Genomic DNA, 71,042 nt, shown 5'->3' on the forward strand with positions numbered 1-71,042 from the left:
ACCCGGAGGCTTCCCAGGCCCTCCACTGCCACCCCCAGTGAGGACAGGCAAGGATGAGATGCACCCAAAGAAGGGGTGTACTGGGGGCCCCGATCAAGTACATGTTTATTGACTTCTAAGTTGTGGGATAGAGTGTGTAGAATGTGTTTAATTTAAAGAATTATTATGGAGTGAAACTTGTGTAATCACCACCCAGGACAGGAAATGAGCCCTCAGTGGTGTTCCTAAAACTGCACAATCAAATACACCCCTTCCCTCCACTGAGGCCACCACTGTCCTGACCCTCAGCTTTCCCAGGGAAGAGCCTGGCTTTGAACTTGACGTGGATGGGATTACACCATCTCCGTTACCTGGCACCTTTGCTCACCACGTGTCTGGGGCGCAATCTTGTTTGAGCTGGTTTGTTTATTTTATTACATGTCTTGTTTCATGGGTGCAGCCACACTTATTACTACACATCGCACTATTGAAGGGCAGCTGTTGCCCCCAGGTTTGGGCTGAACAGATTTGGACGGCTCTGAATGGTTCCTTGCAAGCCTCCTGGGGCACAGGTGTGAGGGTTTCTGGGGTGTGGCTGCTGAGCCAAAAAGCATGCGCCTCTTCACTTTCACCAGGCACAGCCTCACTTTCCCCAAAGGGATCGCTACACCCACCACCAGCCAGGAGAGAGCTCGCTGCCTCACCTCCTCCCTGAAATGTGGTGTTTTCAAGCTTATTAAATGATCACCAACCATAGTGCTTATTGGATAAATGAACCAGTGTCTAGAAACTTGGTCATGCCTGCCTCATTTCCCCACCACAAATGCCCATGCCTGCGTCCTATTTGGAAGAGTCTAGAAGTTTCAGATTGCCCACCTCCTTGAGGGTCCCGTCTAGATCTGCGTTAGGGCTGAATCCCATCCCAAGGGCTAAGGGGCTATCCCTGTGCTCACCATATAAGGAGGAAACTGAGGCCCAGAGCAGGGATTAGGGAGACCAGGTCCTTGCTAGTCTCCCCAACATGGCAGTAACCAGGGGTCTTAGATTCCCTTCCTGGGGTCTCATTGCTGGAAGATCTTCCTCACCCCCACCTTGGGCATCTTAGTTCCTCCCCCACCGCTGGGACCCTCCACCTCATACAGCACAGAGGAGAGTCCCCAAGGAATGCAGGAGCCAGGGTGGTGTGGAACCCCTGGGCAAAACTGGGAGTGGTGGCCGGGAAGGCTGTTCCCAGCTGTCTGGGTCCCCGCACCCAGGCAAGAAGCCCTGGGCACGAGTGCCCCACAGCAGCCAAACACACAGAGCATATCTGGGCTCGTGCTCCTGTGGGAGAACCTGCTCCATGACCGCGACCCCTGGCACAAGCCCCTGCCTACGTCCCATCCCACCCATGCGTGCCCTCCTCCCCTCTGGGCACCAGCACCCTGGCTGCTGGGATCCAATCAGGGGATGGACGAGGTAGTGTGCTCCTTAAGGGACCCTGTGGTTCCTCCCCCAGCGCTATTCCTGGCCTGGGTGCCTCCCGCCCTCCAGTCCCCCTGCCTGACCTGACCTCACAGCTGGGAATCATTCTGCTGGGGGCGGGGCCACCCGACTATATAAGCCCAGACCTAGGTGTCCCGGGCACCCTGGAGACCCAGCCCCTCCACTGCTGACCCCTGCACACTCCAGCCCGGCCCTCAGCTGACCGGCAATGACAGGGAAAGCCACCTCGGAGGCTCCTGCCGGGGGTCTGGAGGAGATGGCTGCTGAGGCTGCCAAGATGCCCATCACAGAACCCTCGGGAGAAGGGGCAGCATCGGAGTCCACTGGGGAAGAGCCAGCTCCCAAGCCACAGGAACCAGCTGCTCAGGAACCTGCCTCCACTGCCCCTGCGGCCCCAGCTGCCCCAGCCGCCCCAGCCGACCCTGCAGCCCCAGCCGACCCTGCGGCCGCAGCTGACCCTGCAGACCCTACAGCCTCTGCTGCCCCAGACGCCCCTGAGGCCCCTGCTGCTCCAGACACCCCTGCAGCCCCTGCTGCCCCAGAGGCCTCTGTGGCCCCTGCTGCCACTAAACCTGCACCTCCCAGTGAAGGTGACACGTAGGGCAGGTGGAGGAGGGAGAAGCACAGCAGGGAGAGGGTAGGGAGAGCCCTGGACATGAGACTCATCTGCCTGCTTCTCCCCCAGATGTTCCCAGCGCCCCGCTGCTGTTGGCCCTGGAGGACGTGAGTGACAGCTCCGTGAGTGTGAGCTGGGAGCCCCCAGACAGGCTAGGGCGTCTGGGGCTCCAGGGCTATGTGCTGGAACTCTGCAGAGAGGGAGGTGAGCTCTGGGCTAAGCCCCATACGCAGGGGTGGGCCAGGGGACAGCAGGGTCGGACCCCCGCCCCTGTGACTGTGTCGAAGCAGGGGCAGGGGGAGACAGAGGAGGAAGTGCAGGCAGTCCACTCACCCACTCCTTCTTGCCCAACCCATGCCCCTCTGAGGGCAGGAAGATGGCCCAGTGACCTCAGGAGGCCCTGTCCTCCCACACCAGGGAGCCTCTATGCAAAGTGACGGGACACTTTCATGAAAAGTGACCCACCTAAGTCTCAAGGACCCTGCTTGGGGAGGGCCAGTAGGAGGTGGGAAGCAAAGCAGCTGGGGACTGGGGGCTTAGAATAAGAGACAGTGAGGACAAATAGAGGGACAGGCCTAACTCCTGTTGCCACTGTCCTATTGTCCACTCCGTGGCAGCTGAGTTCAGCCTGGCCTCTGCCTTTGCCCCTACCTTGCTGTGTGACTTGGCAAATGTGTCCAACTCTCTCTGGGCTCCAGCAACCCCATCTTTTGCCTCCAATCCCAGGCTCAGGCATCAGGTGTCTCTAATGCCATTTAGCAGTGAGAAGTCAGGGAAGTGGGACAAGGGGAACATAAGGCCCAGAGAGGGAGGTCAACTTCCCTGGCCACCAGCAAGAAGGGAAGCCCCGCTGAGAAGGGTACCCACAAACACAGAGCCATCTTGTCCCCACTCCACTTTCCCAGCCTCGGAGTGGGTGCCTGTGAACCCCCGGCCCATGATGGTGACCCAGCTGACGGTGCGGAACCTGGCTCTGGGCGACAAGTTCTTGCTGCGTGTGGCTGCGGTGAGCTCTGCAGGGGCTGGCCCCCCGGCGGTGCTGGACCAGCCTGTGCACATCCGAGCCATCATAGGTGAGTCCCGTCCCTCTGCTCCCAGTCCTTCCCAGGCTGAAGGGAGAACCTGAGGCCGGCAGGAGGAAGGAACAGGGGGCCACTGCCCACCCCCCAGCTCACCTGTGCGAGCCATGTGCTGTCACTATCTTGCCTTAAGAAAAATCCAGGTTCCTCAGTAACAAGGGGCCACTGGATGTTCAGGAGGCCATTTCCAAGAGAAACCCAGCCTCCAAGTGTGGGAGAAGGGCTTCCTGACCCCAGAAATGAAAGCCCAACCCCCCAGCTGCCTCAGGGTCCCCAGGCCAAGAGTCCATCCTCTTCCTCCTGTCTAATCTCAAGCCCTCTTGGGGCCCTGGAGCTCATTTTCTGCCCATTTTCAGCTCTTCACATCGCCTGGGGTCTCGCAAAGACTTTGGTGCACAGAGCACTCTCATCCCTCTCCTTCACTGCTGACTTAGCAGGAGGAAGACAAGAATTCTGCAGAGGCCCATGAAGGCTTCTGCATCCCTAGGAGAGCAGGGCTGCGCGGGACCCAGGAGGCCAGCTGCTGTCTCCTTGCTAAGATTTCTATTTGCAGGGTGCAGCCTACCCTCACTCTCCTCCCAGTACCGATCAGGTTTCAGACTGTTAATGGCAGTGAGTCATTTGGTCTGATCTGAGGTCTCTGGGGACAGCCCAGGGCCACAAGGTGAGGAGAGATATAGGCCAGCAGGTGGCCTGAGGCCTTCTCCACCTCCCTTCTCAGGGACAGATGGTTCCTGGCAGAGGCTGTTGCAGAACCTTACTGTTCTGACAAGGCCTCCAGACAGGGCCTCTGACAAGGGGTCTTCATGGCCACAGGTATGGTCAAGCTTGGATCCAAGGAAATACATCTCGACTATAAGGCCTGAGGGGCATAGGAACCAGGGGGCTAGAAAGCTTCAGATGGAAGATGATCACAGCTGGTCTGTCCCAGCCAAGGAGGCTCCGAGGGTCCAGGAACTCCTTGAAGCCTCCAGCCCAACAAATCACCCAACCCGATTCCCTGGGACTATTCACAGCCTGCCAGGTGGTTTGCAAGGCCAGGGATGTCCCCGTCCTCTAGTCTGGGGGGAACTGCTCCCACCTGGCAGCCATGGTAGAGACACAAGACAGCCTAGAGGTGCCAGGGAGGCCTCCTGGTTGGAAGGCACCTAAACCTTCCCCCCTTGAGCCCCAGGGGCCCTAGACTTCTGGTGCCTGAAGCCCAATGCAGAAGGAGCCAGGCACACTCAGCACCCACCACTCCATTAAGATTCCTCTGGCAGGAAGGAAGGGGATTTCCTGGAGAGAAGAGGGGGAGGAGGCCGTGAACAAGTGGGGAGCAGCCAGGCCCTCTTCAAGGGCTGGGCAGGGCGGGGACCCCATCCAGAATCCTCGGCTGCTCAGCTGTCCCTCCTCAGCCACCTGGAGCTGCCAAGCATTCCTGGCCCCTGCAGCTGCCCCTGGAGATCCCAAGCCTGGCGCTCCCGGAGCCAAGTGCCTACACAGCTAATCCTCAGAGACACAGTGTTCCTTCTCAGCCTTCTCCCCCCTCCGCCCTGCTCGGCACCAACCAGCTGTTGCCACCTGTTTGCTGCTGAGGAGCCTCCGCCACCCCTCTCCTCACCCCCCCACCAACAGGGGGACAATGGCAGAGGCTGCTGCAGCTGCCCCTGAATGCCCAATGGCTTCTGCGGTTGCACTTGGCCGGGTGGCTGTGAGCAAGCTGCTCCCTCCACGGCAATGGCTGCAGCGGGATGTCAGGAAGGACTGTCAGACTGAAGGCAGCGGGAGGGTGACAGGGGACCAAGGCGGCACGTCTGCTCTGGGCCATTTACGAGGACAGATCCCCATCCTTCCATCTGGCTAGGCCGTGACAGAGCACAGGGCAGACAAGTGTCCGGGAGCTTCTCTGAAGGTCCTGGGCTGGTGGAAGGTGGAAGTAGCGGATCAAGAGGAAAATGGGTGCTGCGGGGCAAAGGGTGCAGCACCTGCTCTCCACCAGGGGGAGCCAGGGAGCCCACAAGGTCCATCTGGAACCTGGGAATGCCTGGCCTGGGCTGCAGAGCAGATCCTAGGCTGGCAGGGTCTGGACGCCAAGGGCATGCCCGAGAGGCTTACCAGTTCACTCCACAGAGGCCCTGCCCTCCTGGAATGCCCCAGCTCTCAACTCCCCAAGGGCTTAGGGCATTTGGGTCCCTGGATCTCCAGAGCGAACTACACCTTCCCAACAGGAGGCAGCCCCAGAACACACCCAGGAGGCCTCTGGCCAGCAGGCTTCACCAGCCACCCCTTCCCCTGGCCCTGCCACAGGAGGCCCCCCATCAGCTATCCACTGCTGTGCTAAACCTAGTCTCTTGCTTTGAGGCAGAGGCCCCCAAGATCCGTGTCCCCCGCCACCTTCGTGAGACCTACATCCGCCAGGTGGGAGAGGCGGTCAACCTGCAAATCCCCTTCCAGGTGGGTGTGCCTCCTGCTGGGCAGGGCCTGGCTTCCACGTGAGGTGTGTCGGGAGAGGGAAAGCTCAGGATACCCTTGGAGATCTACCTGGGACCCACCAGGACGGCCTCACCTTCCCTCAGCCCCATCCATAGCTGGGGTGTGATGCCCCGGCCTATGGACAAAGCAACTCCCGGCCTGCTGGACACCTGGAGGATGTGGCTCTGGTCAGCATCTGTGTCTCCAGCCTCCACTGTCCCTCTTGGGAAGGGCTGATGGGGCCACCTCTTCTCGACTAGGCTCCAGAGATCCCCAGAGCTGAGGGAGTGTGGCACTAGTACCTCCTGCACCCACTCTGAGGGCTCCTCTCTCGCAGGGGAACCCCAAGCCTCAGGTCTCGTGGACCCACAACGGCCAGGCCCTGGACAGTCAGAGGGTGAGCGTGCGAACGGGGGACCGGGACTCCATCCTCTTCATCCGCTCAGCCCAGCGTGCTGACTCCGGCTGCTACGAGCTCACCGTGCAGCTGGAAGGCCTGGAGGCCAAGGCAGCCATCAACATCCTGGTGATTGGTACGGGCAGGAGGACAGGGGAGGCAGGGCCTTCTCCATGGAGACCCAGGCCCCACTTCCCTCCCCCCAAAGCTGAAGGCTGGTGGGTGTCAGGCCAGGAAAGCATGATAGGGGCCTGATCTTGGGTGGGGTGACTTGTGGCACACCCAGCCCTCACACCTGCACCCCCCCGCACTCTGGTCCTTCAGAGAAACCTGGACCCCCCAGCAGCATCAGGCTAGTGGACGTCTGGGGCTGCAACGCTGCCCTTGAGTGGACTCCACCCCGGGACACAGGCAACACAGAGCTCCTGGGCTACATGGTGCAGAAGGCAGACAAGAAGACAGGGGTGAGGCCTGCTGGGGCAGAGAGGGGCGGGGAGGAATAGCGCCTGGAAGGCCCAGCCCACCAAGAGTCCACAGACTGAGGCCTGGTCTGACCACCAGTGATTTACTGACTCCCTGTATGGCTTTTGGCAAGCCGGGCCTCAGTTTCCTTCTGAAGACTGCAAGGAGGGCTGAATTGTTTCTGGAAACAAAAATTGAGCAGTGTTTCTGGAAACATAATGTGCATAGGAATCACCTGGGAATCTTCCTAAAATGCAAAGTCTCACTGGTTAGACCACAGTGAGGTCCCACACTTCTAAGAAGCGCCCAGGTAATTCCCAGATTGCAGGTCTGCGGACCACACAGAGTAGTAGCAAGGTTCCAGAATTCTCTGAGGACCCCAGAGAGGTCACCCGAGGGGCCCAAGGGACCCTCTCCTGATTCAGCCCCTTAGGCCCATGGCTGGATGGTTGGACTCTCGGGGCAGAGGGCATGGAGGGAGGCCTCCTGAGGAAGGGGGTGCAGGCCAGCAGTGAGGGTGAGGGCAGGGGAGAGGCGAGGCTGACGGAGCGGGGGTTCCTCAGCAATGGTTCACAGTGCTGGAGCGCTACCACCCGACCACCTGCACCATCTCTGATCTCATCGTGGGCAACTCCTACTCCTTCCGGGTCTTCTCGGAAAACCTCTGTGGTCTCAGCGCCTCGGCCGCCACCACCAAGGAACTTGCCCGCATCCAGAAGGCAGGTGGGTCCACCAGACTGGAAGCCAAGCCAGACCTGGCACAAGAGCCCTCTCCATGTCTCGGTCTTTGCCTGGGGGTCTCAGAGCCCTCCCCACAGGTCTCTACCCCCATCCCCCAGGCACAGCTATGCACACACACACATACACACACACACGCACACACATACACACACACACTCAAGCACATACACGCGGAGGACTGTCAAGACTTGGAGTGGCTGACTGGTTTTAACAAACACAGGCGCGGGAACCCATGCATTGAGAAGCTGGGGGGGAGGGGGCTGTGTGCTGATTCAAGTTCACGAAGGCGGCGTCTGGAGGGAGGGGCTCCCCCGGCAGTGGGTCGTAGGTGGACCCGGGAGATAGGATCTAGCACCACCGAGATGGACAGAGAGATACGGGTATTTACAGTCTCCACAGGCACATGACCCTCCTGCGTCAAATGTGGCATTCCAAGCCCCTCTCCCGGCCGCGGCTCGCACCCCCGCGCAGTCTGTGTGGGCTCGGGAAGGCGCATTCTTTTCTTTTTAACACCAGCCTGAGCTGCACAGAATTAAGGAAAATTTTTTGTTTAAAAAAGGAAAGCCAGCCAGGTCTCCAAAGACAAACAGAAATGAAATGTGGTATCTCTGAGTTGCTAGTCTCCACTCTCAGCCAAGATCATCGCTCTGGCTCCCCAGCCCACTCCCTTCTCTGCACCCCTCCCTGGCAGCGAGGGGAGCCCCTAGGCTCGGTCTCCGCACAGCTGCCTGCTCGGGACATTCCATCTCTAAGGTCCTGCATGTAAGCCTTCCTTTGCTCCCCAAAGATCCCAGGGGCCTGGGGCCTGCCATGGAGCTTCCGCGGAGGACCCGGGAGGACATGGACGGTCCCCCATGAGGCTCTGACTTGCTCCAGAGCCCCTGCTCCTACCCAGGGAACCTCAGTCATCACGTGACCGCCCACCCCTAAGTCACTCGGTCACCAAGGGCTTCCTTTCCCACCTGTCAATTGGGAGCAAAGTGTGGAAGAATGTGCAAATCAAATGCGATACTGCGGTGTACACTAAGATTGTTTTAGGAAAGTAGGAAATCAGTGCTACAAGGTCTACTCCTATAATCTCCAGGTCACCCCGTTTTCTCCCCTGAACCCAGATATTGTCGCTAAACCCAAAGGGTTTGTTGAGCGAGACTTCTATGAGGCCCCCACCTTCACTCAGCCCCTGGCTGACCACACCTCCACCCCTGGCTACAGCACCCAGCTGTTCTGCAGTGTGCGAGCCTCACCCAAGGTGAGGGGCAGGGCCCGCTGTTGGGGGACGGGCAAGGTGCTGGGCTGAGGAATGCTCTGGCATCTCTGCCCAAACTTGAGGGTGGTCTTGGAGAGCCTGCCCAGCCCCCACCTTCCCACCCGCTCCTGATCAACTCCCCCAGCCCAAGATCATCTGGATGAAAAACAAGATGGACCTCCAGGGCGACCCCAAGTACCGCGCCCTCACCGAGCACGGCATCTGCACGCTGGAGATCCGGAAGCCCTGCCCCTTTGATTCGGGGGTCTACACCTGCAAGGCCATCAATGTGCTGGGGGAGGCCTCTGTGGATTGCCGGTTGGAGGTCAAAGGTGAGGGTTTGAAGAACATCCTCCTTAGGGACCCTCCCATGGATGAGAGGACAGACACTACCTCTTCTCCGGCTGGCCTAGGTGAGGCGAGCCCTGGGAGAGGCACAGAGGGGGCAGGTGAGGTGAGGCTGGCCTCAATTCTTTCTCAGTAGGAGGGTGGGAAAGGAGGGAGTGTGTCTGGATCTTCTGGATAAAGTGGGCAGCTTTGGGCCTCTCTTGTGCCCCCTCCCCTCTGCGGGTCCCCCAGCAGGCCCCCACCCTCAGCTCTAACCTACAGGATCTCTTTCAGCCTCAGCCACACACTGAGGGGTGACTGGAGGAAGCTGCCAGGAGAAAGGTAACTGGCAGGGCCCACACCTCTGCAGCCTCTGGAGGTGCCAACTGGAGCAGGGGGGTGGTGAAAAGCAGGGAGGGGCAGTATTGGCTCTGGTGCAAATCTGCCGTCACAGGCACATCCTGGGAGACATTTCGGGGCCACCACCAGGATGGGCAGTACTGGTAAGGCCGGGAAGGGGGTGACTCAGTGGATGGGCACAGGACAGGCCCAGTCTTGGGGTATGGGCAGACCCTGGACCTGTGTCCTGTCAGAGGTGGGGCTGACGACCGGACCCCACCCTTGCTTTCTGGGTGGTTCTGAGGCTCTGGACAAGTGAGAAAGGCTTTCAAGGCAGAGCACAGATCGGGGTGTCTTGGGAGGGGCTGGAGAAGGGAAGAGGATGCTGCTTCCCCTGTCCCACCTCATCTCTTCAGCCTAACATCAGGGGCTCAGGAAGTGTGTTCTCTCCCAGGTGCCACGACCTGAGGGGTCAGACCCCCAGACCCAGGATCAAACCATGGACTTCCCAGACCACGTTTCCACAGCTACAACGGATGGCTTCACTCCCTGTCCTTGTCTAGCCTCCCTGCCAGAGGCCGGAGCCCGGTGCCTGGGAGGGCCCAGAGGCCTCAGCCAGGCTTCCTAGCACCAGGATACCTAGTGGGTGCAACACTAGAAGGACCCCGCAGGGTTGTGCTGGGGCCAGACGTGCTCAAATAAAAGCGTGTGGTGTTTGGTGCGGGGGCTTTGCTGTCGTGACGGGGAGGCATGTGTCACTGCAAGGGGGTGCAAACGTGTCACCATGAGGGGCCTTCACGTGTGACAGCAGGGGGAGATGCTGCCAGGAGGGGACTCCAGATGTCAGGGGGCCTCCAGATGTGAGGTTTTTCAGGGTCTTGCTTTCACCTTCAGGGTTTGCTACCCAAGTACATGGCTATAGGAACAGATGCACCTTTCTCTGGAGCGCCCCCTTGTTCCCAACACCCCCACACCCGCCCAGCATCTCCCACACCCCGCCTTGGCATCTTCTCCCTGAGGTTGTCTGTTGCCCTCTGCAGGGCAGAGGCAGCCAGACAGTTGAGATCTCTGGGGTGGGCAGCCAGACAGTTGAGATCTCTCCAGGAGGGTTCAGGCTTTTATTAGTCTCGTGGCCCACCCTGGGGAGCAGGGGACACCCCCTCTGACAGAGGGAAAGGCCTGGAGTGAAGGCCTGGGGCTGCTCTTCATACTGAGAACCCCGCTCTCCGGACGAGGGGCTCCTGGCTTCGCAGGGTGTCAGTTCTTTCCCAGATGCCTTGAAAGCCTCAATGCTGTTACAGAGCTCTTGAAGTCGCCAAAAAGTGCTAAGTGCCAAAAGGGCTGAAGGCATTTGAATGCCAACAAGCCCTCCCACCCCCACTCAGGAGGGTGGTCTTCTCGGACCTGTGCCAGCCTGCCACACCCCACCCCAACAGTGCTCAGTCAGTCCACTTGCCCTAGTCCACCCCCTCCCCAGACAGGCAGAATGATTCCCAAGAGTTGGCACATATGGGGTTCTCCTCTCCATCTGGCCAGGAAGCGCAGAGAGGGGTGTCACCTGGAAGAGTCCAGGCCAGGCTGCTCCTTGGGACACGTGCAGCAAGACCTTGGGCTCAGTGCTGCCATCTGGTGGGTATTTGAGAACTGCACCTACCACTCCAATCTCACGGGGGCCCCCAAGTCCCCACCCAGGGTCCAAATGAAATAGTGGAAAATAAAACACATGTTGGAAATGATATCTGGACCTGCTCTTTCTGCCTCTCCCCTATATAACCCCGGGCTCCCCAGAATGAGGAGAGCAGGCACCCAGGCACCCGGTATGGCCGGGAGGGAGCACAGGGTCCTGGCACTGTGGGGCTCTCTGGTGGGAGTCCTGGTAAAGACTGGGGCTCCTGATTCCTACCCCTTGGCTGCTCTGGCCACCTTCTCCTGCAGAACAGGAGAGAAAGCGAGGCCAGCACATTTAGTTTCTCTCTTTCCCTGATCCTGGAGGGACATCTGTCCTCTTCTCAAGCTGAGTCTCGGGCTTGCACCGCCAAGGGATTCCCGTGTTTGCCCTCCCGGCACCTTTGACATTTCAGTCCGCGGGTCACCCAGGTCAATGCTGGGCTGCTCAGCAAGTGGGGGCGCTCAGCCCACTTCCCTTCTCCCCTTGGGTTACATGGTTCCTTCCCCATAGGCTGCCCTTCCAAACCTCCCCCAGGAGCCGAGGTGCAGGGCACCACACCCCACAGCCCAGCCAGGGAAGGCTTTGGGGAATGGGTCAAACAGTGAGGAGGTGCCGACCGGGCTGAGATACCCGGATGTGGGCAGGTGGGAGCAGAAGGCAGAGTCTAGTCATCGGGCCTCTCTTCTGGGGGGTCCTCGTCAATGGGGGGTGCGGGCCGGCAGCGGAAATGGTCATTCCAAATCTTAAGAAAGGTGACCCGGAACTTCTGGATTCGAAAGGCATAGACGATGGGGTTCATGGCCGAGTTGCCATGTGTGAGGAAGATGGCAATGTACATGAGGATGCTGGGCTTTTGGCAGGATGGGCAGAAGAGGGTGATGCAGTTCAGGATGTGCAGGGGCAGCCAGCTGAGTGCGAAGAGGAAGAGGATGAGGGCCAGTGACTTGGCGATCTTCAGCTCCTTCCCGTAGTACTTGTGCGGGTCGCCCGAGGACGCTGACACCTTCTTGTTGAGCTGCTTGCGGATCAGGTAGAAGACCTCCAGGTAGATGAGGACCATGAACAGCAGCGGGGGCAGCACCCAGACAAAGAAGTTGAAGTAGACCATGTACTCCATGCTGATGACCTTCTCGAACTCGCACTTGATGACTGGCTCGCCCACGCTGCCGTTGGCCATCCAGGCCCGCTCCACCTCACTCAGGTTGTTCCAGCCCAGCATGGGCGTGAGGCCCACCACAAAGGAGAGAATCCAGCAGCCAGCGATGGCCACGGCTGCCCTCCGCGGAGTCACCACAGTCTTGTACCTGGGGGAGAGAAGAGCAGAGAGTGAGGCAGCCTTCAGGCTCACCCAGGCCCCAGGGGTCCCTAAGAGAATCCTCCCACCCCCAGCCACCCAGCCAGGACCAGGGAGGGGCAGTGCAAGTCTTTGGCTACAGGGCAGAGTCTTCAGGAGCTAAGATGCAGGTCAGAGCTGCCCAAGCACTTGCTAGTCCCTCCTGTGGAATGTGGGAAACCAGAACAACAATAAAGATATTATTGAAAAAAAAAAAAATAACAAAGGATCTGGGGCCTCCCTGGTGGTGCAGGGGTTAAAGACAGTGCTATCAAGCTATCGCCAGCCACTGCAGCACGAGTTCGATCCCCCAGGAGCAACTCACATGGCGCAGCAGACCTCTCCTGACTCGCCCACTGCTCCCCTCAGCAGTGTATTTCAGTAGATCTGCCTGTTCTGCTCCCCACTCTGTCTCTGGTGAATCCTCTCACCCGCCCCCCCGCACCTCTGGTCTGCACCCCAGTTCTTGTAGGCATAAATAAATAAATCTTTAAAAAAAAATAACAAAGGATCTCTCTCAGGGGTTTTAATCAAAATTAAGAAATAAAAATCATTAAAGGCAAATCACTGACACATTCTCGATCCATCCCTACTGGTCATCTCATTGCTTCTCAACAGCGCAGGTACAATGAGGACCCAATGGACCGAGCAGGAAATTGAGGTTCAAAGCAGACACGTGACCTGCCCAAAGCCACACAGCAGGCACCACACACTCTCACACACACCTACACTTGCCAAAACAGCCAAGACAGCCCTTCCCTTGGACCAGCTGACAACTCCATCTTGGCTCTCCCCGCATTCCCCTGCCAGCACCCCCACTGACTTCCATCTTGACATCCCCTGCTCCTTGCAACCACTGTACAGTTTATCTTCCAACAGGTTGGTCTGAAAAACCAGCTCTGTCCCAGGCTGACTGGGAATTGTTCTCAGGAAAGAAAACTGAGGGTCACTGAGCACACCCCAGAACAGGACTTGGCTTGTGGGGACACAGGTGTGAGTGCCCTTTTCAGCCAGCACTTTCGAGTGCTTTCCTTGATGGCAATGCTCTCTGTGCTGGGAATACGAAAAAGGAGCCTTGACTGGAAGCAGCTCGCATTGGGGGAAAGCAGTAAGGAAACACAAAAACAAGACAACTAAGGTTGTGATTTGTCCTTGGAAGGACATGAGCAGGGCACTGGCAAGGGGCAGCCTTTCCATGTTGGGACACACTGACGATGAAAGCATGAGGTACCCCCGGTTACCTCCCCTCCCCACTGAGAGCTAAGGATTTCAATGGCTTTGGGGCTCCGCTTCTGTTTACTGCAGCCCAGCCAGCAACCAGAGAGTCCTCTGCCCACACACTGGCCCGAGAGCCAGTATCAGGCTGGGGCCGCCGGCTCCATGCCCAGGAGCTGGCTCAGCGAGCAGCTGCCCAGTTGTTATTTTCCAATGCAGCTTCCGAGAGGGATGCAGTGCCCTGGAGCTGTAAACAGCTACTGAGCCCCACGGGCGTGAAGGGGGAAGCCTCGCTCTGTTTTCTCTGCCCCTGCAAAATCTGAGGCTCTCTCCTCCACAGCAATTCCACGCAAGGGTCTTCTCACCCCAATACCTTTCCATCACCTAAGTCCACTGCTCTAGGAAGGCTTTATGAGGATAGGAAGGAAATGATTTGGAGGGGATTGGAGAGGTCAGACCATATCCCACCCCCAGCCATATCTGGAAAGCAAGCACTAGAATGGACCTTTGAAACCTCACTCCCAACATCGTCATCATTCCAATGGGGAAACTGAGGACCAAAGACGAAGCCCACAGCCTCCTACTCTGTGATCAGTCATGGACTCCAGGGTCCCCAAAGCACCAGGGGGTCTTGAAAGCCACCAGCCAGCACCTTCCTGTGCCACTCCGAGGCACAACTCTTGCCCTTATATTGTAACTGACACCCAGTTCCTCCTCTGGATCCCCACAGGACAGTCAGCTGTGTGCAGACACCGGAAGTCAGTGACCCAAACTTGAACCACACTTCTGCAACCTGCAAAATCAACTCTTCCTCTGCAGAATGAGACGGTGTTGGGCCTCCCTGGTGGTGCAAGGGGTTAAGCACTGCACTATGAAGCAATCCACAGCTACTGCAGCACGAGTTCAATCCCTGGCTGGCCAGGGAGCTACCCACATGGCACAGTAGACCTCTCCTGTTCGCCTACTGCTCCCCTCAGCAGTGTATTTCAGTCAGTCTTCCTGTTCTGTTCCTCACTCTGTCTCTGGTGAATCCTCTCACCCCTCACACCTCTGGCCTGTACCCCAGTTCTTGTATGCATAAATAAATAAATCTTTTTTATTTATTTTTTTAAATTGTTTCTTGTTGTGTTTTTTTTTTTTTTAAAGATTTATTTATTTATTTATACAAGCACTGGGTACAGTCAGAAGCGTGGGAGGGTGAGAGAATTCACCAGAGCCAGAGCAGGGAGCAGAGCAGGCAGAAGGACCTAAGTACACTGCTGAGAGGAGCAGCGGGCGGCAGGAGAGGTCTGCGCGCCATGCGGGACCCTCCTCCGGTGGCCGGGGAGCAACCGGGGATCGAACCGGCGCTGCAGAGGCTGCGGGCAGCTTCGCAACCCAGTGCTCAACCGCTGCGCCACCGGGGAGGCCCAATAAATCTTTTTTAAAAAGGAAAAAAAATAATCAGATGCTGGGACCCACTTCAGAGGGTGAGGATCAAATGGAATAACACATGAAAACTCTCTGCAAAATTCCTGTGCCTGAGCTCCCACCCCTCCAAGCCCCAGGAAACCCTGGCATCTTTAGGTGCTCAGAAATGCAACCTAACTAGCAGCTCTGCCAACCTTGGCTCATTCCCAATGACCCCATCTGCTCCCCGCATGCCCTGTGGAGACAGGGCCTCTGAATGAGTGTGGCCATGGGAGTGCAGGTCAATCTCTCACTGTGATCAGTCACAAGGGGGGGGGGGGGGCTGAGTCCCCAGAGGGGGACAGCAAGACCATAGGGGCTGCAGCTGCAGAGAGACAAAGGCCAGCACCCCACCACCACCACCAAACAGCTAAGGTTTGATCACTTACAGAGCCTCTTACACTCATGTCTCAGTAAACCCCATAACCACCTGGGAGTACAGCCCTGTGGAACCCCGCTTCACAGATTAAAAACTTGGGCACAGAAACAGGCAGCACCTGACTCCAAGCTCCATGGAGCACCTGGCTGAGCACTGGTGGCTTAGAAGCAGCAAGTTAGGCAGACTGGGAATACTCCTTTTTGATAAGCTTTAAATCAGAACCTCAGGGCCCTGTTCAGAGATTACTGCCTGGCAATGGGGTGGGAAAGGTGACCTCTGCTGTCCAGTTTGAGGATGGGGGCCTAGCCCAGGACTCATACCTGGGCAACCACGTCCCACCGCGACCCCCACCAACCCGCCGAAAGAGGAGCTAGGTTCTGACAGCCGCCCAGGTGGGAGAGTGAGGAGGCCAGGCCTAGCTAGAGGGGTGCGCCCATCCCCCCCCCTTCCTGATAGCTGGGAGCCCTGGGATTAAAGCTTTCCTGGGGCTCTTCCAGGGCCAGGTCCCAGCAGACCGCAGTGCAGGGTATCAGTTCTCATCTGTTTTTCTTGCTATTTTCTCCGTGGTGGGAAAGGGCTGTGCATGGGACCTTGGCTGAGGTGGGGCAGGTTCTCACAGGAAGGGCTGCCTTCCGGGCACAGGGAGGAGAGGACTCACCTCTCCCTACATGTCGGAAAGACACGCAGAGGCTGCAAGGCCCGGGGTCTGCAGGGCTAGGTCGTGTTGGGGTCCTAGGCCTCACACCCCCAGCATGAGAGGTGGCCGCCTACGGGAGTATGCAGGCACCTATGGGTGCCAAGGGGAGAAATGCAATGGAGACTCAAAGCACAGGACAGCGGGGCAGGCGGCTCCTGAAAGATGTCACGAAGCCACCAGCCCCACCACCCCCGCTGTGACTGAACCCACCAGGGACCAGACGCTCCTTTGGGCTAAGATTTGCCCTCTGTGGAGGTGTGTTTTTTAAAGTCAAGATAACACCAGCTCCACTGCATGCATTGCTTTATGAGTCTGTATCTTCGCAACTCTGGTGACAACAGGGTAGAGGAACTCAGGGGGAAGAAGAGCTTGAGGAGAGAGGAGGGCAGGGCTGCTGGGCTGAGGCCTGGGTGGGCTGCAGACACCATTTCACAGGCGCCCCAGAGGACGCGTGTGCTTCTGAGAAGTGGGCAGGAGGAAAGGAGGGCTCTAAGCCCTGCATCCAAACAGGGCAGGATGCTGGGGGCCTTGCTACTTCCCTGGACACCTGGCAGGGCTGCCAGAAGAGAGGAGGGAGGTCCTGGAGGGGAAGCGAGGTAGGCACCCCAAAGTAATAGCTGCCAGACCAAGAACAAAAATCATGCTAACAAGAGTTAATGTTCATTGCAGACAGTCCCAGGAGTTATAGTTCCTTTTATTATTTTGATTGTTCTCATTTTCTAATTGTAGTAACGAAGACTCAGAGATTGCAAAACATGTCCAAGATCACCCAGCGAATAAGAGGCGGGCCTGGGATTTCTGAAACTGAGGTCTGCCCAAGTCCAAGCCAGTGCTGCCACTCGGGAAAACAGAGGGCTTGGGTTTGGAGGGCGGAGGCCCAGAGCCCAAGAAGGCACAGTGGAGGCAGGAGCCTCCCTGGATTGAGGCGTTGTGAGGACGCTGCTGGACCTGCCTGGGAGCCTCCCTCCTGCCGACTCCCTGACTCTCCGCAGCCTTCAGACTGAGCTGTTCCCGAGCTGCCTGGCTGTCAGTCGTGGTGCTGGGGCAGCCAGAAGACTCCCTGTTCACTGAGCACCTTGGGTACTGGGTAACAGTGGCAACTTCTGGAATATGAAGAGAACAGGTTCTCAGAAAAGTAACACTCTAGAGGTAGGGGGACAGGGGACAGAATCATACAAATAGATGATTCCAGAAAGTAAAAGAATACACAGGCAGCCCTGAGAGCGAGCGGCGGGGCTGCTGGCTTGGGTGGGTGGGCTCTCTGAAGAGGAGACATGGAGTCAGCAGGGAAAGACAGGGCAGAGGGCTGCACAGGTAAAGGCTCCGAGGCCAGGGTGGCTCCAGGAACAGAGTCGCTGGGTGAGGGGAAGTGAGGGCAAAGGTCAGAGCTGTGGTCAGGGATGGCCATGGGGCTGGGCTGGAGTAAGGCTTCCAGGGTTTATTCTAAGTGCAGGAGAAGTCACTGTAAGCAAAGGAGTAATATAATCAAATTTCTGTTTTAAACGAGAACCCAGACTACTCTTCTAGCAGGGACAGCATGAAAACCACAGGGAGGCTATTTGAACCGTCCAGACAAGAGGTGGGGAGCGTTCTGGCTGGTGACCGTGGAGTGGGGGAGGCAGATGATGCTGAGCTATATCCGAACGAGGCCAACAGCACCTGCTGTTGACTTAGGGTGTCCGGACGAGAGAAGAATCACTAAGATGAAGGCCAGGTTGTGATCCTGAATGTCGAGCAGCGGGGTGCTGTCCCCTGAGACCCCCCCATCCCTTTCCTGGGGCCCTTCCATACAGCCCTCGAGGCCACACGGGGCAACTGGGCACTTCATGTGCCTACGGGCACCTCCCACCTCGGGCCTTCGCACTTCCTGTTCATCCCCAAGATGTCCGGGAAGGTTGCTTCCCCTCACCAGCTCTTGGCTCACATGACACCTCCCAGGAGAAGACTCCCCAACCAGCAAACATGAACCCTGTCATGCTTGGCTCCCTGCCATGTTGAATTTTCTTGATAGAGCTTATCACCTCCTGCCCGTGTCCCCCCTCCCAGCCCTGCATATAGATACCTGGATCTCTCCCGGGGAAGAGTGCCCCCAGGGCTGAGCCTGTGCTTTGCAGGGTCACCATGGCCTCCCCAGAACCTGAAACGGTGCTCAGTAAGTACACACTGACTGAATCAGTAAATGCATGTAAAAACAGATAAATGAATCCACACATCTTCTTCCATCATTTGCTATTTATTCAATGACAAGATGTATGCACTGAGATTAAGATGATTTATTCAATCATTTATGACTGATGGAGGACCTGCCATGTGATGGGGCTGCCACGTCTCAGGAACCAGAGATAAGGAATAAGTGGTAAATGCTGGATTAGAGACGATCCAATTAGAAAGGCAGAACCAGAGCCCTGGAAGCAATCACAGTGCCCTGGATAAGAAAATTATTCCCTGGCTCCCCGGTCTGGCCCCCTGCCGTGTTGGGACTGGTGGGGAATCGCCACTGAATCAGACTAGTCCCCACTCAGGCCCATGCCGTAAGCAAGCGCCACGGAGCTGGGCATATCCAGGGCAGTCCCGACCTCACACTGGCCATAGGGGTGCCTCGGCCAGAAGCAGCCCCACCCACAGCTTCCAGCCACGTCTCCAACTCAAATTAAATCCCAGCGAGGGCCATGCGCACACAGCTTCCCACTGGCCCTCGGCCTTCTCAATGGGCCCTTCCTTGGATGTGGTGACTTCCTGCCAGAGCCCAGCGATACCCAGGGGGTGGCCTTTCCCTGCCAACAGCCTTAGAGGACAGTTCCTCCTGGACATGCCGGGACTGGCTTTTAGGTTTGTTAGGGGGAAAAGGATAATTGTTAGGGGGAAAAGGATGTCCTAAAGCTAATTCCATGCAGGCTTTGTGGACTCCACCCCCACCCCAGGCCAAAGCCAAAGACACTGGGAACTCCAAATCCCATCACCACCAAAGGGAAGGTGGCTGGGACCTGAGGGTGGGGTTAAGGAGTCAGGTTGGTATAAAGCCAGACACGTGGGCTTTGGAGGGGTCCCCCATTTTGGCTCTCCGCCAGCTTGCAGTGTCCCGCCAGCTCAGAGAGTGACTTTGGGTTTCCATGTCGTCGGATCGGGTAGGACGCATGAAAGACTTTATTTTCCTATTTTCTCCCTGAGTTGTACATTTTCCTTATTTCCTTTTCCCTTGTAAATAAACCTTTTATTAACCTTTTGTGTGTGCCTGTAGTGGAGTATTCATAAGTCCCTTTTAAGAGCGCATGGGTGAGGACCCACAGCCAGGAACCCGTTCAGTATCGGGGCTGCCCTATAACAGGTTGACTTTGAGAACAGGAAAAGCTCAGAAAGGCACCCAGGGATGGACAGGCCATGGGACCTGGGCAGGAGCCTCTGCCATAGAAAAGAGAAGGGATGGGTGTTGGGGCCCAAAAGATGCTGGTGGACGAGAACTCACACCAAGGTGGGTGATCAGGGGAGCGACGCCATCACAGGGCAAGTGAGCCTGGAGTGTGCTGGGCCTGAAGCTGTCTCCTCAGCTCCCCCTCTACCCCTGCCCTGCTCTGTGTGGCTGGTGCTTACCCTGCAGACTTCCTCCCAAGCTGCTGGGTCAGCCAGGTCCATGGGACCCACCAGGCAGCTGGAGGCAGCGGAGAGAAGCCGGAATATTTCTGCTCCTCTTGCAACAGGGTGGTCCCCAGGAAAGGGGGAGGTTCCCTGCCCCACCCAAGGGAGGGTGGAGCTGAGCAGGAAGAGGAGAAGCTGCAGAAGAGGCTGAGGAAGGAAGCAGGATGGAGCCAGGAGACCTGGAGGAGGCGCATGGAGCCTAGAGACACGTGAAGAAACTGCGCTTGTCTTTTGGTCGTGGACTGGGTGACACAGATGTGGGTGAGACCCATGGGGAGGTGACAATGGCAGCTTTTATCTTGATGTTGATTTTGCTCTTTTCCTTCCGGGCTTGTCTGCTTGTTTCTGACCCTTTTCTGTGGGTCCCCACTGGAAGATGCTTTAGACTTGTGGCAGGCTTTGGGGCTTTGCTCTGGGCCAATCCCATTTGGATGGACTTTTACCCACGAGGGGACGGGTAACTTTGGGTGCTTCATTTAGAAACTAGACTCTTTGCCTTACCTGTATTGTTTCCTAGTTGTATTAAAGTTCCTTCCCATTAAAGTCTTATATGTTTTGTGCTGATGCGGCGGATGGCAGAACCCATTTAGAATAGGCAGGTTTGCGGGGTTTGGGCTGCCCCTCTCCCTGTCCTATAACACTCTCTCTGCCCGAGATGGGGTCAGGCAGTGGTAACTTCTCCCACTGGACAGGTCACCACGCTTCCAGCCTCCACCAACCCCTGGGCTTGGGGGGCTAATCTTTGCTTCACCTCACTAGGCCCCGTGTGCCTCTCTGCTGCTTCACCACCTGATATTCCTGGCATCGATGGCCTCAGTTTAAACACCTCAACTATTTCTGCATTCCTGACCCAGCAGCTCAGGAGTGACTTTGGAGCAGGAAGAAGGGAGCACGGTGATCACCAAGAACCTCTGCCAGAGGCTGAGAGAACAGACCACAGGCTTAGTAAAATGCGTTGGCAGAGAGGAGAGAGGACCAGCAAGGTGGGTTTGGAAAATGTTAAACGTGGTTCAGCATGAAGGCGGCTTATGAGGTGTCCTGCCAGCTGCTGGAGCGGGCCAGGGTCCTCAGGCCCAGCCCATGCGTCCTGGTTCCCATCCAGGCACTGGGCTCAAGGGCTGGGGGGAAGGGATGGCCAGCAACTCTCCACGATATGCAGTCTGGACAGTCAAGGACAAACCCTCCACTTCCCCTTCGCTTCCTGGGCATCTGAGAAGCAGCAGTATTTCCCAGCTCTGGCCCTCCTTCCTGCCTCACTTCTTATCAAGAATCTCAGCCACTCGTAACTGGAAACTTGGATCTAAGACTAGGGAAGTAAGGCTTTCAGACTATTAAACTACTTCCTGCAGAGACATTCTTCCTCCCAAAGGAGAACAGGAAACTAGATACAATCAAAGGTGCTGGGCACACTCCAGGGGCCAAATATTTCACAGTAATGCTGCCCAGGGGAGTCTGGATTAGGTGGGGGAGGGGTGCGGATGGCTGGGGCCCAGTCACCCTGGCTTGCAGTCTTGCTGCTTCAGGACTCATGACTTCACTTCACCCATCTCTGAATACTGGTGTCACCCATCCCCCAAAGGGGTTCCATCTGACACCCCAGGCCACTCTGCAGGGCTACAGAGAGGAGGAGCAAGAGCTCTCAGCTCCCCCTAAGAAAAGAGTCGGATAAATGGATTAGGTTATTAGCATAATGGGAAATAGCTCCTGGTTATTTGTTGACAAAAACTAATTCCACAGCCTGGTGGGAAAGACAAGCAAGTGCATAAGTAACTCAGTAACGTCTATTCTGAACAGCCCCTACCCTCCCCCCCAATTTCAGATTCTTGGATCTGGGAGTAGGCAGAAGAAACAGCTCCCACTGTAAAGAACTCGGTCTGATGGGGGGGGGGGGGTACAGTCCCAGAACAAAGGGAGCGCCCCGTCTGATAAGCGAGCAGCAAGGCAAAGGCCAAAGTCTCCACATCACCCCCAAACTGAAGGTTTACGTAGACAACCGACATAACGCATTCTGGCCGTGTGCCACCAAGCACCTCTTTCTTCTCTTTGGGTGGATTCTCCATCCTTACAAGGGGTGTGGATTTGGCCAGTGGTTCTGAACCAGAAGAAGCTGCAGGGGTGGGTGTAGAGAGTCGCTCAGGTTGGAGGGAGGCACATTTTCACAGTGTATTTTGCCTATGTTCCCACCTTTTACCCCCAGCCAGGGAGCATCAACTCATCCCCACACACATGGAGGGGGCCCAGGTATTGCCCTTTGACACGATGCCCTAATGTTCTCTGATTTTAGAAGCAGCCACAGTCCCCAGCCAGGTGCAGCCTCCATATCCTAATTGTTGTGCCCACGTCGACCAGTGCAGCCCCTAAGGACACAGACAACCGATGCAAGGGCACAAAGGAGTTTATTACGGGCTCGAGACCGGGCCCTCGACACGCACCGATGCAATGGCAGAGGTCGAGAGCCCTGAACAGAGGAAGCTGGGATATCTTATAGGGTCGCGAGTGGTGGGAACTTTGAAAGAAGCTGGCAATTACTCATTGGCTACTACAAAGGCATTCTGGCGCGCGCGGTTACAGTTTCAAACTGATTGGACGGTTAGAGATGCTGTCCCATTTATGGACAGGACTGCCCTCATTGGCGGCTGGGGTGGTCTGCTTTTTCGTCACCAAGTGGAGTGAGGGTTGTGACTGCTGAAACTATCTCCGGAATGCGGCTGGACAAGGACTAACATATCAAGGTGGAGGATATACAAAATGGCGAAACCTCAGCTAAGCTTGGTTCCACATTAATGATGGGAGGTTCTTGGTGGGGAGAGGGGCTGTCCTGGTCTAAATAGTGAACTTGGGAAACTAGTCTCATACCTCAGCATTCCTGGCCATTTCCTGGGCTGAGATTTCATTCACTCCCACCTTTGGAAAAAGCCAGGATGGCCCCACCTGCCATGGGTGACTCTGACTCATCAGGTGGGACAAAAAAGCCCATCCTGTCTGCCTATGAGTTTAATGACCCATGAGCTGGCACAGCCAGGCCTCACTGGGAAGAACCCAGGGATACAGGTGGTCAAATACCTTTTCCAATGAAGTGGAAAGTCTTGCTCTTAAGGGGAAAGGGAGCTAATTGCACTGTTCCCCACAGCTTCTCAGGACTTGCAGACAATGGTCACTTACAAGAGTGGGCAGAGAATCCTACTGCAGGGCTGGCACATCGGGAGGCCAGGGCAGGAGGGAGCTGGAAAATGTAGAGCCCCTTGGACTGCAGAGAGCCCATAAGGGCCCACGCCACCCATCGAGGGGTGCTTGCATATAAAACAACAGCATCAGGACCCCCCAAAGAAGAAATGGCCCCCATGGAATGCCTCATTGTGGTAGGTATTTGGAGACGGGGCTCTGGTCCATGAGGGACTTGGCCCTGAGTGAGACCCCTCCTGGCCCCGTGGGGGCATCCATGCCTTCATCTGGATGACTGGGAATGGGGAGATATGTTTTGCAAACTGGCAGGTCCCTGGTTCCCTCTTCTGGAATGTGTCTGGACCCCCTGTGGAGAGCTAAGCCTGGTACTAGCAGGGGGAGCACCAGGAACCACACTCCCCTCCCAGTCTGGGAAGGAGGAGCCGGGGTGTGGATGAGAGGCACACACAGCTCCCAGGGGAGTCCTCCAAGGACTGCATGCTCCCCCAGGGCAAGGTGGGGAGCAACATGGAATAAAAAGAGAAATAACTATGTGTTGAGTGAGCGAATGAGTAAGCGGAACAAGGTAATGAAGCTGCTGTGGGGTCAGAACCGAGTCAAGTCCGAGTCCAAATGGCTCCAGCAGCTGTGGCCCCGGGCGAGCCGCAGCCTAGAGCCGCAGCCTTGTCCCGGACATAGTGGGCCAACAGACGTGCTTGGCAGCCTGACTGTGACCTTGAGACTGTGTGTTACCTTATCTAGGCCCTGGGCAAAGAGTAGCAACTTGTGCTTTTATTATCACCCAGAGGACACTCCTGATTCTACTGGAAAAGACAGTTCTTACAGAGACACAAAGCAGGTTGCGGGGACACAGATAAATAAAAAATTACTTTTTGACTTTGGAAGGCCAGTCACGTGGCTTTCTTGCCCTTTGGCAGCCAGCCCTCCCACCTGGCCCCACCTCATCTGTGTCACCTGCCCTGTGTGACTAGTGTCCGAGTCTAGAATGTGGAAACTTGCCCAGCCTAGCATGGAACCCCGGATAGGGCCCTGGGGAGGCTGACTCCCTGTCTGGGCCCTGTAAAACAGTCCTGGGGAATTGGTCAGTGGAGACCAGAAATGGAAGGAGGCAGCCTCAGGGAGTCAGCCTCCCCTCTGGTGCTCTCCTGGCTCATCTGGTACCACCTCTACCTGAAGGCTTGTCTCCTTCAAGGCAGCGAATTCCAACCGCCCACTGGAGGGACCCCAATCTGTGCAGACTCCAGGGGCAGCACCCAGGCAGTCGCTTAGGTGGGACCCAGGAAGCAGGCCGGATGATGCCCTAGTGCCAAGAGCCTTGAGTCACAGGCCACGCCCTTCCCAGACCCTCCCTGGCTGAGGAGACAGGAAGCTCACCCTTAGGAGGCCCCTATTCTACTGGGGCTTGGCCTCTGTCTCTGTTTCCACTGCCTGGGTCCTCGGGGCTCCATCAGGTTCACAGCATCTAGCCCTCCACTCTAGAAAAGATGTCACAGACGGCAGGACGTGGGAGGACAGAGAGCAAGGGAAGTTTTCCTCCTTGGAAATCTCCCCAAAAGAGGGCCCGGCTACCCTCAAGCCTCTATTCCATAGCTTATACTTTTACACTGGGAAGTCCTTCCCAGAGACTACCTTCAGCCCTTCCGGCTGCATCACATTCCAAGTGGGTCTGCCCATGGGCCCTGGAAGCTTCAGTCATGTCCTCCCAGGTCTTGATCTTTCTTCCCATCTCACTTCCAGGTCCGTGGGAATTAGAGCACAAATAACAGCAGTTAAGAACCCAGCACCAGCTATTTCTGGTCTCAACTGTGTCTTCTGATGCTTTCTTGGCCTATGTTCCCCCCACAGCCTATCCACCAAGCCCCCTACTCTACAGGCCTAATGCAGGAACCAGTCCTCCCCGGCCAGCAGCCACCCAGGACAGAAGAGCCCAGCAGCAGCGGTGGCCCTGAGCCCCAATCACTCTGTGCCCTTTATTGTTCCAGGCTTCCCCCTCTCTTCTGCTCCATTCCAGAAATGGGCTAGGAGTGGGGAAAGAGAGGTCCCGATATGGAGAAGGTGGGGCAGCACCAAGCTGGCCCAGAGGGATGCAAGTGGACATGAATCCCCTCCCAGGACAGCTGAGACAGGAGGACTCTGGATATCTTGGGCCATGGAGGCCAATGGCCCCTTCCTCTCTGCCTAGGATAATCAGTAAAATTTTTGGTTTTCTTTCCCAAGATTGTAACAAGTACCCCAAGTCAGTTTTCGTATTGGATTGGCTTGGATTCCTAGCACAGTGCCTGGCACACAGTAGGCACCCAATAATATTTGGGGAAGGAAAACGGATTCCTATAAAGCACTTAACTGAACCAGAGAAAGCAGAAAAAGAGGTAGTGGGAGAGAAACAAAGAACAAATCCAGTGAATAGAGACAGTTCTGAGAACACAGTAGATAATAATCCATCTGCATCAGTCACCACTTTAAATGTGAAAAGCCTAGGAGGCGGGTGAGAGGAAGCCAGGCTGGGGCTCCTTGCTCATCTCCGGGACAGTCCTCCCTAGGACAGAAGAGCCCATGCCCGGCCCCCACAGATAAGGGATTTTGGCAAAAGCCTCGACTGTCCATTCCAAGGTCCTGCCTCAGTCACCCAGCCCTAGTATATGAAGTCACTGAATTCAGGGTTTCCAGCAAGTCTAACCACACTTCCGCCTGAGGCAAGACCAGCCCTTCTCACTGCTTGCCTGGGTGGAGGTGGGGAGCGCCTGTCCTCTTCTTCTGCGGGAGCTGGCCTGTACCCCTGTCACTGGCACGGGGAGAATGGAGCCACAGAGCACTGGCGGTGCCCCAGAGCATGGGCCTGGTGAGGCCACTTCTCTCAGAATTGAACAATCACCTCATTTTCAGCCACTTAGCCACTTCTACAAAGCACTATAAATCACTCATGTCTGCCACGACCCTGGATGGGGAGTCTCAGGTTATAATGGGGGGGGACTGGAGAAGGGAAGCTTATTAAGTCAATGCCTTTGTCCCCTATGCACGATTCATGAAAACTTCAAAGTGCTAAGCTCATGCCTGGAGGAAGAAAGTGCAGAAAGCTGGCAATGATGGGCCTTGGTGACTCAGCCAGGCAAGAATCAGGCAGGACATGCACAGCAGCCAGGGACAGGCAGTGGGCGGGGGGGGGGGGGGTGGGGGGGGTGAGGATGCAGCCACATGGGCGGTAGGCCCCAGGGGCCTCCCTCCCCCAGACAGCATTATCAACTATCTGGGCATTTGGACAGTCCAGCTCCAAGACCCCCAAGACCCAAGTCCCATGCAGGCCTGACCATCACAATTTCCTCCCCAACCTCCAGAGCAGGTCCCACTTGTCTTCAATAGAGACACTCATGGCTGGGGAAGTGAGAGGCTCAAGGTAACCAAACTCTGGCAGGGCCCGGCAGTGTTAGAGGGTCTGGATGTGAATCAGATTGAAACTTGATGTGTTAGTAAGTCACATCCACTTTTGAGTTTCCCCATCTGTAAAATGGAGCTGATACCCACCCAGTCCATCTCCCGGTGTTTCCATAGTTACCATTTGGCACTGAGTCTCTCCTTTCCCCTTTTCACCAGTCATCCTAAGAGGAGATTAGTGACTTGCCCAAGGTCATACAGGTAGTGGCCAGAACTAGAATTGCAACTCAGGTGGGAGCTGCCGCCTCCAGAGCCCTTGTCTTCTGTTCCAAGCATTGCTGTTCCCAGGAGGCCACGAGGGATTAGTAGACAGGGACTACGGGCTTGCCTTCCCTGGAATGCACCATTGCCAGAGCTTCTCAGACTGTAATGGACATGGGTAGCAAGGCTCAAGGGCACTCAACTGATAGTTGGCACAAAAGAAGCCCTCCCCACCCTTGTTAGGGAAGGAGGTTGATGGAGGGGCCCAGAAAAAGGACAGGCATTGTCTCAGATCCTGTAGGAAATAGAAACAAAAATTCCCGCCAGGTCCATGGCAAATCCACCCATGTAACCTGTTTCTCTTAATGGACAGCCACCTCCACCACCCAGAGAAGAAAGGCCGAAAGCCAGGATGGAGGCAGACGGGGCCTTGGGGGCTCAACGGGGCAAGAATCAGACAGGAGGTGCACAGCAGGCAGGCACAGCGACCAGGTAGTGGCCGGGCACCACTCATATGTCACTGCCAGACCAAGGACGCTACTTGTTGCCCACATCAATTTGCAAGGTAGAAAGAGCACATTTTGTTGTTGCCATTTTACAGAGGCAGAGGAACTGTCAGTGGGTGCCCGAGGCTGGTTGGTCTTTGACCCGAGACTGAAACCAGCCTCCTGTGACTCACCAGGTGCTCTTCACCTGGACTGGCCACTCAGGTCTCCCTGGACCCTCTCAAGCCCAGCCCCAGGACCTAGCCCAGAGCCTGCAGGCTGCCTCTCCAGGCCATCTCCACCACTCTCACCTCTGTGGACCTCTTGGGATTATTTCTGCTGCTGTGATGCTAGCAACACCTCCTGATTTAGCTTCACTGCACTTGTGATTGAGAGAGCCATGCAAATGAGCACACTTAGGCCCCAGGGCCTGAGAGAAGCAGGCAGGACCTAACGGAAGCTCAGCTGCCCCTCAGGCCTGGCCCACCAGCAGCCTCTGCAAAATCTGGCGCTGACTCCTCCTCAACCTCAAAGTTGTCTGAAGACAGGGGCTGAGGCTGCCCACAGCCTGGAAATGCCCAAACACAGGGGCAGGGGCAGGAGTGTTCACTTTGATATCCGCAGGCACCTGTTCAAATGCAAGTTTTGCTATTTATGAGCTGGGTAACAATATTCAGATTACCTCTTCGGTACTTTACTTGTAAAATGGTGTTGATAAACCAACTTTACAGGACTAAATAAAGTTAAATATACTACAAAAGGAGACACGTAGCCCTTCTGGACACTGAGGGGATTCCCCAGCATGCAGGCATTCCTAACCCACCAGACTTCATTCTCCTTCCTGGGGGCCCTCTGGTGCCAGGCAGCCTCCGAGCTTGAAGCAGGGAAGAGAGGATCCCAGAAAGGGCACAACACACCCTCACCTAGATGTGGGACCTTTATATGCCTCCCAGCCCAGCCACAGCCACTTCCCCACAGAGCTAGGCAATGGCATGCCTGTAACAGCAGCCTTTCGAGCCACACCGGTGGTCGGGGTTTCAACTGTCTATCCTAACCACAACAGAGACAGACAGACAGACATGCACATGCTGCTTTCCAGTCATCCTCCTCTCTCCCAAAAACAGCAGGGGAAGGATGAGCCCCCTGATATCCAAAAGAGACAAAAGCTTACAAATTTGTTTTCACATACAATCCTCTCAACAATCCCAGTTCACAGATGCAGAAACTGAGGTTCAGAGACTCTGGCCAAGGTCACAGAACAAGTAGCAGAGGAGAACCAGAGGCCATTTTGACCAGCCTGTGTCCCCATGCACTCGGTCACGGCCTCTCGGGGGCCCTTCCCTCACCAGACCCAGCACACACACCTTCTGCCACCTTGCAACAGCCCCGAGAAGTCAGCAGGGACCAGACTCCCTACTCCAGAGGGCGAGGTGGCTGATCTGTGTGGAAGACCAGGGCTGAGTTCTGGCCTCCTGGCTCTGGGCCCCAACTCTCTGTATGGAGCAAATTAGGGGATCCCTTCTCTTCTCCCCCAGCCTCCATAGTTTGGGAGGGAGCTCCCCTGTCCCTGACTCTCCTCACAGGTGCTTCTCTTGAACATTTTTACTTCAATTCTTCAACTGTGGACTGACTGTCGACTCAGGTCTCGTTCTGACAGGAAGAATGGGCCCAGAGGTCACCCCATCCTGGCCAGGAGGACTTCAGCAGAGCAGCAGGGGATGCCACTCCCCTGCAGACCCCAAGGCGCTGGAGCCGCCCATCCTGAGTCAATCTGCACATTCAATCCTTGGGTGTAGGGCCCTCATGCAGATCTGCAGGGCCTGGGACCCACATACTGCACAAATCCCACTGCCCACTGATGATGCTGGAGTTGCACACACATCTTTTAGCAGTCGGGAGTGTCTACAGCTCCAGCAGTAGGGAGGCAGACAGAAACAACACCCCAGAGAGAAGAGGCCTTCTCTTTTAAACATCAGCAACAAAGGCAAACTGGGCCCCTCTGCCAAGCCCACCCACACTGACCCCAGGTCTCTGCTCCACTGCTGCCCTCAGCCCGCAGCCAACATCAGCTCCTTCTGCCAGGCAGGCCAGCCCTGTGTTCTCAACCGCAGCCAGAGACCGCAGGGGTCAGGTATGGCTTCCCTTCCCGCCTCCAGACACACACCCTGAGCAATGAGGCATTCTTCCTTCCGAGAGCACTGACTCACAGACAGCTCTTTATGGCCTGGACATTCGAGGAGGTAAGCGATTCACCCTAGAGTACCCAGCAGTAAGTGTTGGAGTCAGGCTTAAGCACAGGTCTATTCATTCACGCACTCGAGTGTTCATTCAAGAATTCTGGTTACACATAGCAGCCATGTGGCTGTCAGGGAGATGTTTGAGCTCTCTGAGCCTTAGCTTCCTCAGAAAATGTGAAAATGGGGATACATGATACTATTAATTTAAAGGACTACTAGTGGGGCCTCCCAGGTGGCGCAAGGGATTTAGATGTAGCACTATGAAGCTATCTGCAGCCACTGCAGCACGAGTTCGATCCCCAACCAGGGAGCTGACCCACATGGTGCAGCAGACCTCTCCCGTATCCCCGCTGTTCCCCTCAGCAGTGTATTTCAGTAGACCCACCTGTTCTGCTCCCCACTCTGTCTCTGGTGAATAATCCTCTCACCCCCTGCATCTCTGGCCTACACCCCAATTCTTGTATGCATAAGTAAATCTTTAAAAAAAAAATAAAGTACTACTAGTGACTCTTCACAAAATTGTACAAGGACTTAAGTAAGAGAATCCATACAAAGCATTTAGCATGGGGCTTAGCGAATATAGTTTATTCATTTATTACTATTAACTTTCATTCAGAGAGTTACTGGGTCAGCCTTTGGATACCGAAAATGGGCAGAAACTGTACTGGGCTCTGGGGAGAGAGATGAACAGGCTTGGACCCCACCTTCAAATTGTTCAGAGACCAGTGAGGGAATTACCATCATGCAACTTGACAAGTATTCAAGGGAAGCATAGGGGCTGAAGGAACATGAAGGAAAATCAAGGAAGGCTTCCTAGAAGAGGTGTCATCAGAGTGCAACATTAAAGAAGGAGAAGGAATGAAACAAAAGAGGAGACAGTTTCTAGTGTGTGCGTCTATGTGTGTGCTTAAGATGTGGTCTTAGATGTCAAATCTTCTTCTTTAATCCTTCTCTTAAACTCCAAGGCCCAGACAGGTTTAGGCACGACTAGCAAGGGAGGCAGGAAAATGCGTTTTAAGCACAGAGAAGGTGGTGTGGGGCTTAGCATCCAGGCTCAGAGAGTGACCTTGGCCCTGGGAGCCTGGGTGTGGGCCAGGCCTGCTCAGGCCTCCCACTACGTGGCAGCTGGTACTTTGTCACATTGTCCTCCCCCCACCCACACGAGGCTGCGGGCCTGTGCCCTTGAGGGCAGGACTTGTGTTGTCAGAAAACACTTATTGACTTGAACATGTAAACTGGGTTCCTACATCAAGGATGATTAATAGTGGGGGGTGGGGCATGCGGGTTGGGTGGAACTGGAACAGAAAACAGATTGGCCTGGTCCAAACTCAGGCCTGGGCCTTGGAGAATGAAGGACTGGAGTAGGAGGGGGCAGGGTAGGCAAGCAGAACTGAATGAAAGGTCTGGGAAGCCTAACACATTAATTTTTGACTTGTAAAAATAAAAATAAAAGCAATAACTCCCAATAGCCCCCTACTCTCTCTCTCTCTCTCTCTCTCTCTCTCTCTCTCTCTCTCTCACTCACTCACTCACACACACACACACACACACACACACACACACGTGCATATGTGAGTACCCCATTTACACCACAGCCTGGAACACGATGGCCCCTTGTCACATAAAGGCAATGGGGAGGAGGGATCATGCCTTCACACCCCTCCCTCCCTTGTGTGCTGGCTGACTCCCACACTGTCGGGCCCTGGGACCCAAAGCAGAGGCCCTGAATGGTAACTGTGTCTCTTCCCAGGCCTCTGGGCCATCTTCCCCAAGGCGGCCCCGGGAGCCAGAACAAGAGGGTTGGAGGCGTGTTTTCCCTGCAGCGGACCATGGGCCACCACCACTATGGCAGATGTGTCTGCTGGTCCAATGAGTCCCCAAGCACACTGACTGTTTCCTCCCCAGAGAGGATTTAGGGAGCTGCTGGCCCCCAGGGGAGCCCTTGCTTCTGCTGGATGCCAGCTCTCCCCTTCGAGGAAGCCTCGGTTGGGAAGGACTGGGCAGGAGCCATTCACATCCTCGCTTCATAGGAATAGCAGCTTGGGGGCCAGAGGAGCTGAGCCCCAAGAGATGGGCACTCCCTGAACACTTCCCAGGTAAGCATGGGTGAGCTCTTCACCCTCTGCGTCCCAGCCCCTCACCCTCTGATTTCTGGGGACTGTTTTAATGAAACAACCCTTTACTCTCCAGGATCTGCCTCTGCCCTCTGTGGGTGAATATGAAATATTTGACTGACTTCCTCCTAATCTGGCTACTCAATCTCCCCCACCAGAGTTTCCTTCCTCCATGTGAGTGTTCCTCCTCCCTTCCCCGACAAAGACCCTGCCTCCTACTAAGTGCCAGCCAGTTTGTACTAAGTACTAGAATATCACCAACAAGGCAGACTGGGGGGCTGCATATCCTTCCCCTGCAGTGCAGGAAAGTCATATTGGGTGGAGCAAAGGGGGTGTGGGGGTGGGGAGCAAGGAACCCTCTTAATGTCAAGGGGTAAAGAAAAACAACAGTAACAAGCCCATCCACTGAGTGCCTGCTGGGCCCTGATCTGTGAGCTTTCCAATAAGAATTGGGAGGAAGGTTAAGAAACCTGTTTTGCAGAAGAGGTCATGGAGGCTGAGAAAGGGTGGGTGACTGCTCCCACAGGCTCTAGCTCCAGCTGTCTGCTGGGAGACAGTTCTGACCCTTCCTTCCACTGTGTACCTCCAAGTGAGGGGACAGCGGGCCTCTCTGAAAAGGGGATCATTAAAAATATTCAGGGTAGAGGGGCTTTTAAAACAGACCATCCCCAGGCCGCCTGCTGGGGTGTTCCCCTTCCGGCCAGGTGGGTGTGAGCAGAGCGGCTGCCATGATGGACGGACAGGACAGAGGACCAGTGAGGCCAGGCTGAGGTCTCAGTTCTGCCTCCAGGGGGAACTGAGAAATGGAGCCCCCTTGGCCTCTGGTAGCTCTCAGCACCCACTCCTGCCAGCCCCGCCAATAGCACTGCAAAGGGCTCTCAGCTTCAGGAGGCAAAGGGAGGTTTGATATGGCTTCTCCAAGCAGGCCAAGGCGACAGACACCCAGCATGCCCAGCAGCCTTGGGGCTCCCCCATGCTGCCATCAAGGGCTGGGCCTGTTGAGTGCATGCCTTTACTGCTGAAGCCAGCGCTCAGCACCCCAGAGGCCTGCAAGGGGAACCTGCTGTGAGGAACAACCACTGGCCGGTTGATTACCACAGTTCATGCTGCCAGGCCCTGAGGGATCCAGGGGTGGGGGTGTGTCTGTAGAAGGACAGGACCCACTCCAAGGTGACTGAGGATGGGCCAACTTAGGGAGCAGAAATCACTGTGTCTCATTCTGAATGGAATCTGGCAGGAAGGAGCCCCAATTCTGCTGTCTCCTTCTGGAAGTTTAGGGAGTTTCTTGCTGTGGTCCAGCCTCCTGAGAAGCCAGGTGGGAGACAGTGGAGGTAGCAGCTGGTGGCGCCGGTGGCCAGCTGCATGCTCCAGGGACCCTTTCTTTGAAGCTCTGAGAGGCAGGCAGGGAGCCTGTCCTCTGGACTACATGGAGGCTCAAGAGCTGGGGAACAAGAAAGAAAGAGACCCCTCGTGGACCTACCATCCCATCACCTCCACTTCAGTATCTAATGGCATCTGAATTGCATGCCCCCCCCCCCAATTTCTCCGCTCCACATGCTCCCCATCACACCTCAGAAATGCTCCTGCACCCGCCCTGTAGCTTAGTCATAAGCCCAGGCAGCCACACTGGAGCTCTTCTCCCACTTGGCACATCCAATCCATGACCAGCTGGTTTTAACTCTAACACACCTGAAATCTTTCCAGTTCTCTCCAGCTCCACCATCTCCTTGGCTCCCTGCCTGCCTGCCGCCATGCCTGCTAAATAAAGTCTTCTGTCACCCTGCTCCAGTCCCCCCGACTGCAGGCAGGGCGACTTTCTTATGTCCATGTGGATTACAGGGGCTGATTTTTCCCAGATGGTAAAGCACCCTTGTATACATGGAATAAACCCTACTTGGCTGTGATATATTGTACCTTTTCTATACCACTAGATTTGATTTGTTAATATTTTATTAAGAACTTTCAACACTTTAAAAACGTAATTTGAATTATGTGTTTCCCTGCTTAAAGCACTCAGAGGCATCACAGTGCACTTAGAACAAACAAACACTCTTGACCGTGAACTTTAAGGCCTATGAACCCGCCTAAGTCCTTGGGCTTCTGGCATCTCTCTGGACACTGCCACAGGGCTTGGAGAAGGCAAAAAGGTTCAGGTGTCTTTCTCCTTGAATTCTTCTCCAGGCATTACCACAGGCACCTGCTTATTTCTCTTATACTAGCCCCTCATGGCTCATCTCTGAGATCCATGAGGGCAGGAACCTCTCGATCATGTAAGAAACCGAACGTCTGGCCCAGAAACTGGTGCTTCATGCTGGAATGAGCCCTGCCTCCTCTGTGCCTGCCCGTGCAGCTGTCCACAGCTGGAAATAAACCGCCATGGGCCTAGTCTCGCTTCAAACTCATTACATCCAGGGCCTCCCTGGTGGTGCAGGCTGTTGAGCACAGTGCTATAAAGCTGTCCTCAGCCTCTACAGCATGAGTTCGATCCTGGCCAGCCGTGGAGATATCCACTTGGCGCAGTAGACCTCTTCTGTCTCACCCACTGCTCCCCTCAGCAGTGTATTTCAGTCAGTCTGCCTGTTCTGCTCCCCACTCTGTCTCTGGTGAATCCTCTCACTCTCCCATACCGCTGGCCTGTACCCTGGTTCTTGGATAAATAAATAAATCTTTAAAAAAATAAACAAACTCATCACACCCACTTGATGCCCCAATACCACTAGTCTCCCCTCTCCTGCTTCCTAGAGAATGCCTCATACCCGCTACTCACTGGACCAACTCCTTTCGCATATTCCCACTCAGCTGATGACCTTGCTCTCCACTTCAGCAAGAAACTGAAACGCTCTGCAGAGAACTTCCCCTATCAGGAGCGACACCCACACCCTGCCTCTGCGATATCCCCATGGTCCTCTAGAGACAGCCTACTGTGTATGTCCTAGATCCCAACCCTCCTAAAAAGGACATCCTCCAGAGATTCCCTCCTCCGCTCCATCCCTAATGCTGCCCTCTGCCTTATCTTCAGTACATAAATATACAAAGGTCCCTCCCGCCTTAAAAAAAACAACACAAAACAAAATGCATAGTTACCGCTTCTCCTGACAGCTACTGCCCATTCTTTTTTTCTTCTCACAACAAAATTCCTCAAAAGAATAATCCACGCCAGCTGCCTTCAATTCCACGCCTGTTCTCTCGAGTCTTCTCCGATCGGTTTCTGTTCCCGTTGCTGTCGCTCTACTAAAACCTGTAGTAAATCTCCATTTCACTTGACCTCCCCATCCACAGCATTTGCAACAAACAATCTCTTGTTCCTCCTTGATACACTCTCTACTCAGCCAGGATGAAGCCACATGCAAACTTCACAAGTCAGATGCAAAGAGAATGTATTACTTGAGTCCCTTTGTAAAAGTTCCAAAACAAGCAAATTCAATTTATGGGAACAAAGGCCAGAGTTTTTGATAACTGGAACGGACACAAGAGAGCCTTCTGGGCTGCTGGAGATGATCCAATATAGAACTGGGTGGTGGCTATACAAGTATATCCAAGTATATTTATTGCACTATATGCTTAAGACCAACATGCCTAACTATATGGACATTTTACCTCTATAAAAAGGAAATAAAGGTAAAATTTGAAAATGCACTCCCAGAATTTACCACTTGTTGCCACCTCTTCTGCTATTATTCTGATTCAAGCCATCTCCCTCCTCTCTCACATGAGTTACTGCAATAGCTCCCAACTAGTCCCCCACCCCTTGTCCCTGCCCCACCCTCCTGAAACAGCTAGAGGAAGTCTTTAAAACCTAAGTCAGATCATGCCATTCTTTTGCTCTACAACCTGCAATGGCTCCCCATTTTCTGTAGAGTAAATGCTAATGTCTCTCCAGGGGCCTCCAAGTCCTATCTGGGCTGACTAGTTCCTTATTTTCCCAGGGGCATCTCCAACTGCTCTCTGCTTTTATCTCTCCATCCCAGTCATATAGGCCTCTGGCCAGCCCCAACACTTTAGGTACATTCCTTCCCTGGGGCTTTTCTCTGTGTAGAATGTTCTCCCATTACCTGTATGGCATAGTTCCTCACCTCCAAGGTTTTGCTCAAATGGCATCTTCTCAAGGAAGTCATACTGATCACCCCATTTAAAAATGCAACCTTTTCTCCCCATCCCACTCTGGCACCCCCAATCTCATGTACCCTGCCCTTTTCCTCCCTTTTCTAAAAAGTTCATTTTACTTTCTAACTCATATTAGCTATTGCATTTACTATTTAGCATCTGTCTTCTAGCCCATTAGCCCATAGGCTCTACAGGATCTTTGCTTTGTCAGGGATGAACACCAAGTATCCTTAACAATCCATCTACCTCAGGGCCCCATGCAGAAACAAGCCAGGATGACCAGTTCCCTCCTCTCCCAAAGACCAAAGAAATTCTGGGGGCAGGTGACAATGGAAAGGTCTCCCCCAGAGAAGGAATGTGGAGCACTGTCCAACTGCCCAGCTCAAGGGCTAGGATGCCAGGTGCCATTCTCCCACCACCCCTACTTCCATCAAATGCAAGTAGGGGGCATCCCTGGTGGCACAAGGGGTTAAGATGCAACCTATGAAGCTGTCCACAGTCACTGCAGCACGAGTTTGATCCCTGGCCAAGGAGCTACCCACATGGCGCAGCAGATCTCTCCTGGCTCGCCCGCTGCTTCCCTCAGCAGTGTATTTCAGTCAGTTTGCCTATTCTGTTCCCCACTCTGTTCCCCACTCTGCCACCACCACCCCCACACCTCTGGCCTGTACCCCAGTTCTTGTATGCATAAATAAATAAATCTTTTCTAAAAATATGCAAGTAAGGGGCCTCCCCGGTGGCGCAGCAGTTGAGCACTGGGTTGCGAAGCTCTGCAGCGCCAGTTCGATCCCTGGCTGCCGGGAGAGGGTCCCACATGGTGCGCAGACCTCTCCTGCCACCCGCTGCTCCCCTCAACAGTGTATTTCGTCACTCTGCCTGTTCTGTTCCCTGCTCTGGCTCTGGTGAATTCTCTCACCCTCCCGCGCTTCTGACTGTACCCAGTGCTTGTATAAATAAATAAATAAATCTTTAAAAAAAAAAAAAAAGATCCATCCATTAAAATAAATAAATAAATAACTACTGAGTTTTAAAAGATAAAATGGAGAAAAAATGTGTATAAAAAAATGCAAGTAGGGAGTTTATTCTCAGCCACGCTGGTCAGTAAGAATCCATAATCTCACAGGCCAGCCTACCCATCTCTGTATCCCCAGTCCCAAGCAGCGCCTGGTATATAACAGATGCTCAAAATACATTGACAAGATAAATAGATGTAACCAGCTCCCTAAACGCTTACCTCTAGTCTAACTAAGGAAAAAACTTGCAGGGTGAGGACCCAAACAGGAAAAGGCACCCCATCTCTTCTTCTAAGTCAGAGAAGCCCCTTACCAGCTGCCCCCTTCTCTCCACCCACCACTAAGCCATTATTTCCAAGGGAATATGAATGCCAAGGCCCACCCACCAACCTCCTAAAGGTAACTGAATCAGAACACCCCAAGATTCTCAGAACTGGTCTCCTCAAGCCACCCCATTCTGGCACTCAGAGTATTTGGAGCTAAGAGCAATGAAATCCTGGGAGCTTCTGCCCTTGCCTAATCAGGCAAGAGCATCACATCCTAAGCTTCGGCCTTTTCCTAATCGGAGATGCAATCACTACTTTCCCTCTTATGGCCTAGAAGAGTGTAGTTGGGGGTGTCTCACCCAGTTGTAGGTTTATCAGTGAACACGTCCTCTCTATCTATGAATCCCATCTTTACTCTCGGGGTAAGGATGAAGGCACCTCTCTTGTGTTTCATGTGAAGTCCCTCCCCCTCTTTGAGTCCCCAGACCCCTAAATGCAGGATAAAGACCCCTGGCCTGCATCTTCATTCTTTAGCATTCATAACCGTGTAAACTCTCCATACGTGTGTCATTAAATCTTGGCCTATTCTCTGAGTAAACCGTCTGATGTTAATTTGTTCATCCGTCCAGACTTAGAAGACCCAGACGGGGTAGAGAAACTTCCCCTGCACCTTGACACTCCCTGCCTCTCCCATCCCACTCCAGTCACCAGTTTTTTCTTTCCTCCACAGCAGCTGGAGGCCTCCTCTGGGCTGGAGTTAAGGAGGCCAAGACTGAAGAGGTGATCTTTGCAGCCCAAGTTGCTGTGTGTCCTGCTGTGCCCAGCTTACAAGGGGAGCCAACCAGGACGCACTGCTCTCCAAGTCTTCCACTCTGAGTGCTGTTCTCCTCACCAAAAGGCAAAGAGGCTGGTGCCCAGGCCACAGGGAATCAACACTGAGCAGGAAGGACTAGACTTGGGACCCAGACAGTCTGCCCTCCCTTGCCCAGAAGAGCAAATGGGCAGAAGAATACCAGCTGCACCCCAGGGGATTTCCAATTCCAATGAAATTGGGCAGGAAGAGCAGGAGCATTGCAGAAAAGAGAGTTGAGAAATATTAATCTCGTAAGAAAATCCTTACAGATAGAAGCTGTCCTATTTGCCTGGAGGCAAAAGCCAGCATTCTAGGTTAGGCTGTGATCTGAAAAACAAGGTGAATTTATGGATATTATTGTGGTGTTATTGGTGATAATAATAATAATAAGTCCGAAGAATGAGAACAAATGATATTCACTTGTTCAAAAATGTTTGCAGCATACCTGCTCTGTGACAGCCATGGGGGTGCGTGTGTGCACGCCTTTGTGTGTGTGTGTGTAAGCTGATGTGGGCCTGACCCTTCTGGCACTAACCTAGCCAGAAAAAAAAGTGGACCATGAATGACGGGGAAGAAGTTGATCAACCTGAGTACCTATGAGAGGGAATGAAACTGGTCCAGAGATTTTTGGCTGATTTATCTGAGATGTAAAGAGGAGTAAACAGACAATCTAATATTGCACCATCATGAAATTCCTTACAAAATAATTGTTGTTGCGGGGAAATGCTTCTAGTAGAACACTAGGCATATAAAAAAGATATTAAACCATCGACACTCTCAACCATTTAAAAATAATACATCTATATTTCTCTATGTGCATATGTGGGAAAATTTTCTGGAACACCAAAGTGTTAACGTCGTCTGTAGGTGGGAGAATGACTGGTGATTTTATCATCTTCATTCCTTTCTATAGTTCTCCAATTTTTTAACAATAAACATGGATTCCTTTCGTGCTCAGAAATAAATATCAAATATCAGACATTGCCTCCAGAGCTCTACCCATGATTCTGGGGTGGGAGGCTTTTCCAGAAGGCTTCCTGGCCATTCCCTAGCTTCCAGGCAGCACCAACAACACCTGGGCAAGTTGCACTGACCACGTGTGGAAGCTTCCTGGAAGCCTTTCCATGCCAGCTGGGGCACTTGCACCCTGCAAGGGATCCTGATCACTTTCCATCAAAGCCCACACCCCCTCACTGAGCACTCTTTAGCATAACCCCCTAAAGGTTGTCCCATCTTTTCCATCAAAAGCAACACCCACCCTTTGCTTTGTCCCTCTAAGCCCACTATTAATTTTCTCAAGGAACCCATTTCTCTATTCTATTCTTTAAAGAGGGGTGATGGCTAAGAGCTCGTCTGGCCCCTTCTTTTACTTCAGAGGCTGGAGAGCAGGACTGAGAGGAGGAGAAGCTTGTGGCTGAAGGGCCGGAGCACCTGGGCCTGGTCTCCCTGCTGCAGTGCAGGGAGCTGGCCCTCGGGCTCCATTGCTTTGCACTCCTCCCAGACACTCAGGGCCTGTGACTAATCCGCCCTGAGAGGATCTGGAGATGGCCTACCTCTCCTCAAAGCAGAAAACATGACCAGAAAGCAATTGTCCTGAGGCTCAATGGCCACAGATGGTCGCCTGCCTGCTGGAGTGCAAGCGAGAGACACTTAGTTGTCTAGAGAAGCCTAGGCTGGGAGGGGGGGGGGATGGCTGGGGGTGGGGAGTGGGGAGGGAAGGGGAGGTGAAAGGAGGGGTGGGGGGGCGCTGGCTAAATGGATGCCTAACAGCAAACATGCCCTCATCTCCCAGATTTCTTTTCATGCGCTCTGGTCCGGCATGCTGCCCACCCCCCCTACTCCCTGCTGTGCCTACAGTCAGCAACTCAGCTGGGACACGGACAGAGGCAGGGCTGCCGGGGCTCAATTGCCCACTGGTGTGAAGGGGACGATGAGCATGGGCTGAACAGGTGCATGCACAGGCCACTGCAAAGATGAGGGGAAGAAAATCACCCACTGCCAGCCTCGGGGAAACTCCTCCCCGAATCCTGCAGCTTTGGGAGGCTGACTCAAGAGGCGCATGGCCCCCTAGCTAAGGGCACCTGTCAAAGCCTGGCTTCAAGTCCAGCTTCAGGTCCTGACAAGATGTCAGTCTGGGCAAGTTACCGAACTACTCAAATCTCAGTTTTCTATAGACCTGTCAAGAGAATGGGGATAAAAATGCCCTCTACTATGCGCATTAAATGAGGTAAAGCACACAGAAGCCAGCACTGTGCCGAGCTCTCAGTCCCTGGGAGCTAAACACCACAGGACACAGCCTTCCCAGGACCTCAGCACAGCACAGGCTGGAGTGGCGATAAGGAGGAACATGGAGAGAGCTGAAGGCAACCTCAGAGACCGCGCTTCTGCCCCTCCATTTACAGATGTGGGAGGGGAAGGCTCAGAGAGGTTGAATAATATATACAAGATTGCACAGGTATTTAGCGACAGCGAGGTTGAGACTCAGGTCTTTCTAATTCCGGAAGCCCAGCAGCGCAGGTCTGCCCACAGGGGGCTTTGGTCAGGAAGCCCCCACTGGCACTCCCCCCACACCTGGCCTCCTACAGTAGGCCACCAAGCTGCCACCGAGTTCTTCCAAGAATCTTAGGTAAGGGGTTGGTGGGATGAGTGCTAGAGAACCGAGTAGCTGAGGAGGACTGGGCATTGATGAGCAATCGTGTGGGGTGCTATGCAAACAGCATGCAAATGCATGTAAATAACCACTGGTTATTGATGAATCAACAGTTTGTACTTTTTTTTTCCTGAAACTGGATCGCACTACACGATGTGAACCTGTGAAAGGAAATCTGGCCTGTGGTTAGCTGACCGAACTGTCCCTGGCTTAATGAGGGGTCCAGCCACCCCTCACCAGGATCTCACCAGGATGCCCCACGCATGTCTCCCCAGCACTTAGTATTATGCTCTGGGGCCCAGGGCTGCATTAGGGGAGGAGCCCTTCACCTTGGCCAAGCTCTGGAATCTAGGCGGCGGGAGTTAGGCTCCAGCAGCCTTTCTCCAGCTCTGCATAGGGACCTCTCGTGGGTGGGTGGGTACTCCAGGCCCAGTCAGGCCTGAGTGGGTGAGGCAGGTTCCGAGACAGAATTCCAAAAAGGTTGAGTCCACAGTAAGAAGGTTAGAGGTAAGACATCTGGAAGGCCTGCCTGAGGCTCCACCACCCCAATTCTGGAAACTCATCAATTCAGTCCGCATTTACTGAGTGTCTGTTCTGTGCCAGACACCGTGCTAGGCATTCTGGAGAATTTGCAGAAATAGACAAAAATGTGGTCACTGCCAGATTGCTGCCCTTCCACCAACAATCTTCCAGGGAGAACAAACAAATACGGATATAACTTAACAGAGCTTGACACCTCCCTGGAGAGGGTGTGCACGCGTGTGGGCATATATATATTGCTTTATAAGAGCCTGAGTGGGGGGGTGGGGGCCCAGCTTGCCTATTCAGTCCACTTTGTTAGTAATGCTAATAAAACTATAAACATAAATCTACACATAAATTACAGTTCGCATCTAGCATGTCAGACACAGCACTAAGTGCTTTCTGTGTAGGAGTTTATTATATTCTCCAGTCATCCCAGGTAGAGTCCCCTTTCATGGACGAGGAAATTGAAGCTTAAGATTAAAGGCGTTTAGTGACTATAATAAAGTTGCTTTGACATTAAAAAGTGACTTTCCCAAGGCCACACAGTTGGAAATTCATGGCAAGGATTTGAATCCAGGCCTGTCTTCTTGGCCTCTATGCATGCCCCTGCTTCAGTGACACCCCCAAAGACAGGTACTCAGGATCCCCCAGCTCCTGGAGGCTGAGCCAGGAGCCAAAGGAGCTGCCTCCAGCAGGCTCTAGCTTGCAGTTCCTGCCAGCGCAGCCCTCCCCAACCCATCGGAGTGAGGACAGCGCATTCTACAGCTTGCGACCTCTGTCACATCAGGCCCAGGCCTTGGGCCTCCTTGGCACCCACTCAGCCAACAAAATTTCTTAAACGTCCTTCCAACAGCTACAGGGCTGTGGGAGTTTCCTAATGTGACAATACTGTCATCAGGTCGCACCCAGGGCCCAGCCCACTCTAATGGTTTGAGACCAGCTTCACCTGCCCGTGGCAGCAGATGCTATCCTGCCTTCCTTTCTCCCCAGGGGCTGCAGTCTCTGGCCCGCCTTCCCTGGGAAACCTGGAGGTTATGAGTGAGGTAGGCAGGGCAGAATCTGGCGGCTGGTGCTGGGACCAGGGAGATCAGGGAGGGCTCCGCATCCGGCCAGCTTCAGGAGACCCTCAGAGTCTTAGTTTCGTCCCCCTTTACCAGCTCCTCCTCCACCTCTCTTACAAGATCATAGTGAGAATAGGAAAAAATGGTGCATTCAAGTGAGCTCTGAGAAGTTAAACATGCACAAATGTAATGCAAGCAGGAGAAACATGGGTGCTTAGGCCTGCCTAGGCAAGATGCCAAGGGAGGCCAGAGGCCCCATGTCCCAGATATGGAAGCTACTCTGGGGATGGCAGGTGCCAGAGATGGTCAGAGCTCCCCAGGAGAAAGGGAATCCATTGAAGACAAAATTGAAAGAGCGGACAAGCCCCCTCACAAGAGAGTCCAGGCAGGGCTGGTCCTGGCAGTGTGCCCAGGCATTCGCTGACACTTAGTGGTCCAGGCACTGCCTGGTGATGAGATTATGGCCTGGCAGGCCCAGACAAGAAGCCCCAAGATGGACTGGACCCCCAAGTGAGGACTGCCACCATCAGGCCACCACCCCAGTGCTGTCTCAATTCAATGTAAGCGCCTCTGTGTGATCAGCAGAGACACATTCTCAGTTTTGCAACAGAGAAGGAACATTAAGAACAGGCGCCTGCCTTTCTCCCTCCCTCCTGGATCCTGCAATAGATCCCATAAGTGGGAGCTGGGCAGAGATATCAGATATGTGGGTTCAATAGGACAGCCCTGGAGGGTGGAGTTGGCTAGCACCATTCAGGAATAGGAGAGCTGAGGAGTGTCTTCAGGAAGCTTGTTGGGTCTGGGGAGAAGTCTTCCTGCTCCTGGTGTGCCACCCCCAGCTCACCCTCACCCCTCCATAGCAATCTGTTCTGCCCCCTCCACTTCCCTGGGACTGGTGGCTCCACTCCCACCCAGTGCTCACTGTGACAATCTCAGTGGCACATCAAAAGCCCCTCCCCAGCCAGACAAGCATCCTCAGGGCCCTGGCAGTGAGGTGAGAACCGTGGCAGCTTCAGATCTCAGGTCCAGGGCACTGCCAGGTTCACATTCCTCTAGCCAGACAGACACCCCTCTCCACTCAACTGCAGCTCAGCCTGGCACTGCAGAGCAGAGGGCCACAGAGCGAGGACTGGGGCACGTGGCCCAGAGACCATCTGACTTAGATTGGTCTTAGTCTCCACCTATTACCCTCTCCAGGTGGCCCTCCAGCCACCCAGCACCGGGTGTAGTGGTACTTTGGGGAGCTCTGGACTCACCGGAGCGGGATCTTGACACGGAGGTATCGGTCCACAGCAATTGCCAGTAGGGCCAGGATGGAGCTCTGGGTGAGGATCAGGACGGGGCAGGCAACCATGAGGCAGGTGTAGAAGTAGGTCTGAGGCCCAATGTTGATGAGGATGGCGAGGGGGATGACCAGAGCGCCCACTGCCACATCAGCCACCGCCAGCGACACGATGAAGCAGAAGGTGGCATCCCGAAGTGCCTGGTTCACCTTCACTGCCCAGATCACCAGCACGTTCCCAGGCACGGAGACCAGGGCAATGAGCACCTCGATGCCAATGTAGGCGGCCTGGAAGGCCGTGATGGAGGGCGGCATGACTGGCACAGGCTGGGCACATCAGCAGACAAGCACCAAGGGGCACGAGGCAGGCACCTGTGGTCACGGAAGCCTGGGGTGGGGAGGACTGTCTGGAGCAGGGGAGCCCGGGGAAGCTCTGGAAGTCCCGCTGCCTTTTGGAGCTGTGCGCCACTTGGCACAAGTAGTGCCCGCCTGGGCTGGCAGGGTAGCCCAGCCCTTCCTCTGCCTAATCTCTGTCCCCTCCCCTTATCCCCAGAGGTTCCATTCAGTAACTTAAAATAGCAGCTCTGGCTCCTCCGCTGGCTTTTTTATCAGGTGTGAGGCAGCTCCCAGCACACACACACACCCCACAGGGGTCCCCCACACCTGCCTCTGCCCACCCATGCCCACAGAACAGGATGCAGGGAGCTCACCATCCTGCCTGCTGGCTGCCGGGGGGTCCCAGAGGAGAGGCCCAAAGTTCGGAGCACCTGGTGCCGCCCAGAGCTCGGGGGCTGCGCCGGGCAGGGCTGGGCGCTGGGCACCGCGCGGCAGCTCATGGTCCTCCCGGCTCCCGCCGCAGCGCTCCCAGCCCGGCCTTTCAAGCAATCACATGGTGCGGCGGAGGCTCTGCCCCGGACGCTTTTAAAGAGGTAGCGCCCTGTTTCGCACCTGGGACTGGGCGGCCAGACCCGGGTCTTGGGGGGCTGACCCCGCACCGCAGGCCGGGGCGCGGCTCCTCCTCCCCAGCGTGCGCGCACCCTTGCCCTGCGCCCACCCACCTGCGCCGCTGCAGGCGCCCGCTCCCCCGCGGCGCCCCGTCCCGCTCCAGCCGGCCGCGGACCCTCACCCACCGCCTGTCCCGGGGAGGCATTCTCGCCGCTGCCGTCAGCCCTCTCTCGCAGCCTCACCGGGGAGCCGCGGGCGAACGGGGGACAGACTTACCCAAGGTCACCAAAGCGGGCAGCGCGCCTCGCCACCGGGATGGACCTGCCGAGCCCGGGGCGCGCTCGACGCCTGCGGCAGTTGCTCGCCTGGGGATGCCAGGACGGTGCGGGACCAGCCTGTCGGGTCCACGCGAGGGCAGCTGACTGGGGCGCGCCTCGGGCGCCGGCTCTCGGTCGCCCCCGGCGCGGGAGCTGAGTGACAACCCGGTTCCGCACACCGGGAGGGGGCGGGGGCGGCACCCTCGGGCCCCTCCCTCCTCGCCCTCCGTCTCCTCCCTACCCCCTCCTCTAAACAAAGGAAGTGATTCTGGGTGTGAAAAGCTGGAAAATGTTGAGCTTTTCGGAGGGGTCTGGGGCGTGAATCCAGCCTGGGGCGGGCAAGATGCAGCCTCGCCGCGGTTCACGCGCTCGGCCTCGTTGCGCTGCGCGGGGACCCTGCCCGGCCCCGGGGCCTCTCCGCCCGTCCCGGCACGGCGTCTCGCCAGAGGGCCCCAGGGTGCCCCTGTCTGACTCCCCCCGCAGCAGATAGTTTGGGGGACACTCCTCCACCCCTCCACTCTGAAACCCTGGTTTCCCTTGGAGCCAGCCCCGCGTATCCTCAGGAGCTAACCCTCCAGGCGCTTTTCTTGCGCGCTCTCTCCTGAGTCATTCTTTTCCTTTCGGAGCTGTCTTTTGACCTATTAGGGATTTCCATTTTGCGGATGAGGGTACTGAGGCGCAGAGGAGTCAGCCAGCGTCCCCGCCCGAGTTCATCTCTGTCAGCGTCAGGCCCCCACCTTTTCCTTCCCTCCTCCCTCTTCACAGAGCGATACCCAAGTCACAGGGGACCCAGTACACCCCCTCGTCCACCTCCCCAACACAATATAAAGATGCAGGTGCAGGCCCTGGGAGGAAGGCCCTTCCTCAGGGTCACACGGCAAATCCTAATGGAAGTGGAGTGTGAACGCAATCTTCTGGCTCAGCCCTCTCCCCACCCCGTGCTACCCCAGCCCCTCTCTCGGCTCCCTCCTGCTGCAGTTCTGCTAGGGTTGCCTGCGGGTACTGACAAGGACCCCTGGCTCAGAGCCTGGCAGAGGTCCCTACCTGAGAAAGCCTTATTTGCCGATATTGATTGGGGTAAGGTCAGGAGGGCAAAGACAGTGTGAGCAGCTTTTCCTGGGGTGGGGGAGGGAAAGAGTCACAGTGGGGAAAGAGATGGACCAGAATATCTGGGAGAGAGGTTAGGGGTGGGCTGAATCTTGCTGGGTGTGGAGGAAGCCCTGCTTGGGGAAAGATAACTTCCATTTTTGCCTTCAAGGGGAGCAAGAAATCTGTGCAGTAAAATCAAAAGAGGGGAAAGAGGGGACAAGCCCCCTCACAAGAGAGTCCAGGCAGGGCTGGTCCTGGCAGTGTGCCCAGGCATTCGCTGACACTTAGTGGTCCAGGCACTGCCTGGTGATGAGATTATGGCCTGGCAGGCCCAGACAAGAAGCCCCAAGATGGACTGGACCCCCAAGTGAGGACTCCACCATCAGGCCACCACCCCAGTGCTGTCTCAATTCAATGTAAGCGCCTCTGTGTGATCAGCAGAGACACACTCTCAGTTTTGCAACAGAGAAGGAACATTAAGAACAGGCGCCTGCCTTTCTCCCTCCCTCCTGGATCCTGCCATAGATCCCATAAGTGGGAGCTGGGCAGAGATATCAGATATGTGGGTTCAATAGGACAGCCCTGGAGGGTGGAGTTGGCTAGCACCATTCAGGAACAGGAGAGCTGAGGAGTGTCTTCAGGAAGCTTGCTGGGTCTGGGGAGGAGTCTTCCAGCTCCTGGTGTGCCACCCCCAGCTCACCCTCACCCCTCCTCTCAAACTAGGAAGTATGGACTCTCCTTCCCCCTCCCCATACTTCCCCTGCTGACTTCCTCAACATCCCCAAGGCAGTTGATGTTGTACTCACTCTGGGTGCCAGGAGAACCCACACATCTTTGCATCCTTCTCTCTGGTTCTCTTGGTCCTGTCTTTGGCCCATGGCATTCTGAGATCAATACTCTCTCTTCTTAATTTTCATTCAGCTTCCTAATTTTTGCCCATCTAGCTGTCAGAAAAATCTGCACAGACCCAGGCAGTCTAGCTCAGGGCAGGGAATGGGTGATTGGGGTCATCATCATCAGCTTTGAGAAGCACCAGAGTCCCCCACCTCCACAAACACATGCATGTACTCCAACCCCAATTCTTCTGTCCTAGGGGTGTTGGCAGGCAGTTGATACATTTGCATAATACCTGTAGGTAATTTATTCCTCAGTCTGGATAAAATAAATGAAGACCCTCTTCCCTTCTCCCTTACACCCTCCCTCCACCCTTGTGAGTTTTCAGGCATTCTGGGGGATTCCGCTGGCCCATTTGAGAACAGAGCCCAGCAAGGCAGAATCTATCTGCTCTGGGAGAAGCAGGCACCTTCTGTCTGCTCAGCATCTGGGGCAGCAGGTGGGTGCTGGTGAACTCAGCCCTCCGCAGCAGCAAGGCTTTTTGCTTCCAAGAAAGTTGCTGGAGGTTGTTGCTAGGTCCCATGTCAATGACCAGCTGTGTAGCCCCAGGCAGGTCACTTTTCCTCTCTTGGCCTGAGCTTGCCATCAGTGTAGACAATTGCTGTCTATCACTCAGCCCTGTCCTGGCAGCAGGTGAGTCCATTCCAAGGTGTGGTGGGGTGGGGGGCAGTCAGGATAAAGACCCTGGGTGCCGGCTTCTCCACCTAAGAACCTTCCAAGTTCTGGTTGCCCCAGATTCCAGGGTTGAGATGGGGGGAGGCTGGTGCTGGGGGAAGTAGAGGAGGGGTCAGAGACGATAGTGGGAGGGGGTGATGTGGGGAGGGGTAGCAGGCAGAACAGGTGGAATCAGGTATCTGGAATTTACACTAAGAAAAAATAAAGCCTCTGTTTTTGCAGGATCCCTGACTACTGCCCCCAGCACACACTAGGTCCCCCTCATGCTCTGCAGACACGTGACCCTCCCTGTGCCACCTGTCTCCAACAGCTCAGCCTTGGTCTCCTCATCCATAGACTCCGTTAGGAACACCACCTCAGCTTGGCCACGGGGGCTTAATGGGCTGACTTATGGAGCAGGCACAGACCCTTTATCAACCAGGCAAGCAGGCAGCGCTGGGCAGGCGGGGACTGTCAGTGGAAGGGCAGGGGCAGCGCAAGGCTGGAGTCTGCTCTGTGCCCGGGGTCAGCCTTGCTGAAGCAGGCTCCAAGTCCCCCAAGCACCCCTAAATGTACCCAGTGAAAGACTTCTGCTATACGCATGTGACTCTGGGGGGCAGATAAAGTCACAGTGAGCCTGCAGACCCCCGCCCCTGCCCTCATCCCCTCCCTCCTTTTACTTCTTAGTCCTTCTCTCCTCCCAAAGCCCCTCCTGGATTTCCCCACTGGCCTCTCACACCAACAGTCTCTCCATGTACAGAGGCGTGGGCAAGAGGGACAGCAAAGTGGGAGCATTTCTGAGGGAGCAACACTGCAGTTCCCTGATCCAGGACTGAAGCCAGCCCCGCATCCCTTCTAGACCCCTAGGGAAGGGATGTCAGTTTGGCTCTGTTCCAGGGAGACATGGGGGACTTTAGGATTGTCTCTTTCCCTTCCCAGCAGGCAGGAGGCTATTTTGGTTCTGGTCTCATTTTTTTTAGCATTGTTCTGGCCAGTGTGTAAGTATGAGGGGGGGGGGGGTGGAGAAGAGGAGGGGGAGGTTGGGCGGCAGTCAGGTTGGAGGGCAGAGTCTCTGGGGGCCAGGGATGCCTGCAGGTCACCTCCCAGCCTGGCCTGCCCCTGTAGAGATGTCCTTGAAGCCACCCCTTTCTTTTCCTTCCCTCCCACCTCCCCCTCTGCAAATTTGGAATCTAGGTCTCTCTGCCTCCATCTCCCTCCTTCCTCTCCCAGGTCAGAAGCGCACGTGGGGGAGAAGCTGGGTCTGTGGGAAGGAGCCTCCACACGGCTGAGTACTCCCGTGTGACTGCGCATTTGCGAGGGCAGGGCAGGGCAGGGCCGGGGTAGGCAGCTGAGCCCTCCCCCCACACTGCACAGAACTGTTCCCAAATCCTGCAGGGGGAATGTTGCCTTCCTTCCTTTCTTAATCACATCTTTCATTTGTTCATTCATTCATTCAGTCCTTCTACTCAACAAACACTTGTTGACCCCTTTTAGCAGCAGCCAGTGAGCTCAGCACTTGGGGACCTAGAGCCATGGTAGCCCCCACAGTCTCCACAGAGCTCCCAGTCAGTCAGATGGTAACTTAAGACACAGCAACCCCTTAGCATCGCAGCCCCCTCCTGCGGGGTTCAGGGGCGGGATCAGGGGCGTCCTATACTGGAGCTTGTCTTCCAGGCCCCCTGACCCAACCAGCACTTCCCTTTGTTGGTGCTGGAGATGGCAGGATCTTTGTGGACCCTCTGCCTTCGTGGCTTGACGCTCTAGCCAAGTACCTCCCCTTCTCCCCCCCCCCCCCCCCACTCCTTGAACTTAGCAGAACAGCCTCAGACACACAACGTGGCTGAGAAGGAGGCTCTTGGGGACTCAGAGAATGGCCCCTCATTTAGCCATAAGGCTCAGCCCTGGCTCATTGTGTATATGCTTCCTGTGTGAGATTTTGCTTGAGCATTAGATTTTAACTTCTGGTTTGGAAATCTTGAAATCTGAGATTGCAACCTATCCCTTGCACAGATAAGGAAACAGACCCAGAGAGGCAGGAAATTTGTTAACCCACCCAGGAATGGGTGCAGAGACACTGCCCAGGGCCACACAAAGTGAGTCACGCACTGGGCCCCTGCCGCGCCTGTCCCTCAGGGATCCTGGAGCCCTAGCCTACCAAGTCAGAACTTAGACTGGGGAGGGCCGGGAGGCGGGCAGGCTACCTCCACACCTAGAGAGAACTGTTGTGGACACACACAATCTGCAGTAATAAAGGCCCCTCCCAGGGCATAGCAGCTCAGGGTTATAAAGACACACACACAAGATGACATGCAGCGGCCCACTTACTGCCCACCGCACAACTGGAGGTAGCAAAGCAGGTGCCATTAACCCCTAATTGTAGGTGAGGAAACCGAGGCTGAAAGGGGTCGAAGGGAAGCCTCATGGCAAGGATGAAACTGACCCGGATGTGGTGTGTTTTATTCAAGGAGGGGGCGTGATTCTTCAGGCTGATTGAGTCACTGAACCAGTCGGATGGGGTTGGGGGGGCATTCATTGACTTAGACTGGGGTTCGTTGGGGCTTGTTACTGGGAATGTGGCACTATTCTAAGATGCCCTCTTGCTGCATGGGCGCTGGAGGGCAGGGCTAGTGTCCAGCATGCACAGAGTTAACAAGAGCTGAGGGGGAGGGGACATGGGAGAGCAGGGAAATGAAGGGGAGGGGAGCTTGTCCCAGGTGCAGGGGGCAGGAGGGAGCATTGGCCTGCAGGGGCAGGAAAACCTGTCAAAGGGAAGACAGACAGGGGAGACGTCATGTATTTCCAGGCATAAAGCGAGGATGACCCTTGGGTCTCAAGCTTGGCTTCCTGAGGGAGCTGGAAGTGGAGAAGCTGAGAGTGGAGCTGGGGCTGGGTCGGAGGCCCACGCCTGGGCAGGCTGGGTGGAGATGCCTGTGGGACAAAAGGCCCAGTGCTCAGCCGCCTGTGGAAGTGGCCAAGAGAGAGCGGAGCACCCGCTGGTGCCCGCTGGTGCCCGTTGGTGCCCGCTGGTGCCTGTTGGTGCCTGCTGGTGCCTCAATCGAGGAGGCGGCGGAGGCCAGGGGAGAGGCAAGAGGGCTAAGGGAGAGGACGCAGAAGAGGTGTCTGGAAGAAGCGGGCTGTGCCGCCGCCCCGAGAGCAGCAGACGGGGGAGCAGGTGTTTCAGGAAGAAGGGGAGCAGCGCGAAGGATCTGAGGGGGAAGTGGTAGGATTTGGTGACAAGAAGGGGGCGGAGACCTCAAAGAACGCTCTGGAGGAGAGGGGATAGAAGCGCCACCTCATGGCGACTGCTGGAGCGGGCAGGAAAAGGGGGCCGGGGCGCAGACCAGTCTCTGAAAGAGCTTGGCAGGGAAGAGAGTGAAGATGGACTGTTAGTTGCAGGACTGTTGTGCCAAAAAGAAAAATTGGTTTTCCATAGTGAGATCTGAGCATGTGCAGTGCAGAGCCCGAGGGAGGGAAGAAGCGGCAAGGGAGAGATGACTCAGAGGGAAGATAACAGGCCCCACTTGTCATAGTCGCAAGTGCTTCTTGACAGCTGGCTGGACTCGAGCTTGGAGGCCCACAGACCAGGAAGACACAGCTCTCCATTCCACTAAATCTTATGGGGATGTCCCCAAGCCTTCTGCCCCAACTATCTCCCTGCCCCCAGCCCCTCCACTCCCCACCCGGCCCCCACCCAACACAAGGCCAGCAGCTGGCCTGCCATGTTCTCATCAATGAAAGAATCAGCCTTCTCCAGGCACCATCTGGGCTGCATGTCCCAGTCCTTACCCCTGACCCCAGCCCAAGGGTGCCAGGCGTGGGTTTCATGGCTTCTCTGGCCCAGAATGCAGCCAAAGAGGTGCCTTTGGACAATCCATCTGCCACTCCACCACTGCTTGGAAGACCCGGATTCTACTGCACCTCGTGCGGGAGCTCACGTCTCCCAGAACAGCTCATTCCCCCATCCTTCCCAGACCCCCCAAATCATCTTCAAGAGTCGGAGGGCATTGATCCTGTGCTCCCCCTGCCCTCAGTGGGAAGAAGGGGAAATCAAGGCAAGCTGGATTATGTGGCTTCCGGAAGATGAAGCAGGCTGGCATCTTCACTCACCAATGCCTCCCTTTTCCTCCCACCCATCGAGCAGTGCCTTTGCCCTGCAAGAAAGAGAATATGCCCACGTCCTTTTTTTCTGTGAGGGAGAAGAAGGTCATGAAGATTGGGGGAGGAGGGAAGGAAGACAGAAGCAGAGTTGTCAGATTAAATTCAGGACACTCAGTTAAATTTTTTTAACAGCTTTATTGAGATATAATTTACATATTCACCCATTTAAAGTGCATAATTCAATTTTTTTAATATAGCTACAGAATTGTGCAACTATCACCATAATTTAAAACATTTCTTCACCCCCCCAAAAAATAAACCATGCATCCATTGACAGTCACTTCCCAACCTCTAACCATTCCAAGCCAGTTCCAAGTATCACTGATCTACTTCCTGTCTCTGTGGATTTTCCTATTGTTGACTTTTTTTAAAGATTTATTTTTTATTTATTTATGCATACAAGAAGTGGGGTGTAGGTCAGAGGTGCGAGGGGTGAGAGGATTGACCAGAGACAGAGTGGGGAGCAGAACAGGTGGATCTGCTGAAATACACTGCTGAGGGGAGCAGCAGGGAGAGAGGAGAGGTCTGCTACACCATGCGGGTCAGCTCCCTGGATGGAACTCAGATCCCAGTGACTGGCATTAGCTTGATGGGGCTGAGACTTAACCCCTGTACCACCAAGGAGGCCCCCTTTTGTAGACATTTTATATGAATGGACACTATGTGGTCCTTTGTGGCTGGCTTCTTTCACTTAGCAAAATACTTTCAAAGTTCACATGTCTTGTATCACTCCTCAAGATTTCCCTTTTTATGACTGAATAATATTCCATATGGCATATCCATATGGATATCCCACATCTGTTTATCCATTCTTAACGGATGGCATTTATCCACAAGAATAGATTTAATCCATTCCTAAACTGTTAATGGACATTTGGATTCTTTCTACTTTTATCGTTTTTTTTTAAAGATTTATTTTGATTTATACATACAAGAGCAGGGGTAAGAGACAGAGTGGGGAGCAGAACAGGCGGATTGACTGAAATACACTGTGTAGGGGAGCAGCAGACAAGACAGGAGAGGTCTGCTGTGCCATGTGGGTCACCTCCTTGGCTGAGGATCGAATTCGTGCTACAGCAGCTGCTTATTGCTTCACAGTGCTGCATCTTAACCCCTTGCACCACCAGACAGGCCTCTCTTTCTACTTTTAGACTATAAGGAATAATGCTGCTATTGATGTGGTTTTGGAGTTTGGAGTGCTGGATCTTTGGGTTCACTCTGGGAAAAGTCTCACTAGAGCTCCCGTTTCGGCAGCACGCAGAAAGTTTCTCCGCGAGACAGAGACAGTAATACCAGAGATTCCAGGATGGGCCAAATCTCTGTATCTTCAACCTCAGTTCTGTGCTCCGGACACTCTCTATAGCATCTGATACCTGCTTGGGCCTTATGCCTTGTGATAAGGCACTGGCTCTAAGGATCTTGATTTCTGTAACTGGGTTTATGGTCACATTAATCCCCTCTACCCCCCATCTCCTTGTGTGAGTCAGGTTTTAGTCTTGTGAGGCCTGCTTTAAGCTTTCTGTTTTCTCTCCTCCATCACTATGAACATTTGTATACAAGTTTTGGTGTGTTTTCACTTCTCCTGGGCAGACACAGACAGGAGGAGAGGTAGTGCCAGGGGCCTGACCCTTTCTCACTTTTAGCTCATGTATCATCATGCTGCCTGGTTAGGAAGATATTATGATCCCCTTTCACAGAAATAAAACACCAGGGCTCAGAAGGATGCTTGGAGCCACCAGTAGCTCAGGCCTCCTATTCCCAGCCCAAGGTTCTTTCTAATAATCAAATAGGCCCTTTCAGAGAGTCCACCTGAGGAAACAAAGCACTGGAATTTGAAGAGCAACAACAATGGATGGATGGGAGGGGTACGACAGTTAACCACCCACGGGTTGGGATGGGCCTTCTCCTCAGAAGGGAGCCCTTAAGCCTGGCCAGAGTCTACCGCACAGATTTCACAGAGAAGCCCCACCCAGCGGGGATGGAAGTGACCAGGTGTGTTCCCCACCACACCAAGGAATCCAAACTGGTCAACATTCCTGGGAAAAGAGAAAGGAGACCTCTGGAAAGTTCAGGCTTTGCCACAGATTCTGGCTGCAGCCCATTCTCTCAGCTCCAACCTAATCCTGGCCCCAATTCCCTGATCTTAAGCAGAACTCCAAATGCTAGCCTGGGGGTCATTCCATTCGTATTTGCCTCACCCCTCTGCTTTAAACCCAAGGCCCCAGCATGAGAAAGCACTGGGCATGTGCAAGAAATCTTTGTACTAAGTGCATTTTTCTGAAGTCAGGGTGGAGAGATGGGCTGTGGCCGAGCTCCTTGCCCCCCTTGGTGGGCTCCCCTCAAAGTCCAGGCCAGAGGAACAAACAGGAGCTTGTAGAGGTGTCCACCTAACCCTACAAGCCACTCATTCTGCCTGGTTGCTCAGGTGGGAGGTGCAAGGGGGACCTTCAAGGTACTGGACTTCTCTATTTCAATCACTGTCATAGCCCAAGATTTGGATGGACTTGACCCAGGGCTTAAAGTAGCACCTGTTATATAGGTGAGCTCAAGAAACATTAATTGAATACTGAGTGTTGCAAATAACATAGTACAAGCCTACAACCACAGTGCTTTCTTATTTTTTTTAATTAATGCATCCAAGAACTGGGGTCTAGGCCAAGGGTGTGGGGGTGAGATCCTTATTTATAAAATGCTGGCAACATGGCTGGGGACTTGAGCATAATGTTTTTCCCATTTTGCAGAGAGCAAACTGAGGCTCGGAGAGGTGAATGGATCTGATAAGCAACAGCATCGGAGCCAGACTAGCGGCCTTGCTCGGGACCATTGACTGGGCTCGGGGTCCCCCTGCTGGCCAGAGAGAAGCCAGGGCTTGGGGTGGTGACTGGGAGGGGCGGGCCCTAGTCTGGAATCCGCTCCCTCCCTGGGTCTCAAAAGCTGGGAGGAGCTTTAACTGGGCTGGGGTGAGGAAGGCAGAGGCTTCAGATGAGGTGCGCGGTCTTGAAGGAGTCTGGGGGAGAGACTGACCGCGCCTCTGACCCCTCCCGCCTGGGCGTTGCTGAGCTCCCAGGAAAGCTGCCAGACCCAGGGGGGCTGGAGCCTCGGAGTGCCAGGCAAACCCGCCCCCTGGAGGGAGTGGAGAGACGCTGGTCTCCCGCGATGCCCAATCCAAAGTGATCTGTTCCCTCTTTTGCTAAGCCCAAAATGATGGGGTGGCTTCTGTTTTGAGAACTTTCCAGAAAAAAAGATTTTCCAGCTTCCTTTACTTTCCATCCCACCTCAGGTTCGACCCAGAGGAAGGCTAACTTAGACCCAGCTACCTCTTGATCTTTCTGGAAACGGGGGATGGAGGCTCTTAGCTGGGCATTTTGTTACTTTAATCTTCCTAAAGGTGTTGAGTTTGGTCTCTAGTGTCAAACAAACTCAGCAGCAAGTCTCATTTCTGTCCCTTCAGAATGGCTGACATTGAGCACCAGGAAGCCTCAGTTTTTCTCAGCTGTAAACTGAAATTATAATCTTTCCGTTATAGGCCCTTGGGAGGATTCAGGATATGCTATAAATTCCAGAGAATTGTGCGAATACCAAGTGGTTAGTAAACATCACTAAGAATTATGATTGTCACAGTTCTACCTCCCCTGCTCTCTCCATCACTTAACTAAAGAGGAATGGGGTGAAGGGTGCAGTGGGCAGGTAGCAGCTCTGGCCAGCAGGGTGTGGTGTGTCCTGCCATGAGCTCAAGACTTCCCCAGGCCTGTCACCTCCTTGTGCTCCTAGCCCTTGTCTGCAAGGGGAGGGGAACAGCTGCTTCCCTCCTTGCCCGGGCCCTGACCCAGCCTAAGACTGGCACAGCTGCTGGAATGGCCCAGATGCCTAGGGTTTAGGGCTAGGTAGGAGACAGCTGGGAGTGGGGGAGGAGAGCAAAGGAGCAGACAAGGAACTTTCCTCCCTCATTCTGTCCACCGAGCCTGCAGTCTCCCAGTCTTTCAAGGAAACCTGGGACTTCAGACCTCATTCCTGCCCCAGCCTGAGGGGTGGACAGGAGGAGACCTTTCCCTCCCTTGTTCCCTGCCCTCTCTCCCCCATAGCTGAACCCACTCACGCCTCTGTGACACCCCTGTACTCTTCCCCACCCACGTGCTGGCCAGCTGTCACTGGCGCTGAGCTGGGCACCCCGCCTGGCTGTGCCACTCATGAATCGCCAGCATTCACACTCCGGCCCGGAGTCTCCACCTGTTCCCCTCGGTCTGGACTGTAGGGCCGAGTGGCCCCATCTGTCGTCCTCTATCCAAGACTCGGTGCAAGAGACTGTGCTTCAAAACCCCCAACTTCCACCTGCCAGGAGGGAGTGGGAGGACTGGGCGTGAGCAGGTCTGAGTTGGGGGTACCCTCATCTGCTGTCCACTGCTATCCACCCTGTCCCAGGCCCACCAGCAAAATCCTGTGTTCCAGCATGAAAAAGGCAAACTCCACGCTTCCCCAAAAGGGATTATTTGTATATTTAAGAACATTCTCTTATTATGTTTCATTTACTCATGGCCGGCTGCAGACCAGGGCCTGGTAGATATGCAGATATGCACTATAAAACCAGGAAGACAACAGTGGCAACATTTTTTAAATTAATTTTTTGTTATACAAACAATTGTAAATATACTTTCCCTAAAAAAAAAAAAAATGAAACCACTATAGCTCAAGCTCAAATTTCCTTTGATCGGTCCCCCAAATCCAAACCCTTTATCCTAAACACAGGGGCAATACTCTTTTCCATTTGTCTGTATATTTTCATAGCGTAGCCAGAGGAACATGGTGCTGTCATGTGGCGTTGTGTGGTGCTCTTGTTTTTTTACATAACTTATAAGCTACAAATATTCTGCAACTAAATATACTTAAAAAGTCTAACCTCTCTAGTTCAGGACATATAGATGGACAACAGTCTTTTTAAGTGCTATATAATATTCCAGACAGGGACACATCTTCATGGCTTATTTAGCCAATCACCATTGTTAGACACCTCTCGTTTTCTCTCATTACAAACATTGTGTCCCTGTCCCAGGCCTAAGCCTTCTCCAACCCGGTCCTGCCTGGAACTTTGTTCTGTCTCTTATGAACAGAACTTTCATTTACATTGTTTTAAGACTACAAAAGTGGCAAAATGTCCTCAAGAACATTTTATAATCAAATTTTAGTAATTAGTTGTTGTGTTTCAAAATCCTGGGTCCTATTAAGATGGATTTCTACACCCAGATGAAGGTGAATTGTTGCTTTAGGAAAGAAAAGTATAGGCATGGAGGTAGAAGGAGATATAACATATGATGAGAAGAGAAAGTAGAAGAAAAGTGAATAGGAAGAAGCAAGAAAGATTAAGAAATAAAGAACATGCTTACTGTGACACTCTTGCAACAGGGAAAAATTGGAACTGTCCAGAGAAAGGAAACAGTTAAGCAAAATTAATCTACTCAGCGGAATATTATGCAGCCATTAAAATGAAGACTATTATGCAGCCATTAATTATGAAGACTATGTGGGAGGAAGGAAAATGCTTCTGATATTAAGTTAAAATGTAGACTACAAAATTAAAACTGCATTATGATTACAACTATGCAAAATGATGTGGGCATACAAAGATGGGAAGGAAATACAGACAAATGAAAGCAATTTGATTTGTGTGGTAACAGAACTATGGATGCACCATGTGTGCCTTACTTCCATTAACATTGTTATAATATTGTTTTGTATGATATATGATTAACATAAAATAGCAATAGGACAGAGGAAAGGAAAATGAATAAAAGAAAGAAGATGAGAGGGCAGGAGCAGGGTATGCAAGAAGGAACGAGAAGAGAGGAGAGGACAGATGAGAAGAGGGAGACTGGAGTAAAAGTCTAAGGTCAGCAGTCATGTCAGACATGGTGTCAGCTCAGCCTCTTCTTCCAGGCCTCTGGACTAAAAATTGTTCTCACTGTACAAGAAGATGTATGCTTCCTTCCCTCTTCACCCCCATGTTTTTTAAAGCCCATGAAGGAATTGGGAATACCAACCTCAGGACTTTAAAGAACTCAGAAATCTGGTGTATGGGAAGAGATGCGGACAGAGACAAGTGAATGAACATTTCCATCCCATCAGCAAATACTCAAAGGTCTAATTTTCTGAAAGTGGAAGCTTCAGGGTCCCAAAAGTCTTCATGTGCAAGGGAACATTGAACTGGATCTTAAAGGATGGGCAAGAGATTGTCAGGCAGAGAAACGGGGGCAGCATCCTAGGTAGAAAACACAAGTGCAAAGGCACTGTGGCCTAAACACACACACATACACACACGTCACATACATTAGCACTTAGTGTGGCTACACAAAGGGTTCAAAAGGAACAGAGGCAAGAGATGAGGCCTTGAATGTACCCCAAAGACAATGAGAAACATTAAAGGGTTTAATCACGGCAACAGCACACTCTAAGTTGTGTTTTCAAGAGATGGCCTTTGAGACAATGAAGGAATGGGTGGGAGCAAGGCAAAGTGGAGAGAAAGAAGAAGAGTCAGGAGGTTACTGTAAGAGTTCTGATAGAAAGAGCAATACCCTAAACTGGGGCAGTTATTGGGGTGGAGATAGAGAGATCAACTCAAGAAATTTTTCAGAAATAGTAGAACTTTATTCATTCATTCATCCAGTGAATGTCTTTTGAGAGCCTGCTATGGCATCAGATAGTCAGAGATCAAAGACAATCCGTCCTAAGAAGCATAGATGGACAGGAAGACAGATGGTTACAGATCAATGTAAAAAATGCTGTGACAGAGACAAGCCAGTGAAGGCGAGGCCATGAGACCAAGAATGCATGGGGTGTGGACGGGAGGAGTTTAGGCTGATTTCGAGGTTCACCTAGAAATCTAGGCTGAGAAGAAGGGGGCCAAAGGCTGAGGCAGGGAGCCTGGGGCAAAGGCTTGTGCGTGTGTTGGTGGGGGCTGGGAAGATGATCAGGAGCTACATGGAAAACACCTAGAATGATTCCTGGCACATATTAAGTGCCCATAAATGTTAATTTAAAGAAAACAAGTAAAAAGTGCACACACCTAAAGCAAGACTCACTTTTTCTGGGTGTCTCTCTCCATCAGACCAGGGGCCCCAGGCTCTAAAAGACAGTCCACCTTGGCCTTCTGACAAAACCAGACTCCAATTTCCCAAAAAAGAGGTCGTTAAAAAGGGAGTGAAGCTATAAACACGCAAACACTGCAGCGCTGCCAGCAGGGGGGCTCATACGGAGGAAGGGACAGATGGGGCCAGGCAGGGCTCAGCAGTTTGTTGCCCTGGAAAGCAGCTCTCAGGGCACCATGCACTTTGCAAACCACATTCTTTGTGTGCTACCAGGAGGAAGTCACCAAAGTTGTGAATTTTCTTCGTTTTTGCACTTTAACTATTGTCAGTTTACTGAAAGTTTGGAAGGAGCTGCCATTGGTTTGAAGTCATGGAAAGTGGCTGGGAGGATTTGCTGAACTACTCCCATGTCCCAGGGGGAATTAACAGGCTTTGAGGGACCCCATTCTTCAGACTCCAGGCGGCTCACGTCTTACTGATATGACAAGATGTGTAAACACTCTAATCTGGAACGGCAAAGACTGCTGCGGGGAGGGAATGGAGGACGAGCTCGAGCTGACCTTCAGATGGACACGTGACTGAGTGGTCATCCTGCTTCCACTGCATGTTGTCTGATGACCGAGCCAGCAGGACAGGAATGCAGGACTACTGGGTGCCCAGGAAGTCAGTATTCAGGAGAAATTCTCAGATTTTAATCATGAGTCTTGTTTATTTATTTTTAGATCACAACATAAGTAACTTTTAATACTTAACTTTTAATACTTAATTTCATCGTGTAGGTACACACCCAGTAAAAATTAAAAGCATGCATATTATTTAAAAACAATCTGAAGTGTTTCAATAATTCTAACAATGATTTTGTCACTGGGTAACAGTATGTCTCAGTTTTGGAATTTATTGAGATATTTGTGTTATCTGCTATTCTCTGTTATAGGTTTATTCAAAGAAAATATCACCTAAAGCATAAATAATCTAAACTTTAAAATGAAAACAAAAGAAAAATCCCTGTAAACTTTTCACATCAGCAAATTCAATAGCTCTAACTAAAAATCCAACATTAAGCTTAAATATCTGACACAAGCATAAATTATGGTCACACAAGTCACCTATATAATTTTGAGGTATGGTAACAAGCACCATAAACAAGAATACAGTGAATTATAGTTTTGTACAAAATGATCTTTTAAAAGATAATAAAAGAAAGTTAGAACACAAGTTCAGGAAAAAATTCAAAGAGCTGGGACACTAGATTTCTCAATAAATGATCTTGAACTGAGTTTGCAATCAAGTGTTTATAGTATTACAAACCTAAAACCATCACACAGAATTTGATGTGTCTGTTTTCAAACGCATCTTAAGTGTCTGGACATTTTACCTTTTTGGAGTTAGCATCCTCTGTGTGCTCATATGTTTCATGCCCTGGTCTTAGTGACTCACAGAACTAATTTGTACAAGTCTCAAACAAAACTATGGGGTAGCTTCTAGTATTATTCTCATTTCACAAATAATGAAGTAGAGACAGAGAGATGTTAAAAAGAGAGACTTTCAAGTGAGAGAGCCTGGACTCATTGCTCTTAGCCACTTAGTGTAAACCAAAGGGCCTGCCTAACTCACCACACACACAGGCCTTCATTTACAGGGAACTTATTATGGTGAAAGTGAATTATACTCACCAAGAAGACTCCATTTCCTAGAATTTTAGGGAAAACTGAATGAATCCCAGAACATGAAATATGTTCTTGTGTGGCCTAACTCAGGGCAATGTTTGGGATCATTTTATTTTATTCATGGAGAATGTCAAGAGGTCAAAGGAGACCTAGGAAGTGCTTTCCTGAACCAGATCCAGTACATTCAGAACAAGTCCCTGTGTTTTGTTGACTGACTATATGACTCCATGAGGGCCCGGGGACTCCAGACAAGGTCCTGATTCAAAGCTTGGTCTCCCTAAGTGATGTGGAAATGTTGAAAACTAGGTGAATTCAAGAGAAAGTCCAGCCAGCCTACAACCTTCAAGTAAATGACAACTAGATTGACAACTTTTTTTTTTTTTTTATTAGTCGTGAAAGCAGGGCACAGAAGAATAACGTCTTTAATGTGCTAAAGAAAAAATAGCTCTTGGGCCTCCCTGGTGGCGCAGCGGGTTGAGCACAGCACTGTGAAGATGTCCGCAGCCTCTGCAGCGCAGGTTCGATTTCCGGCTGGCCAGGGAGATTCCCACATGTTGCAGCAGACCTCTCCTGTCTCGCCCGCTGCTCCCATCAGCAGTGCTTTCCATCTGTCTGCCTGTTCTGTTCCCCGCTCTGTCTCTGGTGAATCCTCTTACCCTCCAGTGCCTCTGGACTGTACCCTAGCTCTTGTACAAAAAAAAAGAAAAAATAGCTCTTATCCTAGAATTGCTATATTTAGTGAAAATATCATTCATGAAGAGATATAAAAACACTAAATAATTCACAGATTAAAGAGTAATAAAAATTAATAATGTAAAAGCTAAACGAAAAATGCTACCCCTCAAATTTGTGAAATACAATTAAAGTGGTATTGTAGAGGGAAATCAAGTCCTAAAGGCATATATTAGAAGATAAAATACACTAAAAATCCATGTGTTAGGCATTCAACTTTAAAAATTCAAGAAAAAGGCAGCAGATTAAACCAAAGAAAGAAGAAGGAAGAAAACAACAGAGATAAGAACCAGAATCAATTAAACAGAAAACAGAGAGGATCAATAATGCCAAACATTTGTTTTGTGAAAATTCTAATAAAACTTGTAAAACTCTAGTAAGAATGATCAAGTAAAAAGAGAAGAAATAACTCAAAAATATTACCAGTGAAACAAATTGCTTAGGCTACAAGGATTTTTAAAAAGTAATGAGATGAGGGTCTCCCTGGTGGTGCGGTGGTTGAGTGCTGGGTTGCGAAGCTGCCCGCAGCCTCTGCAGTGACGGTTTGATCCAGTGGAGGAGGGTCCCACATGACCCGAAGACCTCTCCTGCCACCCACTACTCCCCTCAGCAGTGTACTTCGGTCCTTCTGCCTGCTCTGCTCCCCGCTCTGGCTCTGATGAATTCTCTCGCCCTCCTACGCTTCTGACTGTACCCAGTGCTTGTATAAATAAATTTAAAAAAAAAAAGTAATGAGATGAAAAGAGAAACCCCACCGACTGGGAGAACATTTTTGCACACAACACTGATGATAAAGGACTGATCACAAAAATCTACTAAGAGCTGATGAGACTCAACAAAAACAAAGAAAATAAGCCAGTCAAAAAATGGGCAGAAGAGCTAAAAAGAAACTTCTCTGAAGAGGAAATGCAAATGGCCAACAGGCATATGAGAAAATGTTCAACATTACTTGTAATCAGGGAAATGCAAATCAAAACTACCATGAGATACCATCTTACACCAGTGAGAATGGCACATATTGAAAAAACTAGCAACAGAAAATGTTGGCGAGGATGTGGAGAAAAAGGAACTCTCCTGCACTGCTGGTGGGAGTGCAAACTGGTCCAACCACTATGGAGAGCTGTGTGGAGATTTCTTGACTTACTAAACATAGAGCTTCCATATGATCCAGCAATCCCACTCCTAGGTATTTACCCAAAGGACACAGAAACATCAATTCCAAAGAGCACCTGCAACCCTATGTTTATAGCAGCACTATTTACAATAGTTAAGCTTGGGAAACAACCCAAATGCCCAAAAATAGATGACTGGATCAAGAAGATGTCATACATATACACCATGGAATATTACTCAGCATTCAAAAAAGATAAACACATGCAATTTGCAGCAACATGGATGGAGCTGGACGGGATCATGCTCAGTGAAATAAGCCAGAAAGAAAAAGAAAAATACCGGATGGTCTCACTCATAGCAGGAATCTAGAAAACTTAAATAAGGGACCAGGAAAAGAATAACTATAAGAAAGAAAATATCAAAATCAACAAACAACTATGAACCAAAGACACTCTATGGGGAATGGGGGACAGGGAAAGGAGGGATTGGGGTCAAAATAAGGGGGTTGTAATTGTATGGGAAATATAAAAATAAAATTTAAATTAAAAAAGTAATGAGATGATATTAAGAAAAAATTTTGTGCCAAAAATGTTGAAAATTTAGATGAAGTAAAAAAAATCCTAGAAAAATACAACCTACTAAAGCTAACTCAAGAAGAAAAAATCTGAATAGTCTCAACCAATAAAGAAACAATTCTACCAAAAATTCAAGAAACAATCCCAATCTTACAAAAAAATCTTTCAGAAGTCTAAAGAAAAATGCCCTGCTCATTTATAGAACTTAGCATGATCTTAATACCAAAACAAGATTTTAAATAAAGTATGAGAACAGAATTGTACAGGCCACTCTACTCATGAATGTACATGCAAAATCTAAACAAAACGTTAGCAAACCAAATAGAGCAATATATAAAATGTACTACATCTTGACTAAGATGGGTCTTATATAGAGGAGTAAGAGTTGCTTTATCATTAAAAAATCAATTAATGTACTTTACCACATTAACAGATTAAAGGGGAAAAGTCATTTCACTTTAAAAAAAAAAAGCACTTGATTAAGTATGACAAAAGCACTTAGTAAATTAGAAGCAGAAGGAAATTGATAAAAGAGAGATTTTAAAAACTCACAGAAAACATTTTACTTAATGATGAATCTTGAAATCTTCTACAAGATTCAGACCAAGAAAAAGCTTTATAGCATGACACCATTGACCTGGACCTTGTAAGCAAGACACAGAAGAATGAAAAGGATACAGGAAATTTTTAAGAATTGATAAGCAGAAACCAAAATTGTAATTTTTCACCAATGATAAGATTATCTGTGGCAAATCCTAAAGAGCCCACAGATAAATGATCATAATAAATAGAAGCATTTTGCAAGGTTAGTGGACCAAAAAAAAAAAAATCGATATACAAAAGTCAATTTCACTTGATCAATTTCATTTCCAAGAACAAGAAAAAACAGAGATCATAACTTTTAAGATATGGTGATTCAAAATAACATCAAAATATAGAGATATAGAGTAACAAGGAATAAATCTAGCAAAAGAGTGCAAGATTTTTATGAAGAAATATTTTAAACTTTATTGAAGAACCCTAAAGGAGAATTGCTATGCCATATAACAAGCATTTATGCAGAACCCACTACAAGCCAAGTGGTTCTAATGCTTTGCAATTATTAACCTACTAAATCCTTATAACCACCCCTATGAGAAAGTTTCTTTTACTAAAATTATCCTGTTTTACAGGTGAGAAAACTATCACAAGGTCAAAAATCTACTGATCGACAGGGTTGGAATTTTAGTCCAAGCAGTTTGGCTACAAGAACCATGTTCTCAATCTCATATTATGTTTTCTTTTATAGTGAGTTAAATGAATGGAAAGAAATATCTAGTTATAGTTTGCCATGCACAAAATTATAAAGATGCAATTCTTTCCAAAAGTATAGGTTGTCGGCCTCCCTGGTGGCACAAGGGGTTGAGCACCACACTATGAAGCAATCTGCAGCCTCTGCAGCATAAGTTCGATCCCCGGCCGGCCAGGGAGAAACCACATGGCGCGGCAGACCTCTCCTGTCTCGCCCGCTGCTCCCCCAGCAGTGTATTTCAGTCAGTCTGCCTGTTCTGTCCCCCACTCTGTCTCTGGTGAGTCCTCTCACCACCACCACCACCCCCCACCACATCTCTGGCCTGTACCCTAGCTCTTGTGTGAATAAATAAATAAATCTTAAAAAAAAAAAAAAAGTATAGGTTGTCAATTCTCTTCAAAACTGAGCTATAGTTTCAAAGCAATTCCAACCAAAATTCCAGGCATGCCATGAGTGGCTTAGGTGCAGCACGGTCCAGATTTTAAGGGTCACTTACAATGTAAGGTGGGGGTGCAAATCAAATTGTAACTGGATACTCAATGCCACAAGCAAGTGGCTTTCTTAGGGCTGAGGCACACGGGATTCAGCCTGTCACCTTCAGGTGTTCCCTGTCTCCCAGCCCCAGCAAGGCTGGCTTTAGCCATGGCTCCCTGGGGCCAACAGGCCCATGAGCATGCCCTGACTTGAGTGCAGGCCAGGCTGGGCTTCACCTCCTTTTATATTTGGCTCTAGGATTCTAGAGTGGACTGATCAGATGCAAGCAAAGTGGATCGACCAATCATGTTCAAGTTCAATTCATTAGTTAATTATTCAGACCAAAATGGTCTAATCAGACACTTAAGATTGAAAAGGATCCAATTAGGCTTGTGAAGCAGGACACCCTGAAGGGGATAAGGCAGAGCAAGAGCCAGTTTGATTCTGGTTCATTCAGCTCCTAGCCTCCCAAGAGAGAAGGATTTGCAGGAAGAAGTCAGCGGCTGTCCATCAAAGAGGAAGCATTCATCCGACCACCTTCAAAGAGGAAGGGTTTGGCAAATAGCCTCTGAAGAAAGATAAGCATCCAGCACCTCTGCAGGATTCAGTGGAACTCTGTGGACTTCCAGACTCCACACCTCCATGGACCTTCACAGAGAGACTTGGCCACTGCACTCCAGCCCTCCATCTGACATTGACTACCAGGAGCACCATCGGGCTCAGCCCTGCCTCTCAAAGAGCTAACCACACAGCCTCTGATGCTCTGGCATCACCTCCTGGTGCTATTGAGTCAGTTGCTGCCTGATTGCACATCCCGCCTAGCTTTTAGATGGCCATTGTGGCCTGCTGCAGTGTCACCTTGTCTTCCACGATCAGCATTTGTTTGGAACTTCTGGACACTGTGACATTATCTGGGGTGAGGCAGCCAGCAACTTGTGGCCTTAGAAACACCTTCCTTTTCCCCTATCTCCTGTTTGTTAAATAAACCCAGTTGGTTTATTTAACTACCCTGAGCCTGGTTGGTCTTGCAATTGTGTGCATGGGTGAGAACCCACTGACAGTGTGATCTGTTCCCTACTTTGGTCGGTGTCCCTTAGCTCTCTTGGAGAACTCTTGTACAGTGTTTTGTACTGTTTTAAAAGCACTACTGTGACTCGCATAGAAGGTAAGGACTACTCGATTTATTTTTTTTTTAAGATTTATTTATGTATGCATGCAAGAACTGGGATACAGGCCAGAGGTGCAAGAGGTGAGGCCAGAGGTGCAAGAGTTGAGAGGATTCACCAGAGACAGAGCTGGGAGCAGAACAGGCAGACTGACTGAAATACACTGCTGAAGGGAACAGTGGGTGAGACAGGAGAGGTCTGCTGTACCATGTGGGTTGCTCCCTGGCCAGTGGGGGATCGAACTCGCACTACAGAGACTGCAGATTGCTTCATAGCACTTTGCTTAATCCCTTGCGCCACCAGGGAGACCCAGATTGCTCAATTTATTAAGCACTTGCTAGGTTCTAGTCACTGCCTGGAAACTGAGACACAGTGATGAGTAAAATAGACAAGAATTTGTTCTCGCTGAGTTCAAATTGAGATGGAGAGCAGAGGGGGGATTTTGCTTGTACGTATGATAAAGTAATTGGTATAATTATCCCTCATGCTGACAACTTTAAACACTGGATAAAACTGTTTGAAAGCACAAAATCATGGCAGAAGGACCAAGATCCAAAGAAAAGAAAATGTACTCAATTGAGTTCAATATTCTATTTTTCAAAAAGATTTATTTATTTATGCATACAAGAGCCAGGGTACAGGCCAGAGATACGGGGGGTGAGAGGATTCACCAGAGACAGAGTGGGGAACAGAAAAGGCAGACTGAGTGAAATACACTGCTGAGGGGAGCAGCGGGCAAGACGGAGAGGACTGCTTCACCATGTGTGTTGCTCCCTGGCCAGCCGAGGATCGAACTCATGCTGTAGAGGCTGCGGATTGCTTCATAGTGCGGTTCTTAACACTTTGCACCACCCGGGAGTCCCAGGCTTCAGTTTAGACACTGGAAGAACTAGATCCTAGGAGGGTAGCATGGAAACAGACAGGTCTCAGCTGGATCAGGATAATCTGATCCTAAACCATCTGCCTGTCAGAAGAAAATGAAATCCTTATCTAGAGAAAGTTAACATTATAAAAAGCTTCTACAATTTATCAGTAACATTATCCAGCAATTATTCAAATTTGATAACACATGAAAGATTGAAAGCCAAGACGGAAAAGAAAAAAATCCCTAATTCTAAAAATGAAATCCAGCCCCATAGGTGATCCAGAGTTTTTATTTACCAGATATAGACTTTAAAATAACTATGATTAATGTAATTAAGAAAATATATTAAAGGAGAGCATATTTCAGCAGAGAACTAGAATCTTTAAAAGAATTAAATGGAAATCCTAGGACTGAAAAATACAATTTAAATTAAAAATTCATTCGGTGAGCATAACCATATATTAGAATAAGCAAAAGAGAAGATTGGTAAACTGGAAATTGAACCAACAGAAAATATTCAGGCTTAATATACCCCAAAAAAGGATAGAAATACTGTGAGACATACACTGTATAGTTAAAATCACAATGAACATGTAATTGGAGTGCAAGGAGAATAAAAAAACCTGAGAGTGCAGTATTGCAGTATTTGAAGAGATAGTGAACTACAACATTCCAAAATGTAGCCATAGATTTGAAAAAAAAAATCATACACACACACCCCAAATCTATTTACATCATAGTAAAACTGTACAACACAAAACAAAGAGGCCTTGAAAGCAGGCAGAATAAAGAGGCACATGTTGTAAGGTAGCAACTACAATACTGCCAGTGAACTGTGCACCAGGACAATGACTCAGAAGACAGAAGAATTACATCTTCAAAGCGCTGAGAGAAGTAACTGCAGATCTAGAATTTTATAAACAGTAGAAATAATTTGGCTGTGACATCAGAAAAATGACAGCGAAATAGATACTAGCCTTTGTCCTTTGGCAAGAAAAAAATGTGTTTTCCACACACAAAATAGCCCTGGGAGGACTCAAGTGTACAATGGAGCAAAAACAGAATAAATGCACAGAAGGATCGCTAGGGAGAGGGCTTAGCCGTGATGACTGAAGATAGCTGTGAATAAAGAGGACAGTCACGTCGCAATTCTGCTGGGGTCCCCCATGGCCAGAACGCTGGTCACTACTGAGGGCCTCAGTGGTCAGGAAGAATGCTGGTCAGGAAAGCTGAGGGGCAGCTTCCACAGCGGAAGACCCTGTTCATCGGCAGGTCCTGCTCTGCAAAGGACACTGGCAGCTTTCCCCACTGGGGTAACACACAGCCTCACACCACGTACAAAACTCAGTTCCAGACATAGAGACCTAAACAATAAGAATTCTGGGAGAAAACAGAAAATAGTATCTTCAAGACCTTGCAAGAGACAAAGATTTCTTTAACAGGTATAGGTAGCATCCCCTGTAAGGGTTAAAAGGTGAAAAGTCATAAGAGAATGAAAGGGAAGTCTGAGTAGAAGAATCTATCTGTACTACTTATATCTGGCAAAGGCTACTATTGAGAATATTTAAGGAACTCCTGCAATCCTAGGAAAATGGGGATAATTCTTGAACATGAATTTCACAAATGAACTCCAAATGGCCAATAAACATCTGAAAAAATGCTCAACTTCCTAGTCATTAGAAACAGGTAGATTTTTTTTTTTTAAGATTTGTTTATTTATTTATACAAGCACTGGGTACAGTCAGAAGCGCGGGAGGGTGAGAGAATTCACCAGAGCCAGAGCAGGGAACAGAACAGGCAGACTGATGATACACTGCTGAGGGGAGCAGCGGGCGGCAGAAAAGTTCTGCGCGCCACGTGGGACCCTCAACCGGTGGCCCGGGGATCGAACCAGTGCTGCAGAGGCTGCAGGCAGCCTCGCAACCCAGCGCTCAACCGCTGCGCCACCAGGGAGGCCCAGAAACAGGTAAATTTTAATGAGAAAAGATGCCATTTTATTCCCTCCAGATAAACAAAAGAAATGTTAAGTCTGACAATAGTACTGTTAGTGGAAGTGTAACTTGGGGTGATCACTTTAGAACACAGGGATTCCGTGAGCATGAACCAGCAATTCCACTTTAGTGAATAAACCAAAGTGAGTGAGCCTTCTATGGATTCGTCAAGCGTCATGAAGAGTATTCACTGCAGCTTAGGATCCAGTACTCCCAAACTGGGAAAAATTTACTTTCTGTCAGCAATAGAAGTGAGAAGTAAGTTGTGGTATATTCACACGGAGGAATTCTGCACTAAAATGAAACAAATTGCAACACACATAACACAGATGAAGGAAGCCAGTCAGAGGGGAAAAACATACACTTTGATTCCGTGGATAAAATATCCAACATACAAAATCAAGCAACATGTGTTTAGGCATAGAAACATGATAACACTGTCAAAGAATAACAAGGGAACTATCAGCATTAAATTTATGGTGACCGTTACCTCAGCCAGAATGTGCTCCAGGAGGCATTTAAAGGCAAAGCCACGTGTTCTCCTTCTGAAACTGGATGGTGGAGATATGAGTGTTTGCTGAATTGTTATCTTGTACATTATAAATACTACTTTCTGTTTAGTAAAATCTGATACAATTAAAACTTGATGTGTTTCACCTACACATGGGTTTCTGGCTTGTGGCAGAAAAAGCATGGCCGCCTCCACAGTTACCCAGCCCTGGACAATTGGACTTCTGTGCAATTTATTTTAATGGGCACTTCTCTCAAAGAGAACTGCTCCCGGAATGCAGGTTATTTTGGGGGGCAGAGGGTGCAGAGAGTCCCGCCAGGGAAAGGTTGTGGAGCCTGAGCCCCATCTTCTTGGACAAGGTGCCTATGTTCTAAGAAATGTGTCATTAGGACATTTCATCGTTGTGTCAACGTCATAGAGTCATCGTTGAGGTCATAGAGCATAATCATATCTGAAGGGTACAGTCCACACACACCAGGCTGTTGGCGGAGGCCTTCGGGATTTCTGTCATGATTGAAACATCACGAATGCTAGTTTCCCTAAGGAGCAGACCACAGTCCCTGACAGTGTCTTCAGGAAAGACCTGTTGAAAGGCTCTTGCTGAGATGAGGGACAGACCTGGCATCTGTTTATATAAAATGTATTCATCATGGCCACTCAGGCTGCCATTAAAAATTACCAAGGATGAGGTTGCTTGAACGACAGAAATTAATTTTCTCAGTTTTGGAGGTTAGAGGTCCAGCTCTGGCTCGCACACAGCTGCTTCTTGCTCTGCTCACAGGGCCTCTCCTCCGGGCCTGCAGGTAGAGTGAGAATAAGCTCCCGCTGTGTCTTCTCATAAGAACACTAACTCCATCCTGAGGACCCTGCCTCCACAATTCCTCTAAACCTCATTACCACCCAAAGACCTCACCTCCAACCACCACCGCAATGGGGGTTACCATTTCAACATATGCATGAGGGGCGGGCACAAGCATTTGCAGCACACAGCCACCAGATGAGCTGATTTCACTTTGGCAGGCCGGGAGGGGCTGAAACACAGAGCTTGTGAAGAACATGCGGTTTCAGGGAGTGGGAAGGAAAATGAGTAAAGGCCCTGAGGATTCTCAGCTCATCCCTCCAACAACAAGGTGGAGGGTTTGCTTAGCTTTGAGGGCTACTGCTTCTGAGCCCCTTTGCCCTGGGCAGGGCCGGCCTCCAGGTCCCCGCAGGTTTTCTGTGCATTTCTACCCCCTTGCAGCTGCTGGCCCTCCCATCCAAGGGCTGGGGAGGGAGCACACTGCTTCTGTGCAATTTCTTTTAATGGGCACTTCTCTCGAAGAGAACTGCTCCCTGGAGATTTCCGTGACGTGTGCAATGATGGAGAGTCCTCACACAGGCTTGGGGTTGGGGGAGGAGGCACAAAAGGGGAAAGCTTTTCATTCTACAGCAGAGAAATAAAAATCCTGCCAGAAGCAGAGGAAGGTGAGGGAAAGATAGAGGCAGGAATCTAGGAAGATTCTGCTTTTGGTCTCAGAATTGGGGTTTCATGAAACGTATGGCCAAGGCTCATTTATAATTTGCAACAGGCAGAGCTGGGATCTGTGAATGCCAGCGGCTTGGCTAACAATGAGTGGGGCTGGGCTAGGGGCTGAGAGTTCCACAAGGGTTCCCGGAATGCAGGTTATTTTGTGGGGAAGAGGGTGCAGAGGGTCCCATCAGGGAAAGGTTGTGGAGCCTGAGCCCCATCCTCCAGGCTAGATGGGAGGGTCTCCAAAGAACCACTGCTTTCAGAATAACAGTCCTACTAGTAATAATAATAATAATAATATTATATATTTTTTAAAATAATAATACTAAATAATAGCTAGCATTATTAGCTGACTGGGTGCAGGCACTTAGCTAAGTGAATCAGTATCCTCATTTGCAAAATAAGAAAATTGAGGCTTGCTGAGGCCAAGTTCCCATCCGAAGTCCTCAGAGCTGTAAGTGGTGACACTCCCTGCCTAGATTCCTGCCTTGTGTGGGGCGCTGGAGAGAGAGGCCAAGAGTCAAAATTTCCCCCATATATTCCTTCAGTCTTTTGCCCCTAAAGAGGCAAGATCACAGGGCAGGAATCTGGACCAGGAGTTTGATGGGGGCAGGACAGGGACAAGGAAGCAGCCGACCAGGAGAGGCTGGGAAGGGAGGCTCTGGCAATAGCGTGAGTGTGAGAGTGTGTGTGTGTGTGTGTGTGTGTCTATACACAGGTGATCACCAGGTAAAGACAGTGTGAGTGTACATGGAAAACATTACATGCTCATTAAATGAGTATTTCCTGGCTGTAGAGGACAAGGCAGACATCCTGCTGAAGTCCAATATGGCTTACTCCGCTCTGCCATCTGTCCCCTTAGGCAAGTCACGTCCTCCTCTCTAGTTCTCAGTTTCTCCTCTTTAAAACTAGACAGTTGGTCTAAGATTCTTTCCAGCTCTGATTGTCGAAGCATCTACGAATTCCCTGGCGTGGGGGAAGAGGAGGGCTGGAGATGTCAAAGGTCAGAGGCCAAGCTCCTGGCTACCAACCTCCAAGGCCAGAGCCAAGTCCTGGGCAAAGACATCCAACAAAAACAAGGCAAAAGGAAGACGAGTCAGGAGCGCTGCCT

General features: G+C 52.0%; 2 protein-coding genes across 2 annotated transcripts; one reads left to right on the top strand and one right to left on the bottom strand.

Annotated features, from left to right (window-relative positions):
* Positions 1 to 1,672: 1,672 nt before the first annotated feature.
* On the top strand, positions 1,673 to 9,593 carry MYBPH (myosin binding protein H; the record flags this gene model as incomplete). The annotated part of the gene is made up of 11 exons (XM_084245530.1): positions 1,673 to 1,855; positions 2,009 to 2,054; positions 2,150 to 2,284; positions 2,986 to 3,153; positions 5,507 to 5,595; positions 5,951 to 6,146; positions 6,335 to 6,474; positions 7,036 to 7,195; positions 8,326 to 8,462; positions 8,605 to 8,872; positions 9,580 to 9,593. The coding sequence occupies 11 exons, from the start codon at positions 1,673 to 1,675 to the stop codon at positions 9,591 to 9,593; spliced, it is 1,536 nt and encodes a 511-aa protein (XP_084101656.1).
* Positions 9,594 to 11,458: 1,865 nt separating this feature from the next.
* Positions 11,459 to 43,316, bottom strand: ADORA1 (adenosine A1 receptor; the record flags this gene model as incomplete). The annotated part of the gene is made up of 2 exons (XM_084245957.1): positions 42,878 to 43,316; positions 11,459 to 12,098 (listed from the first exon to the last, which is right to left on the bottom strand). The coding sequence occupies exons 1-2, from the start codon at positions 43,216 to 43,218 to the stop codon at positions 11,459 to 11,461; spliced, it is 981 nt and encodes a 326-aa protein (XP_084102083.1). The 5' UTR covers positions 43,219 to 43,316.
* Between the last annotated feature and the right edge of the window lie 27,726 nt (positions 43,317 to 71,042).

This window comes from Talpa europaea (assembly GCF_964194135.1).
Source record: "Talpa europaea genome assembly, chromosome: 10".
In the NCBI taxonomy this organism is placed as follows: Eukaryota; Metazoa; Chordata; class Mammalia; order Eulipotyphla; family Talpidae; genus Talpa; species Talpa europaea.